Below are 71295 nucleotides of genomic sequence, written 5' to 3'. Positions count from 1 at the left end.
CTTTTCTTGACTTGGAAATTCTTATTACATAAATATTACTTCTCAAAAATTTTATCGTACAAAAAGTCTATACAATAACCATTCTCTCTAGGCGTGCGTCACTGTACTTGTTCTTCTGTATCCTTCAAGACCTAGGCATATCTGCATATGCTCTTCTCTGCCCCCAGACGGCTTTCCCCCAGAAACATTACATAGAGTTGCATCATGTACATGTTTCACTTTTGTAAAGTTAACTATTTGTGCCAGGGTGGGTCATTCCACTAACCAAGAATATGCCCAAGAAGTGTGAGCAGGGAAAGCAGGGTACGGTTTCAGTTCTCATGTGATTTAAGTGTTTAAAGAAAGCACTTTTCCAAGTCCCTAAATTCAAGGAAAGCACTTCATCTGGAGCTCAAATAGGGACATGGGGATTGTGAGCAGGGAAAGCAGGGTACGGTTTCAGTTCTCATGTGATTTAAGTGTTTAAAGAAAGCACTTTTCCAAGTCCCTAAATTCAAGGAAAGCACTTCATCTGGAGCTCAAATAGGGACATGGGGATCGGCTGCCACACTGAGGGACACGGGGTATACTGTTACAGAAGAGCATGTGGGGCTCCAATAGGAGGTAATAAGGTATTTAAGAGCATTCTGGGGGCACCTGGGTGGCTCAGTCGGCTGAGCATCTGACTCCTGATTTTGGCTGAGGTCATGATCTCAGGGTCATGAGATCGAGCCCCACGTCGGGCCCCACACTCAGCTCAGTCTGCTTCAGATTCTCTCACCCTCTCCCTTCTGCCCCTCCCCCCACTCTTTCTCTAAATAAGTAAATAAATAAATAATTTAAAAAAAGTGGACTAGATGCCACTTTGTCTTAAGCTTAACATGGGCCCCAACCCCTAATAAGATGATTCTACTGGTCATGACGCTGTTCAATTTTTTTCCATTTAGTTGATCTTGGGAGTTGTTCTAAATCAGTATCTATAGATCTGTCTTGCTCTTTAAGTGCTTACTTCAAGCTATTCCATAGCATAAGTGTATGGGATGTTCTTTGGAAAGAGCTCCATGTTTACATCACAAAGGAAAGAAAATAAACTAAGAACAAATTTACAAACCAAGAATATAGTTATTTTATTCATTTCCAGATTATGAGTATTACACAGCATATACATACATTTAGATAATATATAAAACAATGAACAAACCGTAGAAGAAATATTGGTCTGAAGTTGCCATATGGGACATCTTTAAATCTGTAAGTTGGTGGTTAAGTGTATCTCCCCACACACTGAGGCAGGCAGCACGATAAATTCCAGCATGTTCCAAAGGACAGCTTACCCCCCCCACCGCAGTTACAATGCAATTATGGCAACATGGCATGGTCACTGGTGTCCACAACAGGGGACACCAAGTAATAGATAAAAGAACCACAGCACATTAAACGAATAGAAATATTTGTTTTTTGCCTTGTCCTCCAGATAGTTTCCTTTTTCAACTAAGAGTCATGTCCAGGGGCTATCCCTTGAGTTGCATTCCGGTTATTGCTGGAGAAAAAGAAACAAACAGAAGAGGTATCAGTTTAAGTTATCAGAAAATAGATGGTCAGTGCCATTAACCGCCCCCCTCCCACCTCTGGTGACACCGGAGGGGATGCTGGGCCGTGTGGAAATGTGTAATGTCAGCAGCAGTCAGGCACGTAAGTGGCCACCATTTTGTCAGAGGAGACCGATAGGCTGCTAGTAATCTGGGGCTGCTAAAGAGGCTGGAAGAGGCTGGAAGACATTCTCCAAGGAAGGCCTGTGAGCAGGAGGCAGGGAGGGGCAGGACCACCTTGTGGAGGTGGAGACAGCAGTAACAGAACATTTCACAGGGCTGATCCTGATTCAGTGCTGATGGTGGAAGAAGACCTTAGGAAGATCTTAGGATGAAAGGGACTCCAGCCCCTAGGTGGACATGGAGACGCTCTGCAGCTGGCCTCAGCAGAGCGCACTTCCCGGCTGCCCCAACTCACCGCCTGGCCTCCCCTGAGGAAGGCCGGCTTACCTTTGCTTTGTTCTGAACCGGGAGATACAGTTTGAACTCTGCTGGCAGTTCATCTTCTGAATAGAGTCTGTCTGAGAAGTAAACCCGTCGGATGCGACAGTTTGCATGGATCTGAGGGTGCAAGACTTCTTTTAAGAAACAAAGCAAGAGTGGCCTTCCCCTTGTCCTGCTTCTCCTGGAGCCCCTCCCATGACACTGTCAAAGCGTCATCTCTTTGGCGTCTCCTGAGCATGGCTTAGGGGTGGGTTCTGGCAATAGGGATATTTTGCTTGCCATGTTCTCCCACTGTATCTGAGCACACACCTGATGTGTCCTGGACCTCTCTGCGCCATCTGGACAGTGACTTGGGCACTCAGCCAGAAAGCCACACTGTCCTGCCACAAGGGCCACAAGCCAGTAACAGGCAGAGAAGACTTCCCTCTCCCGTTTGGGGCTCCATCAGAAAACGAGCCAGCCAGTACCTGCACTCTTAGGGTCTCGATATAATTTGTGCCATATGCCCGCCTCGTGAAGTCTGACAGATTGAACTGAATCTGGTTCCAGCCATCATCCAGCCGCATGGGCATGGTACAGATGAAGGGTTTGACTCGGGTGGTGCTCTGGTAGTTACTTGCCCGAAACCGCCGACGTACATTCTTGTCATCTAGTACCTATGAAACACAGAAAAAGAGCCACATTAACCCTACCTTGGAAGAAGCAAACAACCTTGGTGAGGCAAGGGCCTGAACTCCCACAGCCCGGTTTCCCAAGGCTGAGGCCCAAGGGAGAATAAACAGACCAGATACAGGTCACACTGGATGCAGATGGCCCGGAAGTAGCAAGTTTATCTTGTCCGTTGCTGAGACAACACCAGCTTCTTAGGACACATGACACAGCCGAGGGCCCACAGACCATAGAAAGACTTCATAAACGTTCTCCCATTTGAAAAATCACAAATATTAGGACAGAGATCAACAATAACCTGTATGGAACAGACACTACTCTAACCTTTAAGCTCTGAAATCCGATAGCTATCATTCAGATTTCCTAGGTGCTTGCTGCTGCTTTAAAGACGGCATGAGGGGCGCCTGCGTGGCTCAGATGGTTAAGCGTCTGCCTTCAGCTCAGGTCATGATCCCAGGGTCCTGGGATCAAGCCCCGCATCGGGCTCCCTGCTAGGCAGGGAGCCTCCTTCTCCCTCTACTATTCTCTCTCTCTCTCAGACTCTCATGAATAAATAAATAAAACATTAAAAAAATAATAAAGACTTGGCATGAAAGTCTGATTACTAATACCAAATTTATGTCATCATAATAATGGCCGTATCAAGTGTCTAGCAGAGGGAGAAGACACACAAAAGAATAAGGACACTTTCTTAGAGCTACTTTCCTCCTGCAAGTTGACAGGCTATCCCTCTGGGAGAGCTAAGAGTATACACAGTCGTGTGCATCTACTAACCTGTACTTCAAAGGTAAAATATTTCTTCAGATTTTTGATAATCATGACGAGGAAGGGAAGTTTAATCCCCAACGTCTTCTTTGGGTCTGCAGGACACGTGATATATGTGGTGCTGCAGAGAGAGGAGACACTAGTAAACACACCAGTTGCCTTTTCTTCTGTGGTATACACCGTGAAAACACTCGGTCCAAGAGGTAAATTGGAGAGTAGATCTAAAAGATCCAGACACATCATCCAATAATCCCTCAATTCGGATGCTTTAAAAAACAAACAAACAAACAAACGATGGTGGACTCTGAAACACAAGCTTCACAGAGAACTATATATCAACAAGAAAATAGCTGACAAACAAAGCCAGGCTGGTGAGCTGAGCAATTTCCTCCAGTGAGAGAAGACTCCCCTCTGGTCTAAGAGAGCCAGCAAGTGATAGAAAACCCCAACTAAGACCACTGTGGCCCAGAAAACCACACTGTGGCCCAGGCCACCCACTGGATGATTAGTGCCGCCCCTCCACGCATGGCCACCAACCTTGGTTACGTATAATAACATAACTAACACAGAGCACTTACTATGGGCTGAGCAGGAGCTAAGTGTGTTTATACACAATTCACTTACTTAATCTTCACAATAACCCCGTAAGGAAGGTGTCCTGTTATCCCTATTTTACAGAGGAGGAAACTAAGGCCTGGGGGATTAAGCAACTTGCCCAAGGCAAGGTGTGAGCAGCAGAGCTGGATCCCCAGTGGGTGGTCGGCCCTGCAGTCCCTGCTATTAGCCTCCATGACGTACTGCCTCACTGGCACGGGGGTCTCCAGGAGAACAGACAGGCTGCCTACCTGACATTTGTTCCTTCAATCTCTAGCACCAGGGACTGGATGTCGTTATCAGTGATTCTTTTGATGTGGCCATTCCGCACCTACAATGAAGAAAATGAAACTGATCAGTACTGAAATATTTGGCAATAACTTTGTCAAGATTGTGAAGGCCGAATAGACCATTTAAAGAAGACCACAGCAGCCACTGGGGCATAACACAGATCTCTGTGACATGGGAGACTGAGCTTGTATGGAAGTAAGCCACGATGTTACCTCTCTATGGGGTCCCATCAACCAGTACAGGAATTGCAGGTGACCTGGCAATCTGTATGTCAGGATAACGTTGTAGGCACTGTGCGCCAGGGACATTCTTATATGTTCCCTGACTAATCCTAGCAACAACAAAAATCTTCAAGGTAGGTGGTATTTTACAGATGTAGCTGGTATTTTTCTCCTCGCTGCTGCCCCAGGGTAATGCAAATGAGGATCCTGAGAGTCAGGTTAAGGACCAGGCTTTCCACGGCCCCGCGCTGCCTCATGCACTCCGGCCAGAAAGGCTGAATGCTGGATGCCACCGAGGAGGAGGTGGGCAACCAAAACATGAAAGCATAACACCCCCAGTATGAAGCATCATTTCTATCTTCCACAATGCTTCATACTGTGCTCCTACTTCCTGCTTCCCTACCTTCTGTTACCTAAATTTTAGTTTTTTGAAGTTTTCTTTTTTTTTTTTTTTTAATTAAATTCTCGTTAGTTAACACAGTGTAATACTAGTTTCAGGAGAATTCAGTGAATCACTGAATTGGTGGGATACAACACCCAGCGCTCATCACAAGTGCCCTCCTTAATGCCCATCCCCCATCTAGCTCCTCCTCCACCCACCTCCCCTCTAGGAACCCTCAGTTTGTTCTCCATTGTTAAGAGTCTCTTAAATTTCAACTTTCTTGGGCGCCTGGGTGGCTCAGTTGGTTAAGCGACTGCCTTCGGCTCAGGTCATGATCCTGGAGTCCCGGGATCGAGTCCCGCATCGGGCTCCCTGCTTGGCAGGGAGTCTGCTTCTCCCTCTGACCCTCTTCCCTCTTGTGCTATCTCTCATTCCCTCTCTCAAATAAATAAAATCTTAAAAAAATTTTTTTCAACTTTCTAAAGTAAGAATTCAAGTCTCATCTTTGCCGTACACAGAAGCCCTTTTTTAGCATTTCATCCCATACCGACCTCTCCTCTTTCTGATTTGTTTGTCTGGCTCACGTAGCCTAGAGGACATAATTTAGCACTTCATCCCACACTGTTTTGTACTGTCTGCTGCCTATGTAGGAGGTACAATATGGGGAGGGATCAATACTCAATACGGATTTCGCTTCTCAAAATAATTCAGGAAAGCACAATTACCTTCAAGCTCTAAACTCTGAAGCACCTAATATGGATAGAGCAGAGACAGGCACAGGCATTTTTGACACGGGGCTGGCCTATTAGGGCTGAATGTATTCACACATGAAAAAGATCAAGCAGCTTGAGAACAGTATGCACCAAAAGCATGTAGTCTTTTTCCAGGTATAGTGAAAATGGCTGTATCGGCCTGTCATAGTCAATGACTCAAACCTTTGGCCTTCCACTGGGCTTGCATATAGAGAGCACAGTGCCAAGTCTGACAGATAGCTGTATTTTTCAAAACGGATTAATAATAATATGGCATTTTGTGTTTAGACCTCAGTCTCTGTGACCTCTGTTACTATGAATTTGATCCACTTGTGGTGTGCTTGGTGTTCCCATGTGATAGGTAATATCACTGCCCATCTTTTTCTGCAAGATGCAACTGAGTCCTGTCTCCTCAAAAAAGTACTTTAAGCTCAAAGGTAGGGATCAAGTATTAAGCATCGTTTGTGTCTTCTACAATGCTTAGCACTATGCTAGGCATAAACTAAGCATTCAAATATTTGCTGACTTCTGGAATTTGTCACCCTGAGAGTTGGCAAGGATGAATAGATTCAAGGAGGATTTTTTAAAAATTCCTGGATAACATATCCACTATGGACTATTATAGGAAGCCAGAGAGCCTGGGGTATATCACAAAGCCAAGGAGGCTGCCAGTGTGAAGAATGCTTTCCCACAAATCAGCCTTTGGTACCCATTATCAGAGACAGAATGCATGGTGGATGGGCCCCAGATCACTGCCAATGCAGCATTTCTTAGGTTCTTAAGACACAAATGTCACATTGAAGTGCTTCTCAAACAAAGCTGGTGACACCCAATGCCCTCCTGCTTCGAATTCTGGGCCGCTTTCCCAGGGAGATTAAGAGCACAAAGCCTTGGGTCTGTGTAGCACATGCCAACACTGCCCACCTCATCCCCCACATAAACACTCTGGACCAAAGTGGCAATATTCCTCCTCTGTTTGCTAGCCCACAGCTGCTGGGAAAAATCAGTCAGACTTGTTGGTGAAGGAGGAATCAAACGAGAAATTATTTCCATTTCCAAGTAACATGATGCAGTCACATTGCTAAGAGCCGCCAGTATTCCAACAAGATGCAAACACTAATTTTATGACATACTGCTAATTATGCTAATATAATTATAGTTATACCTAATATAACTTCATTCTTTCTTTAAAAGGTACATAATGCTGGCACCTGGGTTGCTCAGTCGTTAAGCGTCTGCCTTCGGCTCAGGTCATGATCCCAAGGTCCTGGCATTGAGCCCCGCATGGGGCTCCCTGCTCAGCGGGAAGCCTGCTTCTCCCTCTCCCACTCCCCCTGCTTGTGTTCCCTCTCTTGCTGTCTCTCTCTCTGTCAAATAAATAAATAAAATCTTTAAAAAAAATAAAATAAAAATAAAAGGTACATAATGTAACTATCAAACAGATGGTTAACCTGAAAAGATTTAAGAGCTCAAGGACAACTAAAAGGCAACTTGTTGCAATTTACCCAATACTGCTTGAAAGCATGGCCTCAAATCTTAAGTCTCTCCCAGTACAGTGAGAATTCTCTCTCAGCTCCAGAAAGCCCAGCCAGATTTCATAGGGAGGAAATGTTAGGAAACTTGCTTCTGCCCATCTCAAAGTTTATAGCAGATGACTTCACTCCAGCAAATGCGATTATTCAAGTCTTTACAGAAGAAAACAATGCCTTACACTGCACGCAGAAGCCAACAGACTGGAAGCCAAAACAGACTTGGTATATTCTCCTCTGCTTCTGCCCCAGAGGCAAGCTCATTTTTAGCTAGATTTTCAATAACTTCCTAAAGAGAAATTTCTCTCAGCAACACATCAACCACCACACTCACAGACTTAATTCTTACAAAATTAATTAACGTAGTCCATAAAACTAGAGAACTCAGGAAAAAAGGCAGCTTTTTCAAAGGAATGCCCACCAGTCTCTCTGGAGCTTTAAGTATTCTCATATCATCAGCTGCCAGAGCTTTGAAATCAAATTAAGTTGATTTGTTAGTGAAGTATGATTTTTCTCCTTTATTAAGTTCACAGGGCTACAAACTCATTGGAAAAGCGGGGTGGGGTGGGGGTGCAATCAACCAGAGATATGAGCACTTAAAGGAAACCTCCCAAAACCTCTCTAGGCTCTAAAACTAGGATCAAAGGGAAAAGGGGGGTGGACAATTTGGGGCAAGGCCTCCCAACTTCCCTGGCAATCTGGCTGTCACCGCCTTAAATTGTAAAGGTCTTCCAGGAAGCCAGCCCCTCCTCAGTCCAGCTTCTGACAAACACATATAACAAGATACATGGCCTCAGAAAGCAACGACTTCCTTTCCTTAGCTCCTTCTAGTTCAGAGGTCGCTAAGCAGGCCTGGCTTTGAAATGCAGATAAAATGAACTGGTCAGCATTTATTGCTTACGGTAGAAGTGGGTTTTATTTTACTTCCCTCTCTAAATGAGAAAGTGCCAACTGTTTTTGACTTTTCAATTATTTTTTATTTCATGACACATTCCCACTATCAAGGTGTGAGTTACAAGTGCTTAATTCCTACAAAAAATAAACAAAGCCAATCTTTTTTTTTTTTCATGAACTCACTATCCCCACCTACCCACCCCACCCCCCAATTGCCGTCCCCAAGCTATGAGCTGCAGAACCCCAGGCTGCTAGCTATTACAAGTGAGAACGGTTCTCAGCCTCTGCAGACACCAGGAAGGGAACCTTCAAGCCCTTCTTGCAATCACTCTCCCAGGCTTTCCATGGTTGCTGGGGCAACTAATAAAGAACACTGATTTTTTTTTTTTTTTCAATGTAAGCTCCAGGGAGGAGGGTCAAACTGAGGGGAAAAAAGTACTCCTGGGATAGGGAAGCTGGCCAATGCTCCATATTTCTTCAAGTGTTTTAAAAATAACACATGAGTTGTATGCATTCCCTACCCCCACCTTTCATTTCTCTGGCTCCACCCACTTACCCTGGCAGACAGCTGAGCCCTCAGCCATCTGGCATCCTAGTCTTAATGACACATGTTCCAATTTACATTAAGCCATTAGAGCTGTCCATTTCAGCAGGAAAGATTCTGCCCGCAGCTAGGGGCTGGGATCTAAGTCTGAAAACAGGCAGAGGGAGACCTCTGTGGGGAGAGCTGGGCATAGCTCGGTCTCAAGGCTTGGGCTTTGCACGCTCCGAGTCAACTGAGTCCATTGCTAACCAGTCTTCCTAGCAGCAAAGCCTTGCAAGGGCAAGTATAACTAAAACCCATGCCTTCGCCCAATTATAGTAAAAGCTGTTACTCAGAATAATAAACATCATCAGACTGATCCAGGGAAAGTCTGGAAAAAAAAAAAAAAACAACCAAAAGTTGTACTACCTTCCCATCCAAATGCCCTCGACTCTGCTCCTGGAAACCACAGCAGTTTAACAACATACCAATAAGGTTTGCTAATTAAAAACTAGGGTGTGGAAACTACTTTTCTGGAGACAATTCATTTTTAAAATTGGGAACAGGGAAAATAAATAAAATTAGAAATGGGGAATGGGAATCTAATACTATCCAGCAACAACCACAAAAGTCTGGTTCTAATATTTAGCTTTGGAACAGGTGAAGATCAGCAGCAGCTGAAAGACAAGGTGAGAGGTGAGAAAGGCAGAGAAGCTGGTAGGAATTAACATTCTCATCTAGTAGACTTTTAGTATATTAGACTTATATTTATATGTTGAAATACGAAAACTGTATGCTTTATACAGGCATAGATGGGAAGAGAACCATCTGGTATTTTCTTTACAAACCAGAAGTAATGTCTACATTAAATATAAAAGTCCTTTAGTAAAAGTATTATCTGCTGGTCCCAGAAGTTAAGGGAACATCAAGAAACCCCTAATTTCTCCTAAGCTGTTGGTTTGAAAAATTAGCCGCCTTGGGGCTCCTGGGTGGCACAGTTGGTTAAGGTCTGACACTTGGTTTCGGCTCAGGTCATGATCTTAGGGTCGTGGAATGAAGTCCCACTTTGGCCTCTGGCTCAGTGGGGAGTCTGCTTGAGACTTTCTCTGCCTCTCTCTCTGTCCCTCCCACCACCACCCACCCTCCCTCTCTTGTGCTCTCAAATAAATAAATTTTTTTTAAAAATTGCAGAGGTCTTGGGGTGCCTGGGTGGCTCAGTCATTAGGCATCTGCCTTTGGCTCAGGTCATGATCCCAGGGTCCTGGGATTGAGGCCTGCCTCAGGCTCCCTGCTCAGCAGGAGGCCTGCTTCTCCCTCTCCCACTCCCCCTGTTTGTGTTCCTGTTCTTGCTCTCTGTCAAATAAATAAATAAATAAAGTCTTTAAAAAAAATTGCAGAGGTCTTTATCAGGAAGTTTACAGTATAGCCAAGCATAGAGATTTTCAGAAGCTAATTTCAAGTATGAGGAGTATGATGAAAAGGAAGTAGAGATTCTATAAGGGGATATACATGAACTTAACCTGGAGGGGCAAGTGGATATAAACTAACTTAAACTGAGGAAGTGCCTTTGCGCTGTGACCTAGAGACTAACGAAGAGGTGGCAGGGTGAGTCGCAGCAGAGGGACCGACAGGTATAGAAGCCTGAAGGTTCCAGAACATGACCTCTTTCACTTGAGCGGGAGGTCACTGCTGAGGGGGGAGCCTGGGGGAGGTGAGCCTGGAGAACCAGTGAAGCAGGCACCAGACCATGTGCTGTGTGGCCTGAGAGCCACGTTAAGGCTTTTGGACTGGGAAAGCCTGGTAAATGACAAAATTATTCTAATATCTGAAGTCTGACTTTATTGCACTTCCTATTCCTAGGCATCAGTTATAGACTTATTTACTCTTGAGCAAATTCCTCAGTTTCCTACCCTATTTAATACTGTATGCCATAACTGTTTCCAAGCATTTTATATACATCTTCATTTAATCTCCATAACCATGGGAGGAGGTGGCATCATTACAAAATGAGAAAACTGAGTAGGTAAGTACTTGCCCAAGGTTACACGGCAGAGGACAGAGGGCAGAGCCAGGACACAAATCCACACTGTCCCAACTCTAGCCCTGGGGTTTTAAGGTAAAATACTTTTCTTCCTCTTAAGGAACTTGCAGTCTAGTGGGAAATACACAATAAACTGGCAACTGCCATACAGTGTGATGTAGAGGGCCACAGGCGCACACAGGAGACGTAACTTAAGCTCCCAGTGAAATAATGTTTGAGATTTGAAGGATGGGATGGGGGCAGTGTATGAACTTCAAAGAGTGATGGATAAACGCAGGTATTACAAATGTTAGTAACCACACCCGTGCAAATGGAGTTTGTCAATTCACTGGTATCAAGAATATGGCATTCACTCCTCACGTTCATAAGGAGACAGAACCTAAACAGAAGCCAAACCTAATTTTTCCAAGATTATTTTTCACAGAAAACAAACTATAGAAATTCTGTCTTCATAACCTCGAGAAGGAGAATAGTAAAGTTTGTGAAATCAAAACAGCAAAAATAGCCATATATACCTACTGGCAAAGGTCAGGGTCATTTGTCCATCCCTCCCTCCATCAAACTTTGCCTTTACTACAACTTTTCCTGACTCCCTGAGAGCAGGGAACTTGTCTTCTTCTCTTTGTATCTCCCCAAATCTACACAGTGCCTGTGACTTAACCGTTGCTCAATAAATCTTTGATAAGTATATCAATTCCCAGTGTTTCCCCAACTGGGTTGGATTCCCAACACTTCCTGAGGACTTTGTAATATAGTCAAGAAAAGGCACACATACAACAAAGCCTATGAATCTGACTCCAACTTGCCATTTTCCTCCCTTCCCTTTTCTTGCCCCAGGGGAAAACATTCACCCCTAAACACTTTTCAGTCTAAATACGAAAAGAAGAAAATATAATTAACTTTTACTATTACAAGAACTTTGTTTAAAATGAGTGTTATTCTAAATGTTTTCTTTGCCAAAATGTCTGTTTCACTTACTCCCTGTAACCCTGCCAGTTGTTCTAATGTTTTCACATGCGTTTATGTCATTAGGGTACCATCCGACCTCTAGTGGCGTTGTTATGGGACACAGTGCACCATGGTTACTTTGCTTTTATATTCCGTGTGTAAACATGTTGACTAGTCAAAGAGCTGCATTTGAAAAATAAAAAACACTACAAAAGATCAAGCCCTGGAAGGGTTAAAATGGACAGACAACTCTGTTAAGTTTCACCTACTAGAAATGCTGAGGCCTCTCTACTGCTGGAAGTTCTCCCACCTGCTCTGTAAACCTCTCCTAGATCAAGTCCCATTCTCTAGTTCCATTGCCTCATACTGACACTTTTGTTACAATTTCATATTCAATGGCACACAAGGTCACTCTCTTCATGCCTCCGGACAGCCCATAACTAAGTCAAGCCACAGCTGGGAAGCCATCATCCTTACAAAGTTCTCAGGTACATTCACTCCAGGTTCTCTTTGCAGAGATGTGTTTTCAGTTTACAGTGTTTATTCCAATGTGAACAAAACCAAGGAACTGAAAACCTCAGTAACGTAGGGAAAAAAATTAAGGAACTGCTTTCCTGTGTAATACTCTTGGTATTACCCTGAACTTGTGGATAGAAGCACTGTGAAAGTGGAAAGAAAATTGGTCAGATTTTTCACATAAGCATGAGGCCCAAACAACTCCCTATATTCAGATCTTTCAACTATCTTATAAAAATGACATTAAGAACACACCACCCTCAAAGCTGCTTTGGAAATGCAGAATTCCGTAGTGATGACAGGCAGAAGGCTATCCGTGTTCTCTCCCAATCCCTGGGTGGCCCAAAACGCTTATCTGTGGATACAGGAATACTTATTCTGAGATGAAATCCAAGATTCTTAGCTTCATTACCAATAAACTGCTTATTTAGATTATTCCACATCCATCTCTATAAAAACACCATTCAACATACCACTTCTTTCAGCTGTCCCCTAAGGAATCACCTGTCTTCCACAATAGAGTGCCCGTCTTAACTTATCCTTAAAAAAAAAGAAGGGACAGCAGACTGGGAATATGCATGAGACAACTAGACCATGCTAGAGACACACATCCCCTATTCAATATCTCCTAAAAGACAGGAGATGAAAGAGAGGGTCATCATCTCCTGGGATCAGTGAAAATGTTATCCAATGGATACCTCGATAAAAATAATGAGGCTGGTACTTGGCTCTGAGCTTATCACTCCAAACAAAACTTTATCACAATTTTGCCATTTTTCTGATGTAGACACCAAGCACGGAAGGCACAGCACAGACCCCAAGAAGCAATGAATGTGGAGCAGGTGCCAAAGGCCACCGAATTCTGCTTTGTCTGAGATCACTGGAAGGAAAGGAGCAAATGAATGAAATCCACACATAACTGCCTTCTGGCTGTGCCCCTATAAGGGAGCCTGGAACAAAGGCTCTGTGTCTTGTGCCCAGCACAGTGCCTGGCACAAAACAGGATATCAGTAAATATTTGTGAAATCAGTGAACAGCAGCTTCTTTCATCTGCGTGTTCCCAAAGCAACCTCAAGTAAGTTTATGCATTTCACAGTAGGAGATGGGCACTATCGATCCCACTATATAAATGGGGAAACCGAAGCTCTGAGGAACTGACTGACCAAGTCAAGACGGCGGCGAGGGACCACTGTCCCAACCACACCATGGCCGCAGAACACTTAAACCCCAGCTACGCCCACCCCACACGCACCCCCCGCTGCTGACACGACGTCCCCACCTCGCGCCTCTGTCACGCCAGCCTGGGGACAGGTCACAGCAGCGCCCGCCTGGCCTCCCCGGAGCTCCAACTCGGACACAACTACCCGCCACCCCGTCCCCAGCTCCCAGACGAGGAGGGGGCGCGGCCCCAGCACCCCGCCCAGCCACCGCCCCCCAGCTCCTAACCTTTTTGTCCCAGATCTGCAGGGGTTTGCTGCCAATGCTGTAGAGGATGGAGAGGAAGCCGCTCTGGAATGTGTTTTTGAACATCTCGCCCGCGGCCTGGCCAGCCGCGCCGGAGCCGACCTAGATACGGGCACCAAGTGGAGAAGGGAAAGCAGGGGCCGGCCCTGGTCCGAAGATGAGAAGCTGCGCTCCTGACCGCCTGATCTGTATTCACTCGCGGCTAAACTTGGACGTTAGACGCTAAGTCCTCGAGTTTCAGCTCCCACAAGAAACACGCAACCTCAATTCGGAAACCACAGCAACTGCCGCCCGCGCCGCTCTCCCCGCCTTAAGTGGAGGCGGTGGGTCGTCCGCCGCGTAACATGGATCCCTCCGCCTGCTTGACCCGCCCCTTGAGCGCGCGGAGCCCAATCCTGCCACAAGGATCACAGACTTCCGGTCCCTTCCGCTCTTAAGCCCCGCCCCAGTTCCGCCTCCTTGTGGAAAGAACTGTGCAGTCGAGGGACTATTTTTTCCGTCGTAGTCCCCCAGGGTTGCTTTTAGAAGGCGGAAGGAGACAGAGGATTATAGAATGTGTGAGACATGCACACGGTGTCAAGGCAACGTGGCGGGGGTGGGGTCAGGAGCGTGAAGACCTGGCCCCGCCCCTTAAGGGACTGGGAGGAGTTACAAGGGCAAAAGAAAAGTGGAGAAAGGCGCGTAAGGTGGCTTGGCTAAGCAACTGCTTACCTGGTGTCCTGAGAACGTCAAATATACGTTGGCCAAGAGCAGGATAAGGTTAAAGCAGCCGACCATTATTGTGCACTCACTATGCTAAGCGCCTTATATGCATCATTGTTTTAATTATCAACAGAGTCACTGTGAATATATCGCGTTATCTTGTGGGATGCAAACCAGTGCGGTCAGGAAAATGTATTACCTGGAATGCACTAGCAAACAAGGCTGAACATTAAGATAAAAGCAGAAATTAATAAAATTAAACAAAGTTGAGTTGGTTGAGTTGAATCAACAGCTGTTTTAAATCAATTAATACTTAGAACATCTTTAAAAAGACATAAAATAAGCTCTGCTATTTCGAGTGTGGAAGAAATCCCAAATGTTGGAGACGAACTACTCCTGAGCATCTACCTCAATATTATACTGTGTGCCCAGGCCTGTGCTGGGTATTGTGGCTGACAGAAAAGGAGTTTGCTGTTAACATCATCATCAAAACAGCTACAAATGGCTAAGATCATTTGAGCATTTATTAGGTATCAGGAACTATACTAAGAGCTTTAGCCTTTACTAAATCATTTAATTCTCACAGCAACCCTGTGAACAATCTAACCAGAATTTCCAGACATGGTGGTGGTGGTTGCGGGGGGAATATATGGATCTTATGAGAGCAGAAAATCAAATTTTTTTATATGAAACTCTTGTTTTTGGATGACTTCTGGGGACTCTATATACTTTAGCCCAGTGAACAATTTAGCCCTTGATTGTTATTAAAATTTTCAGGGATCCTGCTTTGCCTCTTTCAGCTTCTGATGGCCCTAGGTGTTCCTTGGCTTGTGGCAAGCGTCACTCCCTAATCTCTCTGCCATTTTGACATAGCTTTTCTCTGTGTCCTCTCCTCTTATAAGCACACCAGTCATTGGATTTAGTGCCCACATTGAATCCAGTAGGACATCATCTTGAGACCTTCAACTTATTGCATCCACAAAGACCCTCTTTCCAAATAAATGCCCATTTCTGATGTTCTCGGTGGACATGAATTTTGAGGAGAAACTATTCAACTCACTATACTAACTCATCAGAGTGGACTTCTTTGACAACCAACCTGAAATGGCATCCCCCCAACTCCAACTATTTGTCCCCCTACCCCACTTTATTATTTTGTTTATAGAGCTTACCATCACTTCATTGTCTATATAGTTACTTATTGCTATCTCCCTTCCCCTGATTTTGTTCTTCTGGAAGAAAGAATTTGATCTGTCTTGCTTATAGATGTATTCCCAGTACCCAATCCAAGTGCTTGCATAAAGTGGGAATGCAGTAAGTACGTGCTGAATCAGTGAATCAGACCAGTGATCCTGGTCACTGCAGGCCCAGCATGGGTTCTGTCTCTTCTGGTCTCGGTAGCTCCACACCCATCCAGCCAATAGAAGTCTGCTTCTGCTCGGAATTGGGGCTCACCTATCCCATTTGCCTACTCACATTTCTCTCATTAACCATGCATTCTCCTCAGCTAAATTGGAACACCTTGAGCGAGTGTGGGCCCAAGGGCCTTGAACAGATAGCCGATCAATGAGCAAGCTGATGGAGAAAATGAGTGTTTGCTTCTCCTAACTACCCATTCTCAGTATGTCTGCCTGAACTGTGGTCAGTTCTTTCTTATGTTAGATTTCAAAGTCAATTGTGATTATGGCCTTGGCTACAGTAAAGGTGATTTGATCCAAGGTTTGGAGAACATAAATTAGTGAGTTGGCTCCATTGTAGACTTAATTTTGGTATGCTTTTTTCAGGTGCAGACTGTGTCTTCTGTGTATGTATCTCAGCACCTACACAGTATCACCATCATGGCAGACACAGGATGGTTGGATGCGTAGACTAGAGCCAAATGGTCATCTCTGACATTTACTTTTGTTTCAAAGGTAATGCAGACCAAATTAACCTAAAACCACAGATGTCTCTCACAGAAAAACGCATTAAACACTATAATTCTTTAAGATTGTTTTCCCTTCATCAACATGAAGTCATGTAATGACAAAACACAAGAAAAATCTTGCTAATGAATTGTTTCCTTCAATGATTTCTATAATTAGAATGGGGTGGATGAGTCAGTTAAAAAAGTAATACATAGAAAGGAAGCAGAATTTACTGAGGCAGTAAAGGGATTCCGATCTGGGTAGTGGGTGAGGAAGCTCAATTAATGCAAATCAGGCCCATTAAGAACTTCAGAAGTGGTAACAATCCTAACCATCATCAAGTGAGGTATAAGATCGGGGGTGGTCTTGAAAACCCCATTACTACTGCAAGGGGCTTAGTTTGTTTACCTGAAATTTGGGTAAAATCATTGCAGAAGTATCAAACAGTACTTGACCAGCCCAGAATCTCGAACCATGAATGTATCACAGTCCTCAGTTTAGATAGGTTACCTTGGTAGGATATCAAAACATACTCAGAGATTATGGCAAGTAAATCAAACCCATGGTATCAGTAACCTATGTCAAAGTGAGGAATAAGTTTCTGATTATTGTGGTATTTTGTTATTTAAGATAAATGTATTAGAGAATCTGATACTTTGAATTTAATTTGAAATACTTAAAGGAATGTGAAATTAGATCTACGATTTTAATTTTTAAAAATGTTGAAAACATTTTAAGTTTATAAACACTGTTTAAAGATTTTGATTTATTAAATCTATGAGTTTAAGTTTGTTCATATTTGAATGCTTAGGAAGACTTCACCCAACTTTAGGTCTTTCCTATTAGGTATCGCAAATGTTTGTGGAAATCAGATTAAATATGTGGTTGACTCTGAAATGTCTAGGGAAACTAGATTAGGTGTACAGGCAATGTTTACAGTTTAACCCATTAAGTTTTGAGTTGATTGAGCATCAATCCAGGAATAAGCAAAAGTGTTTATATACAAAACTAACAAGTTTGTAGTTACAAGATTTGGAAATTAATGTTAAGAACACAAAGTAGATTTTAAATGTACAGGTTTAATAACTAAGGTATTAGAAACACCAGTAATTGTGTTTTTAATATCTTTTCAGTGTGCAAAGTCTTTGGTCAGACACCAGAACCCAGTGGACAGTGTTCGTTCCTGTCAGAGCCGAGAAACTGAACACTGGCCTCTGAGAGACACAGGGACTTGCCACACACCGCAAGGCAGAGTTTATGCCCTACCCCTCCTTGCTGATCGGGATGGGAAGGTATAGCAATGAGGGGAGTAGTTGTGCCTGGAGAATCACCCTTTAGCTGGGAGCAAAGATGGAAGTTCCAAGCAGCCTTGGAACTGGGTATTCAGCTGGTGGATAGAGGACCACTGCATGCCAGCACCAGTGGTTATATCCAAAGACCATCAGTCCGACGACTTCAGTAAAAGATGCAGTGGTGGGCAGATGAGGCTCCTGCTCATCCGAGAGTGAAGTTCAAATGGGACTCTGTTGGGCCCCTGCACGTTATTTTTAAAAAATTTTTTGTTATGTTAATCACCATACATTACATCATTAGTTTTGGATGTAGTGTTCCATGATTCATTGTTTGTGCATAACACCCAGTGCTCCACGCAGAACGTGCCCTCTTTAATACCCATCACCAGGCTAACCCATCCCCCCACCCCCCTCCCCTCTAGAACCCTGTTTGTTTTTCAGAGTCCATCGTCTCTCATGGTTGGTCTCCCCCTCCGATTTCCCCCACTCATTCTTCCCTTCCTTTTTTTTTTTTTTTTAACATATATTGCATTATTTGTTTCAGAGGTACAGATCTGTGATTCAACAGTCTTGCACAATTCACAGCACTCGCCATAGCACATACCCTCCCCAATGTCTATCACCCAGCCACCCCATCCCTCCCACCTCCCCCACCACTCCAGCAACCCTCAGTTTGTTTCCTGAGATTAAAAATTCCTCGTATCAGTGAGGTCATATGATACATGTCTTTCTCTGATTGACTTATTTCACTCAGCATGACACCCTCCAGTTCCATCCACGTCGTTGCAAATGGCAAGATCTCATTCCTTTTGATGGCTGCATAATATTCCATTGTGTATATATACCACATCTTCTTTATCCATTCATCTGTCGATGGACATCTTGGCTCTTTCCACAGTTTGGCTATTGTGGACATTGCTGCTATAAACATTGGGGTGCATGTACCCCTTCGAATCCCTACATTTGTATCTTTGTGGTAAATACCCAGTAGCCCCTGCATGTTATTTTTAAAATTTATTTTTTAATTCACATACAGTAAAATGTACTTTTTTGGGGGGGTGTACAGTTTTGACAAAGGCACCGAGTCATACAACCATCGCCATATTTAGGATACAGACAGTTCCATCAACCCCCAAATTTCCTCCTGTTATCACCTCCCAACCGCCATGATGAATCCCTGGCAACCACAGTTCTGTTCTCCATTTCCTACATTTTGCCTTTCCCAGAACGTCACATAAATGGAATTAGTAAGTAGCCTTTTGAGTCTGACTTCTTCACTTAGTACCATGCGTCTGAAATGCACATTTTAAAAGCTTGCTGCATATTCCTCAAAGTGTTGCTCCACCATTCTACACCCACCCCTCTGCCCAGGGATATTTTATAACACTTGCCAGCCCCCTGCATGCTTACTTTTGAAGGCTTCCCAACAGCATTTCAAATATATTAAAAGGTAGCCATTTTTCATATTTAAGGTTACTTTTCCCCTGTGTTTTCTTGAAAAGATCTTTAAAAATTGCTTTTGAAATTACTTGATTTGGTGATTGCGACACTTCACTATTATGAAAAAATATTTTTTTTAAGCAGATAACAATGAAGCTCATAGGATTGGAAAGACATGTAATTACATTTATTAATTTTTATTTTGTAACTTTCTTATGGGAGCCCCAACACCTTTTTCTTTTTACAGGTCTCAAACATTCCTGCTTCCCTGGAAAGCTCAAAGACTGGGCACCGTGTCCCAAGTGCCTAACAGAGTCCTACAAGAATTCCATGGCTAAAGGCATCATGGTTCCAACCTACACCAGTGAGGGAAGGAAAGAGAAGGCTGCTTTCTCTGAATCATGGCAATGCCCTAAGACAAAGCAAAACATATGGCACAGTAATTCCTTTTTAGGATTTTATCTCACAAACACGATGTACTGTGTAAAAATGTATGTGCAAATGTGTTCACTGCAGCAGTACTGGTAATAGCTCTGCTGAGAGTCTATCATCAGTCAGAGATTGCTTTGCCTGTGGTTTGTCACACACAGGGACACCACCCAGCCACGAGAGCAGGTGAGGTAGATCTGTATGTGCTAACAGTGAAATTGTCACAACTCAGGGAAAACACAAGTTACAAAAAAAGAATGTATAGCCTGGTGACATATCTGTAAAAATAAAAATTGTCATGATTTTTTAACTGTTAGTAAACATGAAGGAAAAAAATTGCAAGATATACGCCAAATGTAACCACAGCTACCTCCAAAGGAAGAAAGAGTTTTCGTATGCGTGTGTGTGTGACGGGATGGTGGGGGGGTGCGGTGGGGGAAGGCTTTCATGATTGACTTTTAGGTAACATTCGAATTTTTTGCCATGAGCATATTATTACTTTGGTGGTCAGAAAAGTTAAACAAACATTACTTTAAACAGCCCAAGCTCAAGCAGGAGCATTGACAAGATGTGAATCGATGTTCTGGATTTCCAAGCACGTTGTGGATGAGCTTTATAGACTGTTTTTGGGTAAGCAGGTCCCTTGTCCCCTTCTCTCAAGGTCAAAAAAGCCTAAGCAAAAACTCCTCCTTTCCCTTCATTCCACTAACTCTCTCCCACCCAGTAGTAATCATCCACAAAAAAGACACTTATCTGATATGCTTGAGAGGTTTCTGGAAAACAAGACTTTCCCACGGGGAAGTTAAAGAGCACCTTGGTTGAGAAGATAAATGGGGAGCTAGCATTCAAGTTCTGCATGGCATCTAAGAATTCCCAAGTCAATCAACACCTACTCTGAAGTGACCCTTCTCATCTGGGAAGGCTCTCAAATGCCGGCAGGTCAACACGGAGGTGATGTGCCATGTAGATAAACGTGCACACACAAAGCACCATGTCTGTAGGAGCTTCGGGGGTGTGCTCATTATATCAAGGTATGGAGAGACCGTCCCCCAGAGTCCTGGGAGGCCACGAGAAATTTGCAGAGCCTTGAGTCAAAAGGGCCGCGTGAGAGAGCCTGCTTGAGAAAACCAGGCCTGCGATGCTGTTGGAAAGTCCCAAGTCCATCCACTCGGTGTCCTGTTGGCCTTACAAAGTCGGCTGGCAGTGGGCTTGCAGGCCCTCCTTGCTGGTGTCCGGGGGCCAGGCACAGTCTAGGGCTCCCACACCTGTGGAACTGCTTGGATACGACAGAGGCTGCTCCAAGGGACACTGACGCCGTGGCGACCCTGAGGGGCCTCTTTGCTTTCCCCCCACAACTGCTTCAGAAACTGTGAGTGTCCACACCTGGGTTCCCACAGTCACCTGTTCGGGACAAGCAGCAAAGACAGAAGAAGGAATATTGTGGGACCAAGTGGCTTTTGTGGGGAACTAGTGGGCGCCCCCGCGCCGCGTGGGCATCGGGGTCTGCCCGGCACTCCTGCTCGTGACAGGCTGTGGGAGGGCGCAGGCCACAGCCAGAGGCAAAGCTGGGCGGCCACCAGGTTGAGGCTGCTTTGACCTCCCCGCTGCACGGCTGTCCTGGGACGGCAGGCCTGAGGGAGCTGGGGAAGGCTGGTTTGTAAAGTGGGTCTCGTTTTCACTTAACAAATCTAACCAGTGCTTCAATCGCACCCTCTCTCACAGCCGACCAGGCCGCTTTTCCTTCCAGCTCATGGGAGCTTCTGAAGGCCACGAGAAGCAGCCCTTGGATCTGGACCTGAGACCCCTAACCCATTCCCTGCTGCACGACCGCAGGCTCAACCAGCCTCCAAGGTAAGACGCTTTTCCAGAAGGGGCCAGGGGGAAGGGGGGCAGGATGGCAAGGTAGAATGAACCATGGAGACCCCAGCGATAGGAAAGCAAATAAGGGGCTAAGGCATCTCCCGGAGATCACTAGAGGTGACATTTGTTTACCGCCTAGTCACTGGGTTAGAAGGAAGGGTCAAGGCAAAACATGGCTCTCCTGGCTCGCCCCGTCTACTGGAGTCACCTGCAGTTTGCCCCATTCCCAGGAGTAGTCAACGATACCTGTTCAACTTCTCATCTCTGGTCAAGAGCTTCCTTCAAACTGGCCCTCCTCACCTCCGGGACTCCCCCTGCTTTCCTCTGGCTAGAACCTGGCACGAATGCTCTTCTATTTCACTCAGTCCTCTGTGGCCACGGGTCTCGGTTCATGGCCCCTTCCACACTGAAAACTCTCCATACATTTCTTTTAAAACCTTTTATTCAATAATATATACTTTTAAAATTATAATATGTAACTGCCCATCATGCCATAGGTTGCCCCCGTGCCCCCACTGTGGAGTCTGTGGTCGGCTAGTTACCGTGGTCTGCTGGAAAAACAGGTGGCCACAGGCTGAGTCAAGGGGGCGCAGGGGGGCAACAGTAACCAACAACCATTTTGCATACCCTTCACATTTCCCATGCTTTCTGGGTCAGGAGGAAGTCAACAGGAAGCCAAAGGCGTGTGAACCTTTTACATTCGGAAGTGAGGTTTGATATACGGTGGTGGGCTGCCCTTCGGTTGGTCTGGTTCGTGCTGGCCAAACCTGCCACCATTTTGTGTCTGCTCACGGAACGTGATCTCTCTACACACGTTAAGACGTTTGATTTGGTTCTTGTTCTGCTTATGGAAAAGTGGGAGGAACCGCAACAGACCTGGGGAGAGAGACGGGAGGAGGGGAAAGATGGCATTAATCAATCTGACCCGGAGTGAGGACAGGCCTTCACTTGCCTGTGGCTTCCTTCTCTGGAAGAGTGCTGGGAGCAGTGTGCAAGCTGGACTTTCCCATGCCACTTTGTGGAAAACCTAGTAAGAGCTAACTTTATGGTCTCAGGTTTCAAGCAATACCCTCTTCCTTCCTCCTGTGATCACCACTCACAGAGACGGTCTCAGGCACGGTCTTCTGGGAAGAGCAAGGGGAAAGCTCCGGACATGGCGTGCGTTCCCCAAGCCTCCCCACCTCTTGGGTCCAGAACACGGATTTAGAAGCATGGAGGCCTCTTGACCATTCTGCGCCAGCCGAGCCACAAGCTCAGCAGTCCAACTCCAGATCCCCATCAGCCCTGACCCAATTTACTCAGGACATCTCGGGACTAATAATCAGATGACTGTATTTACGCCGGCAAAGTGCCAAGTCCACTAATAAACAAAGAGCAAAAAGGGAGCTCAAGTATTTTTTAACTCTCCCCTGGGAGCAGCAGTGTGGCATGGCCTGAAAACCCCGTTTCTCCTTCCATGTCCAGCCCAGTGAAGTGGGCGGTTGAGAGGCCAGCAGCAGAATTCTAGAAGCAATGTCTCAGAGATGGGCACTACAGCAAAAGGACTGTGCCTCCGGGAAGCAGTCACAGAAACATCGTTTCATGAAAACTTTCCCTGGGTCAAGGAAGGGTTCTATGTTCTTGATAAAGGCCACATGGCGCAGATTAAGAAAAGAAGGACTATCTGCCTTTAAGCACTTCTGCAACTGATTTCCAAGCGTCCAGCACCACAGAGGGATCCGTCAGGGAAAAGCACACTAATTAAAGACACCACCATCTGCCAAATGCAGACACACAATAGCGTGTGCCTGCTTGTGATGCACGGAATGGGGGCGGGGAGAGAGGTTCATCAACGCAGAGCACTCTGCCACAGAGGTGAAAGTTGGGCACTGAAATGGGCCAATCCCAGAAGCAGGTGCCCAAGGGAGAAGCAAGTACCAAGGAACCGCAGTGCCCCACTGGGACACCACTCTGGCCCCGCCTCTCTCGATAAAGCAAAGTTCCACACGAAGGTGGGGATTCACTGCATCCCCCATACATGCATCTTTGCAGTTCAAGGTGTACCCCGCCTCTCCCCCAAGACACAGGAAACGCAAGCCTAAGGTCCCCAGAGCAGTGGCTGGTCTCCCGCTTGGGAAGGTGGTGGTTATCAACATTTTTATTTATGAAAACAAGCTTGAACACGGCATTTGTCTTTTGTCTAAGGGCAGCAGGGCATCAGTCATACATCAATCATCCAGGGATACAAAGAGGTGGCCAAGTGTGTCGGAAGTGGTCACTTGGAAAGGATCACAACCCAGGCAGTAGTGCTTTTCTGCAAACAGAAGGAAAGAGTTGGCTCCACGGGTCTTGAAGATTTATCCAAGCTTTCCATGGGGTGTCAAGATTTCTGTCCCAACCTCTTAGTTACCATTTACAGCAAGAAAAGCCAGCAAGTGCAAAACTGTTAATTTATTGATTCAATGAAAGTTTTTTTTTGAACAATCCCCAATACATGCAGTTCAGGATTAAGTATCACATTTGTAGCACATTGTTGAGTCTCTACACAGAAGTACTCATCTCATCAGCTGTATAACCCATCACATCACTTTCCCCAGCCTCTACGGCACCTGCTCGTAGTTGTTTCCATGAACACATCCATAGAGCTCAAAAGTATATGTTATTACTGGTTTTCTTGGCCAGATGTTGCACCACCAGCTCCCCTCCCCCACTCCCACCCTGGGGTTAGTTTTTTAAAAGCAGGACATTATGCCATCTTAGATTGATTAAGCTCGCTGACAAACTCTGGCCTCTTGTGTGCTCCTGTGGACCCTGCTTTTGCTTTTGGAAGGGCTTAGATTTCAGTGACCTTAACTCCGCTCCATTATTATCCACCCTTATTTATTGTAGGCGGGAAGTTTGCTTTTTCCTGTGGGTGCTCATGCAGTAACACAGGTTTCTAAACAAATCGTGTGGTCTGAACTGGCATTAAGGGAAACGGCTAAGTGGGCTCTCTTAGAACCATTTCAATGCATATATAAAAATTCTTCCAATTGCTGCTTGTGTTCCCCAAATAGTTTTGCTTCCATCCTTACTACAGCACCTGGGAGAATCTAAGTCATTTCCCTGAGTAGGTGTGGGCTGAGACCCACGGCCGCCAGCTCTCTGGGACTGGGCATCTGCCTCAAGGGCACCACCTTCCAGTCCCGATGGAACCACTCCAGGCATCGTGCCGATCTCAGGACCCAATTCCAGCTCACGAAGGTGGTGCCCCCTCTCTCAAGAAGTCACGCTCCCTCAAGATCTACCCTTTTCTTATTGGTTCCCTTTCTTTTAACCACCTCCTGCCTGAGCCCCCAAGGATTACAAGCTCTTCTGCCTTCTCCAGCCAAGCAGTCTGAGTCCCCTCATTCTCTGCAAGGGAACACTGTAGCTTTGAGCCTTGTGAGCAGTCATGTGCTAGAGAATGTCTGTTAGAACTGGCGCGGCGGCCGGTATGTAGGCGCCTGCCTCAGACAGCCGCCATCGGCTCTGCTGTCATTGGTGAGAAGACCCAGGAATGCTTGGTCTGCACTGTCTGCTTGGCTTCTCCCACCCAGTCCCCTCCCACAGGGACGGGACAGGAGCGGGCAGCTGATACGATCCAGGGGAGAGCGAACTGCAAGCAAGCTGCAGATGAAAAGATCGCTTGGCATGTCATCAGTTCTGCTCTCGCCATGGGGCTTGTCAGCTGAAGCCAAGCCTTGCACTTATGCTCACTTGTGGCCCATCAGCCCTGACAGACCGTCTGTATTTGGCATAAGAACTTTTTGTTCTCACCATACCAGGCCTATGTTGTTGAACACAGGCAGGACCTGAGATGATAGTGTAACACTACCCTGTTCCCCACATTTTTTGCTTTTCTTTAGGAAATAACTAAGTCCTTATCATAGGCACTTTTAACCAGTTATAAGGTAACAAAGCAAACAAAATGGCTAATCAAAAATACTGAGATGAACTTAAATAATCTGCTGACCGAAAAGGGTATTGGGTGGGTAAATATACCATAGCTGAGTCTGAGAGCAGACTCCCACTCATTCATTCACACACACTCACTCACTCACACACACTCTCTCTCTCCTTCTTCTTTCCCTGCCCCCTCCCCCCACCCACTTTTGGAACTCTCCATGACCATCTCCTAGCCCAGGTTAAGTACTCTGAAATCTTGGGGGAGCTAGGTCCATCTGGCCACAAGATGGCTCTGGAGATGGTTAAGAGAAAAGGTCTGGACTGGACTCACTTCGGTTTGGGAAAGAACAACCTACAGCTAGCTAGCCAGCCAGCCAGCCAGCCAGCCAGCCAGGTGTCAAGACCAGACTCAGAAAGGGGCGAGCATTTTAAACTCAGTCATGCTGTCTAAGGCAGAAAGAGAAATGGAAAGTATAGGTGGTGGAGAAGCAAACCATGCATAAAAAGAATTATTCCTGTGTCAGAGCTGCAGTCACGGAGCCCCAGGAAAGGCAGGTTAGTTGTGTCTGCACCGACTAAACCATGATTAATGGACAGAGGCAGTACACCCATCACCTGACTATACTCCTCTAGATGCTTTCACTGCCTCTGGGGAACCCAAGGGGAAGAAACGGGGTTACTACTTCACCAAGACCCTCCAGTATGCTCCCCCTGCCTGGTCCAGACAGGCAACTTAAAAAAAAAAAAAAAAAAAAAAGTTGGGAGGGGGGAGAGTGACAGAGGAGGAGATGAGAGGTAGGGGGCAAAAAAGACACAAAGTGGCACATCTCCCTGATAATTACCAACAGTGTTGCCTAGAAGGGCACATCAGAAGGCTTCCTTGGCCTGACATACCAATATAGGTCCAGCTGAGAGCTCATGCCGTGGCTTTGACTTTCAAGTAGAACAAATGTATACCTCAATATACAGAATGTGCAATACAGGCAGGTAGTATTGGTATGAGAATCTTACCTAATTGCATTTTCTGGCTTTGGGGACTTATTTTTAATTTTCAATCTGTAAGCTCAACTCTAGTTAAGAGTTTTATTTGCATTTTAAATTCCCACCGACCAAACGACAAAAATACAATCTACATTTAGAGATAGGACCTGCTACCAATACCAGTACAATTTTATTGGAATATGGAATGTAAACAGATGTTTTCAAACAATCTAACCTTATAAAAATGTATGGCATTATTAAATAGCTAATAAAGAAATCCTATGGTCTGATGTGGGTAGACACCTCGAGCTCTAGCCTAGCTGTAAAGTCCCCACAGCTGTGGCATGGCTCTGCCGCTGGGGGAGGGGACTGCTTGCAAACCAGACTGGTGACAAGTCCCCAAAATGAAATCAGCTTGACTGTTTTCTTTTTAAAGCAGAATCTAGCTTCCTTTGCTGACATGAAGGCTGGCACAACGGATCCCGAGCTTTGACACTGGCTCCAGGAACTCCAACTAACCCGCCAGGCCCCTCGTATGATGCTCTGCTCAGTCGTCGGGGAACAGGCTGGCCCTGCACACGACCCCAGTCCCTGCACATGAGAAGGACAGCTCTGCCATCACGTTCACACATGACCTCTCGGGAGTGTCAAAATGCAGCTTACCCTGATTACAGAGGGAAATTGCTTCCCGTGGAGATAAAAAGAGGCAAAAAAGGGTGGGGGGGGTGGGAGTACATTTTTCTCACCCAATAGCTCATTCCTAAATACATTCTAATAAGATGTTTCTTTCATTCCCCAACCTGCCTGAAGACCGACTTTCCAGCTTTCATTATGGTTGTGATCAAAAAGCCTCTGTTTCAGAGAGGTGCACGAAAACAGGCACACACACTGGGATGTATGTGCTGGGATATGGTGAGGTTTTCCTTACAAGGCTGCAAAAGGAAAAAAAAGGCTACACGGAAAAAATAGCAACAAGATTTTATGGTTAGGCAAATCAACAAAGGTTACAGTGAGCTCCAAGTTATGCACTTCGCATCAAACTTCTGAGGAGACAGATGGACCTGTTCACGGCGTCACAAGGTTTCAAGTGATGCCTGCTGACGGCAAAAGGGGCCTCTTGTGAGTGACTGCAGTTTGCTCCCAAATGAATACACTCGAAAGAAAACTGCAGGGATGAGGTACATTTCCTAGAGAGCTCATGTCATAAAAAAATACATAAAACATGAATTTGTAAAAGAGCTTAAAAAAAAAATACTGTCACTGTTTTAATATCTCCTTTACGTAAATGAGGCTGGTGTGTCAGTATAGACTGCTGACGTTTTGCTAAAACTTGAGCCTGAATCTCACCAAAGGAAACCCAGACCACAGTGGAATAGATAGGAAGTCAGATATTCAGAGCTTGTTGACTGAACGGGTTAATTCAACAGTGGTCTCCTGTTAAATAAAGGTAAATGTACAACAACTCCGAGTCTCTCATCTCCCATGCATTCCAAAGGGAGCGTTCCCTCAGGTCCTGAACTATGTGCATTGTCACGCTGCCGCAGCGGCAACTCCCTGCAGACTAGTACTGGGGGATTTCTTGCTTTTTGACAGTTAGGTCTTTACTCTTCTTTGCATTTAGAAGGAATGACTAGAATTTCTTTTTATCACATTGTAGTTTTCCTTCCAGATTTGTGTTTGGTTGGTTGGATTTATTGGCAAGCATCAATGCCGCATTACCCGTCGCCTTCCAAGTGTTCACCGGGCCGCCGTGAGGCCACTGGAAAGCACAGCATTGTCTGCAGAGGGCTGGGACTGCTCCTTCACCACGGGGTCTGCAAGAGAACAGGATGGAAATCAGGTGAATCTGGGCTGGAAGGTGTGGGAGACACCATCATGAAAAACCCCCCTCCGCAGTGGGGTACAGTGAGATGGACAGACTGACGAGAAAGCCAGGGTCAGAAGGACAAGAGAAATTACAGGACTAAGGTGAGAGAAAAATCAGACACTGAAAAATAATCAGGGGAATCTGCTCTTCTAGTCAGCTCCTGCACTTCCCTCAGAGGGCAAGTTCAACTACGGAGACTCCTGGAGAAGAGAGGCCCACAAACACTGACTTCCCACTGTTCAAAATCACTACTAATCTTTTATGTGTTATTTTCCTTGAATGCTAATGTCAGATCCAACCCCCAATTTCTTCAAACCACGTGCAGTAATGAGCACTTTGGAGCAAAGGAATGAAAAGAGCCATTAGAAGACCTATCAATTTTAAGCGACAGTCATTTGAAACACTTTTTTTTTTTTTATACAGAAGATGTGTATTCAGAAAAGTGGACGGATCATGAATTACATTTTACAAACACCAGATTTCTTAATTGGATCTAACTCAAAAGGGTGAAAATAGCTTCTGGTGCCAGAAATTGGAAAGAGGACCCCTGAGGTGCACTTGTCCGAGGTCTAGAAGTCCAAAGGGTAAAACCTTTCCAATTTGTTGTCTGCTAATGTTTATGGACCAGCAGGTTCAAGATTTATATTATTCAGGTAAGATCTGCTTAATCTTCAGAGGGAAAGAAAAGAAAGGAAGACCGCATACTGGCCAAGCCAACAGACAGGCTGAAGGTTTTCTTCTCCATTCAGAGTGAGCTGAGACGGGTCCCGTAACCTTTATCCCCAGTCTCCTCTGTGCCTGGACTGAGTCATCTTACGTTGCCAGGATTAAGGGGAAAGTTTATTTGAGACATACTTTATTGGGGGGAAGGGCTGTACACATGCAGACAATACACAACCACAGGCATTGAATACACACACGCACTTGGAAGTGAGACCTAAAAATTCTTCAACTGAGGTAGGATTTTAGTGGGGTCTTTTATTTATTTATTTATTTATTTGAGAGAGAGAATGAGAGAGAACGTGGCGGGGGGGGGGGGGCAGAGGGAGAAGCAGACTCCCTGCTCAGCAGGGAGCCCGATGCAGGACTCGATCCCAGGACTCCAGGATCATGACCTGAGCCAAAGGCAGACACTTAACCAACTGAACCACCCAGGCACCCTAGTGGGGTCTTTCCACACCTGCTTTCCTTTCATCAAGTTCCTTTTATTTATTTAACTCATTTCCTTCTTTAAAAATATACTACGGTCACCTCATTACTTTTAACTAGTTTTCTGAGGGGAAAATATCTTCGATTAGGTTTCCACACAGACGTATATATTTGAAAACAATGTTTAGGTACTTGTGGTCTATCAACTCAGGGCCACAGGGAATAGGTCCACAGACCAGACTCAAGCGGAGCTAAGGCAGTGGACAAACACCTCTGCAGATCAAGAAACGGAACTGCAAAGCTGTCTCAACAGTCTAGAACTAATGAGGCCAAATTCCAAGGAAGAGTCAATCCAAATACCTAGAATTCTCTTGACTGGCCTCAAAGATAAAGAACAGAAGAATTTTTTCTTTAATAAATTACACCCCTGGAGACTCACAGAAGTACGGGTGCTCCATGGCCTCTTTGGCAGTCAGTCTCTGTTGATGGTCGTATCGCAGAAGTTTGTCCAGAAGATCTAGAGCCTCGGGGCTGACGAGGTGTCTGTTCTCACTATGGATAAAGTTTTCCCAGCGTTTCCGTGAATGTCTGAGAAGGAAAGGGAAGCATTAGTACCGAGAGTCTATTCAACAAGAATCCTGATGTTACTAGGGCTAAAAGCAACAAAATCTTAGAATACTGACTGCGCTGATTTCAAGCTTGTTAAACCTCCTTCTCACTGGTATCTGCCCCACCCCCAGAGGGCCACTCGCAGCATCCTGAAACAAAAACCGTGCTCTCTGACTGATAAATAAGAGGAGCGAAAACTTCGACATCATGATTTAGTATTGGTGGCACCTTCTTAGATCATTTCTTATGCCTCAGGCTTTTAGTCCATTCTGGCGAGGCACAGAGGAGACAGAGTTATTTTTGTTGTTCAGCAGAAATATTTAGAGATCTAGCCTCAGAAACACAGCGGCTCCATAAAACACTGTTTGAAAATTGTCAGCGCATTTACTTTTCAACACTATTGCACTGTACCTGCAAATATGCTTTAAAATTTGCTACCTTGTAGAAAATACATTACACAGAAGAAAAAACTATAAATCTCTTAATCAAAAAAGAATCACAGCTTTCTAACATTTTCCAGTAAAATAAGCATATGCTGTATCAGAAAGCTTTTTTCTGTAACAGGATTTTGTCTTCCATTTTCCACTGACTGACAGGTTATCTCTTAGAGAAGTACAATGATCAGAAGACACATGTAAACAATTCCCAAATATCTCAAAGCAAGTTAAAAAAAAAAATACGGGAAGAAAGGAGGAGACTTCAATTTTGCTATGATTAGCAAGCGATTTTGGTGAACAGTCCCACTTCTGAAATGGGGTACGTTAAAACCCTTGTTCTCTCTCCCTCTCTCTTACTTACTGTCCCAGGATATCGTTGAAGTGTGGATCTAGGTCTATGTGATACTTCTTCAGATACCCATACAGCTCATCTGTACCCAGAACCTTGGCAATGCGAACAAGCTGAAACACAAAACAAACTGACCAAATCACTGAGCACAGAGCTCACTGCAAGCCTGTGAGGATGTTATCCCAAGGCACTGGGGACTTCCACATCACTGAGTCCTCAGGGACCAGATGTAGGCTGGAGCCTGGGGCCGACAGGCGGCAGACCCCAGGACATGGCAGACCCCAGGACACGATGTTCACAGAAATCCAATTTCCAAACTGCCTTTAAAATGGTAACAACTTACAGCAATAATCTCCTAGAAGTTGACCAATTGTGGGGGTGTCACAAGCTAATGACTACAGTCTGGTTTTGTTAGTCAAGGACTGCCTGACTTCTTCACAGACTCACTCTGAAGTTGGGCATAAGAGAGCTTTATCTTTCTCTACGTTTGGGGGGCTGGTAACCACAGACAAAATGTCATGAAACTCTTTATCCTGAAGGAGAACTTAGTGCAGACGCTGAGTGATATTTAGTGGCTCGAGGATAGCACCCCTGTCATAGGACTCCACTTTCTTGGCATGTGCCCCACACGGGGGAAGAGCCAGTGCTTGCTCACCTGGTCGTAGTTGTCCTGTCCATGAAAGAAGGGCTCCTTTCGAAAGATCATGCTTGCTAACATACAGCCCAAACTCCACATGTCCAAGCTGTAATCATACATCTGGGGACATAAGGTCAGCCTGTCAGTTCAGTGAAGGGTATTACAAATGCGTTTCTCTGATCTGGATTTCTAGTCTTCAGCTGACCTTTGCACATATTTTAGAATTCAAAGGAATAAAAAAAAAGTCACGGAGAAAAGTCTGAAATTATCACTTTAGGCTGGGGTTTTGAATATATCCAAACTGACTGACTAAATAGCAAACAAGGAGAAGCCCCAAGGAAACACACAAAGAAGGCGGAGGTGCTTGGCTAAGAGTTTTACCTGATAGTCCACAAGGAGCTCTGGGCCCTTGAAGTACCTCGAGGCTACACGGACATTGTACTCCTGAGCAGGATGGTAGAACTCCGCCAGACCCCAGTCTATCAGTCGCAGCTACAAACATGACAGAAATTGAACACGTAAAGGAGTGATTCTAGACGCCCATGCCTTAGAACAAGGCCACATCACATTAGCTAACAATTACGTGGGCCACATGAAAAATGTTAGCAAGTGCACTGGCAAAAATTACACTTTCAGCAATTGTGGAAGAGGTCACTTCTAGAGCAGAGCACTCAGAATCTTATGTGCTTTTTCTTTTTTTAAAATTTAAATGATCCTGGCTTATCATCCTGTTCAGATCAATCAAGCTTAAGCTTTTCACTCTGCGTCCGTATCACTAGCGTGTGTAGCACACTCCCCCGTCATTAACAGCCTCCATTATAAGCTCTAGCCACAACTGAAAGGTTTGGGGACGCAGGCCCCAGTCCAGCATTGAAGCACTGCTCCAGCTTTTCGTTCACCTCCTAGTAGCTGATTTGTTTACTCACCAACCAGGGACAACCAGAATTGGATATCAAAAACAGGAGGGACCCAAGTGTACTTTTAAGGCCAGGCAGATTGATTGGTCTGAGGGTCATTAAAAGAAGGAGAAACCATCAGCTGGAGTTTCTTTGCGAGGCCCTCTGGAAAACCATGACCAAAATAAACAAGGGACTACAGTGAGGCTAGGCTGTCTACTTTCCTTGTGTACCATGCTTATGCAAAGTAGAAAGCAACACTGAAGGCTGAAGAAGTAACAGTAACGTAAGTCTGCAGTACCACCTAGGTACTGGCCAGTGTTGTGGTCTGCTCTAGGCCTCCCCGGAAAGCCTTGTTGCTTCCTGGCTGCAATGGTACCTTCTTCTGCTGGTGATCTATCATGACATTGTGAGGTTTCACATCCCTGTGCATGATTCCCTTGCTGTGGCAGTAATCCAGAGCCTATGAGATAAGAAAACACAGAGAAAAGTAAGCAAACCATCTACCAACCCCCAATGCAAGCATATTCCTATTATTTGTGACAGCTTGACTTGGATACAGTCTCCCAAGGGTCAGCTTACTGTCTGTAACAGAGGAGAACAGACATGCTTCAGAAGGCCCCCCCCGCCCCCGCTCTCTGTGCACACTAGGCTGGCAGCTGGTGGAAAGGGGGCTATGTTAGGGAGGGGACACGGAGATTCTTCCTACTTAGGTGTTAGTAGGTAACACTTCACCAGCCACCTGGATTTAGAAATCCTACATTAATCTGTTGGTCTAACTCAATGGGTTTAAAACCAGATCTGGGACACTCACTAGAGTCCCTCTCACCATGGTTCAAATGGCACACAAGAGTCCCTGTGGGGATGAACAATGACATCACAACGTGTCATTCAACGTGGCTTGTCTTTTAGCCCAGTCCCCCATGTGTCCGGTCCTTCGAGATTACCAAGTATTCTAGTATTAGTATTTTCTTTTAAAAACAACCCTTGAGCCAGGGGCCTTTAAGAATTCTATTTTTACTCTAAGGGAAGATATTGCTTCCTACAAGATAGATGATATGCAGATAAGATTTTAAGCGTACAAATCAGTGATTTCTTTTAGGACATTCACAGCGTTGTGTAACCAGCACCACAATCCAGTCTTGGAACTCTGCCACCATCCCAAGAATTCCCCTTCAGCTTGCCTGTGATCAATCCCCATCCCCCCTTGCCCCCTACCTCAGCCATAACCACAAACCTGCTGTTACTACCGATCTGCCTTTTCTGGGCATTCATAAAATGAAATAATACAATATACAGTATTCTTCTTTCCCTCAGCATAATGTTGCCGAGATTCATCTGTGTTCCCTTTTTCTTGCTGAATAGTATTCCACTGTAAGGCTGTACTAGTTGATGGACATCTGGGTTGTTTCCAGTTTGGGGCTATCATGAATAAAGCTGCTTAGGAATATTCACATACAGGTCTCTGAGAGGACCCAGGCTTTCATTTCTCTTATGCAGATTCTTAAGGGTGGAAGTGCTGAGCTGTCTGTTTACGTCAAACTTTTTAAGAGTCTGCCTAATTGTTTTCCAAACTGCCTGCTCCATTTTACATCCCCAGCAGTCACGTAGGAAGGTTCCAGTTTCGCCACATTCTCGCCAACAACTCGTAACTGGTTCACCCTTGGGATTATCGCTGTTCTGGTGGGTCTGAAGTGGGACCTCACTGTGGATTTGAATTGTATTTCCTAATTGGGTCATCAAGTTGACATCTTTTTGGGTGTTAGTGATCATCCTGTATCCTCTTTGGATAAATACTGAGTCAAATCTTTTTTACCATTTTTATCTTTTTTTTTTTTACCATTTTTTCTTTGGGTGGTTTGTTTTAGATAATACAAAAACTTGCTTCTAATTCTCCCTTTCTGAACATAGTAACTATTCCCATACATTTCAAATTAGGACCTCTGGCTTGTCTTAAAAAGCACTGCAGCCTATCTGAGTCCCATGATTTACTCCTCCGGTAATAATAATCACAGCAACCCATCACCTTGTGCTTCCTACTATGTGCTTGGCACGGAGTGCTTTTAGGGGAGTTTTCCACAGGACAAGATAAGGTTTTTCCACCTTGGCACTGCTGACATTTTGGACTCTGGATAATCCTCTGTTGTGGGGAGCTGTCCTGTACGCTGCAGGGTGTTTAACGGAATCCCTGGCTTCTTCCCACCAGATGCCAGTAGCACTCTTCCCCAATTGTGACAACCACAAATGGTTCCAGATTTTGCCAAATTGACCTGGTTGAGAACCACTGGACTAGGTCAGAGAACGATCCCCAGGATAAGCATTCCAAGAATAAACAAATTTTGCTTTCCCCAGACACAAAAAAGTAGACATCGTATGATGCTTTATATATGAAGGTTAAAAAACAGCCAAAACTAAACTATGGTGGTAGGAGTGAGAAGAGTATCTTCAGAAAAGGGGATCCTGAAGAGAAGAGAGCCTTCTGGGGTATTCATAATATTCTCTACCAGCCCTGTCCAACAGAACTTTCTGCAATGCCAGGAATATTCTGTATCTGCACTGTCTAATGTGGTAGCCACTAGCCACATGAGGCCACTGAACACTTGAAATGTCGCTGCTGTGATTAAGGAACAGAATTTTAAATTAAAATTTAAATAGCTACCTGTGGGCAACAGCTACTGTACTGGGCAGCAGCACAGTAATATATAAATCTTGGTGAAGGTTTCACTTACGTAAAAACCCAAAAACCTGTACACTTAAGATTTATTCATTTATGGGGGCACCTGGGTGGCTCAGTCGTTAAGCGCCTGCCTTCCGCTCAGGTCATGATTCCAGGGTCCTGGGATCGAGCCCCGCATCAGGCTCCCTGCTCAGCGGGAAGCCTGCTTCTCCCTCTCCCACTCCCCCCGCTTGTGTTCCCTCTCTCTCTGTCAAATAAATAAATAAAATCTTAAAAAAAAAAAAGTTTATTCATCTATGGAAGTTCTACTTCAATTTGATTTTTTTCTTTGTTTTGTTTTCATAACAATAGGTGTAGCAAGATTCCACAATGGCTTTGTGGCAGTGCCTTATGAAACCAGGGCTCCTGAGGACAGACCTCCCCGGATCTGAATCAGGAGACCGCATTGTGTACCCAGGAACCACTCAAGAGCCCTCACCTCAATTTCTTCTACATTTTCCATGCAGCAGATTTCCTCTTCCTCATCCCCATTTTGTTCCCCGCCAAAGAGAAAATTTAACAAATGTTGATTCTGTTATTTTGCCTAGTCTTTGCCCAAAGGAATGAACTAATTAGGACCATAATACCTGGGATGTGAGAAACACTTGAGGAGAGCAGAGGCTGAACAAGTACAGTAAGTGAACAGATTCTTTTGCCAAGTTCACTAGTCGAGGACTCCCTGTGGCGTCGCGGACATGGTTTTAAATTCCTTAGGGGAGTTATTTCAGTTTCAAAATCTGGTATTATCTGACCGTTAAGCATGAAAGACATTTTTCAAGCTTCGTTCTGGGGTTCTGTGCCTCATTAGCAGAAAGAAGGCCCTTACTGCCTAGCCGCTACCTCCAAAAAGCAGAAGGGTTATGAGACACACAGTACTGAATGACCAGCCTGTGAAGACCTGCATTATCGGAATGTCTTCACCTGACCTAAGCACAACTGTACCAGGTTATCAATCTTCATCTTTGGTGTGCTAAGTGAAAACCACAAAATCTTAACACCTTACTTAAAAACAACAACAACAACAACAAAAAAACCAATTGTGAGATTTGGATTGCAGCTCTCATTGGGTGGATGCAGGGGGTTCTCCACAAAGCACCCGCAGGGAAGGAGCTAGCTGGACAGCTCGTAAGACCACAACACTGCAAACCCCTTCCCCACTGACGCCTTCCATTCTGGTCTGGAGAGGACATGCAGAAAGGTGTGATGAACCAAGCTCTACCTTCACGTTTCTGATCTTATTGACAAAGGAAAGACCCATTAGTTTTAAGAGTGGACTCTTAAATCCGCCACCTTGGTACTAATGACAAGTGGTTTGTATAAGCATTTCTAAGAAAACACATTTACCTCACAGAGCTAGTTCTTCAAACCCCCATTCCCTAAAGCTTAGCCTTAATTAAACTTGGGATTTTGTTCAAGTACCTGTTCACAATCCCATCAAAACTCCATCTTGGCAATTTTCTTCAATAATGCCAATAACTTAGTCATCTCTGTCTTTCAGAGGTTCTTGAGAGCCACACCCCCCATAAAACTTTATGTAATACCGTATATTTATACATGCATGGGGGGGGGGAGTTTATATGTTCTCATTAGATTCTTAGTGATCCATGACTCAAAACAAATTAGGAGCTACTCCATTTTATAAGCCATTTTAGAATTCTTTAACTAAGTGCTTACCTAGACAAACTAAAAAAGATCATTCCTCCATCAACCAATAATGCTTCCAAATTTCTGTCTTAGGAGATTACTAAGTCTGCTAGAAGGACCACCCATCACCTCTCCCTTCGTGTCCAGGTCAGTCAGGGCTGGAGGGTAGGCTGGGAAGGGGATTATGAGTGATGGTGAGAGAAAGACGGCCACAAATTCCTGCCCTCCCAGTAGGCATGTCCCTCCACACTGTCATTTTAACGCTCTGCCCATCAAAAGGTGAAGTCTACTTCCCCCCTCCTTGAATCTAGGCTTGGCCAGGATTTGCTTTGGCCAACGGGGCATTAGGAAACAATGATACAAGCAGAGGACTGAAAAGTGCTTACATATCAAACTTTGCCCTCTTGTGCTACTAGGAACCCTGAGACCACCATGGGAAGGAGCAACTTAGACTAACCCCCTGCAGAACGAGCCTTCAGCTATTCCAGCTGCCATCCCAGATATGTGAATGAGGCCATCCTGGAACAATGTGCCCCAGGCAAGCTGACCCAGAAAAAAGACTCACCCACAAAATTAGGAGAAATAATAATTTTTTAAAAAACTGTTAAGTTCTGGGTGATGTGTTATACAGTGAAAACTAATAGTATTAATTAAGGAACAAAAAGAAAACCCAAGGGCCAACAAGAGCTATGAAGGAGGAGCTTCTGATTTCTGACATAATGTTCCTGGTATCTCTTGACTTGGCCATCTTTCTCAGTTCCACTGGAAAGTTTCTATGTAAAGATCCCACAACAGAGATCTCAATGTAAATTAAAACAAAACAAAAAAAACCCCTTGGGGTGCCTGGCTGGCTCAGTCAGTAGATGATGTGACTCTAGATCTCAGGGTCATGATTTCAAGCCCCATGCTGGGCGTGGAGCCTACTTTAAAAAAAATTAAAACAAGAACAAAAACAAAACAAATCTCACTAAATTCTCTAAGTATCAAGAAAGAGTGCCTGAGTTCCCTTCATCCTCTCAAAAACTTCTGTAACGAATACACCTGAAAAAATTCACTGCTTATGAATGCCACTTACCTTAAGTAGCTCATACATATAAAACCGGATATCGAAGTCTGTCAGGATCTGGTAAAGTTGCTGGAACAGATTTCAGAAAAGAGAAAGTTAATATAGTCTCATCACATCTTGTCATCCCAAATACGGGTAATCATTCTCTGTAAACTTACAGCTTAAGTCACTAAAGAACCCCAGGACTTTTTTTTTACCCTGATCTGCAACAAATGGGGACAAAGACCAAGGACGAGGGTGTAATACTTTTGTCTTTGTTGGGGGCGGGGGGGGGGGGGGCGGAATTCCCAGGGAGAGAAATGTGGATTCAACGTGGCTCTTTTAAAAACGTGTTCAGTGCTCCATGATTTCAACACCCCAAATTACATTATTATGGAGATGAAGTCCAAGTTGTCCAATTGTCCTCACATTCTCACTATACTTAAACAAACTAACCCCACTGAAGCAGCACAATGTCCGTTAGAGAACTGAGTTCTGAGTGGAGAGCAAAACTTGAAGAACTTCAAAGGCCCATGTGGTAAAAAGTGTCAACACAGTCTGTCTGCTCATAAAAGAAACAGGAAGAAAGTGACTGCTCCAGCTCTAGGAGATGGTAAGAGACTTAAGAAAGGAATAGGGGAGTGAGAGAGAGAAAAAAAGGGAGCCAGGGACTGAAAATGATTCCAGGCCAAAAGGACATACAAAGAGTTCTCATACTGGGACAAAGACACACCCACCGGGAGGTTTTTTTTTAATTTCCATTTCTAAGAGGCAGAGTAGCCTTAATACATCCAGGTTCATTAAAATCATCACAAACCTTCATCAGAAACTATACTAATACTATTATTTTTGGTATTCAATTCCAAGTAGATCTGTTTCCCCATTAGTCCAAAGCAGCACTTTCTATAAAATTAGTCAACACAACTTTATTAAACATGCTTTGTTTCTTTATTGGAAGACTGGCAACAGAGGAGAGCTCTCTAAGGAGCACTGACCAGGCTATACAATGTATCTGTGCGAGGGGGGTGCAAAACTACACAGCCCTGTTCGTTTGTAGTTGTAAGAATGATACAAAAACATGAAACCTGGCTTCATATATATGCGTGTGGGGGATGGACAGCTAGAGCACAGGGAAATAAAGGAGATTTTTCATTGCATATCATTTTATATTTTAGATCCATGTAAATACATTACCTGTTCAAAAAGATAAAACAATTTACCAAGAATCAAATTTGACATCTTCTAAGAACACCAGGATTGAGCTTCTTTCTCAAATTTCCTCTGCTGAATCAAAGTAGTTCTCCCTCTAGCTTAGTAAAAATACTTGCCTTCATCAGCCTCAGGCACAAGCCAGCTCAGGGCAGCAGAGGGAACGAGACCATACAGACCAGTCTGCTGGTGGTGCCTGGGCTGGGAAGGAGCTACACCCAGGAACAACAGCACAAACACACCACCGCTTCTGCTCAGGAGGGACTCGACTGCGTAACAGCCAAACACCCAAGTGTTCTGTTCTCCTCCAGCTCTGAACAGCAAGGAAGACTTCTCAGCCAGCATCCCAACAACCCGTATGTACAGACAGCGGCTGAAGATACCATCTCTTTGGGTGTCAAATCAGCTCCTCCTCTGAGAATGAAGATCGCTCCCAGAGACTGTGCCAAGTTGAACCTCAAGTCAATAAACAGGCCATGAAAGCGAAGCCAGCATTTTCTAACCCTCAGGGGGTTGGATTATTTTATTTCCAGAGAATAAGTATGGGCTATTTTACCATTTGGACTTTTATCTCCTGTCATGTGGTATCTATATCAAGCATCTCTGTAAATGGTTGGTGTTAAGGCATAACAATAAATGTCCTTGGCCTGCCAATATAATATTTCTAGCTATTCCAGCCAATATCAATTTTTATGTAATATAAAACACTAAATGAATACAGTGGTTAGGCCTAATAATTTATGAAGTACCAAATGACAGGCTGACATTCACTCTCATTTCTCAGGACCTCTGGGTAGGAGGAGACCAAACTACATGTGTAACATTTTACCACCTGGGCCTAAAGTTCAGGACTCACCAGGGTCCACAGTCTGGTTTCTTACGACTTTTGCACTCTGTCTCCACTGCCGCCCTGGGGGGTCCCTAATGCCAACACACCTGCTGGCCCGGCCTCCCCATTCTTCCTTCTCTAGTGTCCCCACCTCCCCCCAAGTCTAGAAGACCCTGCCCCTCTCCCTTAGGCTGTAAGTCAAGAGAGCTGACAGTGGCCCCTTCCTTCTCTGAACCCCCTGGCTATTTATTGTCCTCTGGGGTGTTGAGAGGACATGGACGGCAACCACATCCCCAGAGTTAATGTTCCCCACTCAGGTACTGGCAGTGACCTGAAGTTCTCAAGATAACCTCACTCGGCTGTGAGCAACAAGAGGATGCTCCACTCTGCCCGCACCCCAAGTCCCACGTCAGCATCCCCACGGATCAGGCACACACACAATGGGGAAAAATGGGTGCTGTGGCTGGTAGTAGTCACCAACTTGTTGACTCAAGATCTTTGCTTTCCTACCCCCAAGTATGCAAGGGGCCACCATACATAATCTGGTCCATATTCTAAGTGCTTGGATAACACAACAGAGGAGTAGCATACGCGGTATATACCCCACCCCGTCAATGGTGGTTCTCAGCTTGTACCCAGAAGGCAATCACAAAATATTTGTTTTTGATAATGTTCACCAGTCAATGGAACAAAATTAAAACTGTCTTCCAGGAAACACAAGTGTGAAGAGTCCGTGACAAGTTATAAAGGGAAATTTCACAAGAACCACACTTTTCCTCCATTCTTCTTGGCCAGCTATGTGTAGAACATTGTTAACCAACCAACTGCAAAGTGTTGGCAGGAAGTTACCTTTGTTTATATTTTCATGAAGTGACTTATCAAAAGCAAAACAAGCCTATGCTTCCCAGAAGATTACAAAGGTGCTGAGGAAGAAACTATTCACCCATCCTAGTCTGGTTCCAAAGCCTCAAACACACTGGCATTTTCTTAGAAATCAGGCCTACTCCAGGATGGCTCAAAAGACCCAAGGTGGAAACATCCTGGGACTTTTTATTAACCTCAGAAACTTTGAGGAGCACAGTGGAAAAAAGGCAATTTGGTCAACAGCCTCAGAACCTCCTTGGTCTAAAACCACCACCCAAATCGGAATGGCCTCACTCTCACTGCATGCCCACGTGGGCCTCATTCTTGCTGTATGCGCATCGGTTCTCGGAGACTGTGGGTGTACTTCAGCTGCATCACAATCAGCTATAGGTTCCAAAGCCCCATCCCCGAGGACTGTCATTCAGGAGGACTACAGAGCTCAAGAAGGTTCCCAGCCACATGTGGGAATCACCGACACAGCAAACTCTCACCCTGCACACAGAGCTTGCACATTCCCTCACCCACACAGCTTAGTCTGTGTCCAGAAATCCCAGTGGTCCCCACGTAGGGAGAAGAAAAAAGCCAGGGGGAGTGGGATATAAAGTGAAAGGTGCTTAAGGCAGTCTCACCAGTATTGGCATTAACATGTAACCCCAAGATCCAGAATAAAACCAAGGTCAAAATTTTTAGAAATTTAAGGAAGCAGAACAAATCACTAATCAAGCAAATCAAAGTTATTACTAATCACTTGAACATGTCTTATAAAGAAGATCCTCTCCACATCAAAATACTAACAGCATTAACAAGGCCTCAAGACATCAGCTAGTCAAGGCCCACCTCCATGGAAGTGATTTAGAAATTCACCACAGAGCAATATGGGCCTACTATCTTCTCAAACGGAGTCTATTCAGGACGCCTTACCAATCTTTAAAATGTCCAGATGATATATTTTGCTTAAAATGTATATTTATTTTTATTTATATTCTTCCAAAAGCATAGAAAACTGCCACAAACTGTACTTTAGCTTCCTTGAGAAAATGTCAAGTTTGAGAGTTTTCTGTAACTGTTCATTTCAACTATTAGAGACTGGCTTTTCCTACTCCTTTGGAAGTTTTGTCTTTTTTTCTGAGTGTCACGATGTATCTTTTATGATCTCTTTCACACATATGAAGCGTAACTGATGATTTCAAGGAGAAATCGACCAAACCAGTACCTCCACCATAAAATGAAGTTATCAAGGGGAAAAATGAGTAAGGCCATAGAAGATCTGAACTACATTAACAAGCTTGATATAAAATATGGCCATGCACTAGAGTCACAAAGCAACTGTCAACCAAAGAACCAACATTATATGGGTCATGTTCCTCTGGACACAGTGCAGACACATTAGGAATCAACAATAAAAGAATATTTTTGTTGAAAAACCACATGCCTCCTCCACATTATTCACGAACATACAGCTATGAAGGACATTCCTAGGACAATAATTACCAGGAAACTCTTGAATATGGACTCTGTACTGTGTATCAGATGGCATTATCGTAGAAGTATTCAGTGTCTTCAGTGTGCTATAACAGTACTGGCAGGTAGGAAAAGGTCCTATCTAGCTCCAGCACGCGTATATTTAGGAGTGAAGTATCATTGATGCATACAACTTACTTTGAGATGATTTCAACAAAAAGACAGAGATAAAGAGGGGTGGGTGGGGATGGGACAAGAACGAATAGCCGATGTGGTAATTATTAGCAACTGGTAAATCTAGGGGAAAAACATGAGGGTATTAACTGTGCTACTCCTTACGATTTTCAGTAGATTTAAAATATTTCAAAGTACAGGGGCGCCTGGGTGGCTCAGCCATTACACGTCTGCCTTCGGCTCAGGTCATGGTCCCAGGGTCCTGGGATCCAGCCCCGCATCGGGCTCCCTGCTCCGCGGGAAGCCTGCTTCTCCCTCTCCCGCTCCTCCTGCTTGTGTTCCCTCTCTCGCTGAGTCTCTCTGTCAAATAAATAAAATCTTTAAAAAAAAATAAATAAAATATTGCAAAGTACAAAGTCAGGGGAGAAAACCCAAATCCACGAGTTTGGAATCTGTACAAAATAATAGATTTTATTTATTTTTTGAGAGAGAGAGTGCACGCAGGGGAGGAGCAGGAGAGGAGGCAGAGAGGGAGGGTAAAGATGAGCAGACTCTGAGCTGAGTGCTGAGCATGACACAGGGCTCCATCCCATGACCCTGAGATCACGACCTAAGCTAAAACCAAGAGACTAGCGCTCAACCGACTGAGCGACCCAGGGGCCCCTGGAATTTGTACTTCTAATTTGAAAACGATACAGAAGTGAGTTCCATAACCAAGGAACGTAGCTAAGGCGCTGCTTGATGTTGCACAGACTTAAAGCCCACTTACCACCAATCAAGAAAGATAGGAACACATGAAATGAGCAGACTTCCACTCAAGAAGTTGGGGGAAAACAATGAAAACCCAAGAATGAAAACAGTTAAGGAAGAAAGAAGGGAGGAAGAAAGAAAATAATTAAGATAGGAGCAGAAACAAGGAAACATTTGAGCAATAAAACCAAAAACTGGTTCTTTGAAAGTATTAGTAAAAGAGATCTCTAGCAATACTGGCAATTTTTGAAAAGAGAAAAGTCCCAAATAATGTTGAAAATGTAAATGATAACATAATATAACATTAGTCTTTAAGCCCTAAGAAAATTCTATTAACTTTGTGTAAATAAAATTGAAAGTGGACCTTAGAAATTGTTATCATTCAAACTCACGAAGAGACAAAAAAAACCAGGATAAGCCCTTCACTTAGATGTACATTCTGAAAAGGCAAGTATAGTCCAAAGTCTCCCTTCTCTCCCAAAAGACAAGTAGATAATCCCTATTTCATATAAACTTTCAGAGAATAGAAAGGAAGAGCTCAACTTATTTTATGAAGTTAGGATAATCAGGAATCTACAATAAAAGGAAATTATGGATAAAAATTTATGATCAATTACAACCATAAAAAATTCTGAAAAGAACAGGCTGTGGGTTGTATCACTGCTGATTCACCTCTGATACTAAACCTGGGACAAACCTCCTCTGAGCGATACCTTAAATCCAGTTCCTGATACACTTAACAGTAAAATGAAAAAATAAAAACAAGCTTTTCTAATTAGACACAGGACAAAATAAAAAGCCTTCATGAGGACATTAAACTAGCTGACTTCCCTATTTGCGGCCTGTCATACTACCTGGAGCAGAAAATGACGGTCCTGTCATGATCTGCTCTTCCAAAACACGTATTGGCTACCTGATATTTAACAATCTTGTAAGCTGACTAAAATGGCAGGGCTTGCTTGACCACTCACGGGGGCCCTCCAGTGTGATATCGCAGACCAAACACATCCTACCTGTTTCTTCTTGAAGCTCCTCTAAAGTAACAGTAAAAGGAGTGGGGCTTGGGGGATTCACTCCCAATAACTAAGAGAATGGAAGAGATGACAACATCTTGAAGCAAGAAAAAAATGTCCAACTGACATAGCAGACCAAATTCTGCAAGAGCAGGGCTCCAGAAGCAGACAGCTGCACATGGAAGAACTCCCGAAAGAACTGGTGACCCCAGGTATCAATGAAAGAGAGTCAACAGATTCAGCTGAAAACAAGAAAACAGTTTAAAACATCACACTGGAAATGGGGTGTTTCGTGAAAGCGCACATTAACACTCCCCACCGGGCTCCTCTGCTGGAGGCGGGAGGCTCGCAGCCAGCTCACATCCTCCAGAAAGGAGCTGACAAGCAGTCATCAGTAATTTCATAACTCTTAAGAGTAGACAGTCAAAAACCATGACATTTCAGACAATTGCAACAGAGACAAAAAGAAGACACACACAAAAAAGAATTTGAAAGAAAACTGAGAAAAGACCACAAGAAGAAAACATGGGGTGGGGGAGAAAACCACACATTCTCAGTGAGAGAATAGAAGATATTACATAAAAGAACAGGACACTACTTTTAAAAGTTCTGAGAACAGAACAGAGCTAAGAGATGAAGTCTAACATTTGAATGAGTTCTAGAAAGTGAGAACAAAGAAGGGAAGAAAATCAAAGAATGTCAAAAATACTGTTCTAAAACGGAAGGACATGAGTTTCTAGATTGAAAAAGCCCAGCAAGTGTCCAGAACAAAAGAAAAGTGACCATTCGAAGGAACATCATTGTGAAATTTCACAGACTGCGATGGAAGAGAAAATCCTAAAAGCTTTCCAAAAAAAAAACCCCAAAACAGATCACATAAGGTGAAACCAGAATGGCTTCAGTGGTAATAATGGAAAAAGCTCTTCAAAATTCTGAGAAAATTATTAGTTACAACCCAGAATTCTATGCCATGGCAGGTCCATTAATTAGGAAGATAAAATAATGTTTTCAGATACACAAGCCTCAGAAAACATAAATTTTCCAAGATGTCTTTAAAGAAAGCTCCTAGAGAATGTGTGCCATTAAACAGCCTTTTGAGAGTTAAGATGCAAAAGAAGTAAGATTTCTCCAGGGAGTTAAAAATTCCTGCTAACCCATCTTCTGCATGCTGTTAAATCCACAGGGCAGCTGTCAATTTAAGAAACACAAAATGCTGAAGTGAAAATTTTATATGTGTGGCCAGACAACTGGTAAAAACTCATTAAGGAAGCAGTAGCATTTAAAATTTAGGCATTTCATATGAAGTTTCATTAAGACCAGCTTTTAAACTTTGGTATTCAGGAAAATGTTCGGTTTCACTAAGAAATGCGCACACCTTGATAAACTTGGGTCATTCACAGCAAAAGTGGGATCAACCATGTGTATCACAAAAAACTCTACTGGCTAAGCACCATCAGGGTGATGAAAACATTTACATCCTACTGTTAAGAGTTCACTGTTGACTTCACCTGTAAGGAGTCACACTAACAAGGAAACTTGTTACATGTGGAAAAGCTACACTGTATATAAAACTTGCTTATTGCTTCATAAATTATAGTCCCGTTTATTTTCCACTAATTAACCCTATTTTAGAGTTGTTTTAGAGTGATTACTAAGAAAAATTAAATGTGAGATAAGCTCTTTTATTTTCACCCAAAAGCTTCACTCCTGATACCAGCATTTTTCAACTGCTGATGTGATTTTGGTCCTAACTTCCATCACAACAAAATCACAAGTCTTTGATTCATTGACAGAGTATTATAATAACCTAAAAGCTCTCCAAACCCTTCAAAATCAACACCACTATTTTGTTCTTATATTGGTTTTCATGTTACGTTCTACCATGTCCAGAATAACTGGCCCCAAAAACTTACAGAAGTTAAGGTTGTAGTGTCTGAACTATTAATAATAAAAAAAAACTCTTGAAAAAACCAGCTTAAAATCATGCTTTTAGAAGAACACATTAAGTCTAAATTAACATGCATTACAAGAAATGTAAATAACCCAGGATAGGGCTTTTCTAAAGCACAGCGACACTTAACTACCTTTTCTGTGTCATTTGCTTTGTATACAGTGTTCGTGAACACACACACACTCTTGACAGCTTGAATCCCATGTCCTGCTTCTTTTCACATGAGCCCTGTATCCGTTTACCACTTCCTATCAACAAGGAAGATTCCTATGCAAATCAAATATTTACTTAAAACAATGTTGTGTAAAACAGGAGTGTTATAGATGAGGCATTAGCTTAGACCCAGCCCAGCAGCTATTCCCAGAGTAAGCAAGGCAAAGGGTGATGAGTAATTTCACCAAATACAAGAACCCTACCCACTTTCTGCATCCTACTACTATGCGGTAAGGAATCCGATTTGTTACTTCCCACTCTCACCAAGGCCTTTTCCTGGCCCCTTTTGTTCTGGAGTAACCACAGTACTTATCGCCACCTGCCCATCCCCCATTAACCCCATGCCAGAAAGAAAAAGCATATACGCACCTTAAAATCTGTATTATTGATATATTCAAATACCAAAGCTGGGGTCTTTGATGAAAGAGAGGAGTAATGCCTTATAAGTATTCAAACACTAAACGTGCTTTGTTTCTGTTGTACCGATCCATCCCCAAATCCCACTTAAATGAAAACGGGATTCACTCATCAGGGAGAGCCTATTAAGAAAGTATTCTCTTGAGACTGTGTGTCTGGAATTTGCTTCGAAATAAGTGGGGATGGTGGGCGGTGGGAAAGTGGGTGGCAGGGGGGTGAAACAAAATTGGCCACGAGGTTGTGGCACTGCTAAAGTTGAGTGATGTGTGCAGGGAGGTTCATTATCTTATTCACTTTACTTTCGTAAATGGTTGACATTTTTCATAAGGTTCTTCTTCTTCTTCTTTTTTTTTTAAAGGAGATGTATTCTCTGACCAACCTGTCTGTGGGCCTGGCACATTATGTGAAGAATTATACTCTGCAGTGTTCCAGTCTGCCAACCACAAAAGGAGTGACATGTTTTCATCTTGGTTTAGCGAGCCAGATGCATTTTACAGAATTATCATTTGTCGTGGGAATCTATCGTAGGCCTTTTCAGGATCCAAAAGGAAAATATCTATGATTATCAGTAGGCTATAATGTGAAATTACTGCCTTGGCTAGAGACCACTAGAGAATGTCTCAATTTACAAGGTAGATGTGTTTCCCTGCACCCCCCAAAATCATACTCATTTAATGCAATGAGTACCAAATGTCTAATATTTCCTTGTATAAATTTTTCAAACGTCAGATTTACTTAAGTAAGGTAAAATAATGCTCATTAGCAGTAATAAGCTTTCGAATTTAAGAGAAAAGCAGGGGCTTAAAGGGTTATAGAAAGAAAATCACCTTGGAAAACTTTATGGCTGGGAAGTTTTGCTCAAGGAAGCAGGTAAAAGTTACCCAGGAAACAGGGTACAGTACATGCACACGGGGCTTTGTCCGAACGAGCAGCAGTCCCAGCAGCGCTGGTCAAAGGGTTCCTCACTAGCCCGAAGGGTACAGGGGTACAGGGCTTCGTCAAGACCACCAGATCTCTCTACTGCCTGGGAGTGAGCCCAAGTCCCTACAAGTTAGGGGAGGAGGGCTCTCCCCTTGGTTTTCATCCAATTTTAATTTACTTGTGTTCCACATTATATAAAACACACACATGCCTTAAGCAACACATTACAGTATCAGTATTGAGTCTCAAATTAAAAGCCAAAATGCAGAGGCCACTGGTACAACAGTAATATGTACTGGCTCACACTGCAGGCCGTTTTCAAAGATGATGGAGTCCAGAGTTAGTCATTCTAAAATCAATCTGAGTTCCTCGGGCCGGGATATATTTTTAATGCCAATTAGCTAGAATCTAGCTTACAACCATTCTTCTCAGTCTTTTTAGGGTCCCAAAGGCAAAATTTTCCTTATTCTTCAGTTTAATGATCCTGTGTGATCTTGAGCGAATTACTGAACCTCCCTAGCCTTCAGCTGTCCTATCTGTACAATGTAACAATGTGGCCCAGTAATAGCACCTACTCCAGTGGATTGTTGAGGACTGTGTGAGGTCCCGAACAGTGCGGCGCACAGTAAGCGGCATGTTCGCTAGCACACTGTTTCTTTACCACGTCTTCAGCAGACAGAAGCGAAGACCCACCTCTTACACGACACGCTAGCATGGGAGGATAGGAAAACAGGTGAGGTAGAACAGAAATGGGATGGGAGGTGGTACATACAAACTTTAGCTAATCATAAAGTTTACTCCCCGAGAAAACAAAATTAAAGAGCACATCTAAAATGGCTACAAAGTAAGCATTTTTAACAAAAACAGTTTAGTTGTATCAGCATATGCAATGTGAGCCGCAGGGACAGACAGTGATTTAAGGCCTAGGATGAGAAACAGCAAGATGCCTTCCTCAAAGGGTCTGTGGGCTGTGATCTCTATGCCAGGCGTCCACGTGGAGATAGGAGATATTTGGTATTTCCTTCTATAAGCCCAGACTTTCAGATGTCAGGCTTACTTAAGTGAAGCAAAATAAGGCTAATTGGTGGTAATAAGCTTTCAAAACTGGAAGAAAAGTTGGGGCTTAAAGAAGACAATCAGCGAACATTTGTGGGCTAAATCAGAGTGAGCTAATAAACTTGGGATAGGAATTTTTCTATACACACTTTTAGGTTCCATAAAAGTGGTGGTGGCTACTTCATCTTTGGGCCACCATGATTTTTTGTGGTTTTCAAAACTACTCAGTAGTAAAGATGAACACAGTCATTCCCACTATGTAATGTTTCTCATTATTTTGACATTCTGTATCACACCACACACACAGGCACGCACGCACTTTCTCCTTCTCCCCCGTCAGGCACCTACCACAGGGTCCTTCACAGTGTCAATCAGCTTAATGATATTTGTTCCACCACGAAGGTTCTCCAGAATCTTAACCTCTCGTTTTATCTTCTTTTTCTTCACTGGCTTAAATACACAAAAGTAATCAGAAGTGAGATTCCTTTTGAAGTTAATAAATAAAACCTTAAAACGTCAGCTAATCGAGGGGCTATTGTGCTATCTTGCACACAATGTTAGAGAGTGTGTCTAAATTAGAAAAAAGAAATCAAGATAAAAGTGGGACTTGCCCTTGAGAATGTTTAAGATTAAGTTAAACACAGACTCATATAGCATATGTGTCAGATCTTTAGGTAGTTACATTTAGGGCACTTACAAATTTTGAACACCCATGTCATACTTTAAAAATAAAATGCTTTTCTAGATAACTGCCAAATGCAACGCGTGCTACAGCTCTGAACAGCTGTATATCATGCACTTGCAAACAGAAAAAAATGAAACAAAATGGTGAGACACCTGCTCTTCCAATGAGTTACATGTAATTTTGTCTTCCAGGAGCGAAGACCAGTTCATGGACATCAAGTTACAAACTTGTTTCCCAGCTGCTGGCTCCCATTTCCTGTTGCCACTCCCATTTCCTCAACATCTAGAATCTGAAATCAGCACAGAGCCACTAAAACTACCCAACACATACCACTCCTAAAGAAAGAAATGATGGATCAGCAAAGGAGAAAACGGATCTCTGATCCAGTACTGATTGGAAACCTCTACTTGCTAACCTGTCCATCTGCTGGATAGAAAAATTAAAGATTGCAATCAGAAATACTAGCATTACAGGTGTTATTTGTCTTAAAGAATTTGAGGAATGTAAGTAGTTCTGGAACAACAGACACATCACAATCAGTTACGTTTTATAAAGTACTTAGAACACTTGACTGGCATGTAGTAAGCAAGCACTCGATAAATGGAAGCTTTATTATTTTGTTTTTAGTTAGTGACAAACACAAAATTCCTATGTAGTGGACTCAGCCTAGTTGAACCCTTTGCCCAAGGTCCCATAGCTGACAATGAAGGGTGGGGGAAGGATTACGACAGTGACTCTGTAGGCCTCCTCTTGGCCACGGTGCTCTCATTCCCAAGTGCAGCTATGAGCGAAGGTGAACTACGGAAAAGGAGTTCTCCATCATCGAGACACTAGACACAGTTCTGATACCACAGGCAAAGAGAGTCCAATGGATTTTCAATGAAATAAGATTTTAAAAGCCTGTGTGTGTATGGTGGTGGGAGGGGAGATATATACATGCCAGAGACACCATCATCTTTTTTTGGTCACTAAGCTACAGCTTTGAACACATAACAAAACAGAGGGAGATTATGAAACAACACAGAGCACCTGCATCACCTTTAACAGGGTGCTTGACTGACAGGCTGGAATCTAGCTGCATTCTTCCAAGCCAGCTGCCACACTCATGTCCACTCCGCTTTGTCAGGGTTCCCGGGAGAGTAGATCTGGCTACTGTGTCGCTCTCCCACTTCCACTTAGGTATCGTACTCATTCCCTTTTTCATAATTAGGGAGCTCAAGACTTTGGGGGAAATAAAGCACTCAAACATGAAGTACAACTTGATCAAAAAAAAAACAGCCAGAGAAGGACACACTACAGAATAGGCTTCAAAAATGTATCAGGAAACAGAATCAACAACTGTTCCAGATTAAAAAGATATGACAACTGAATGTAACACATGACCTGGGATTTTCTTTTACTATAAAAACATTATATAAGACAATTGGCAAATGAGAACAGGGGCCGTAGATTAGCTAACAGCATTGTATCAATGTTAGTTTCTGATTTTTGATCATGGCACTGTGGGGGTACATAAGAATTGTCCTTGTTTCTAGGAAATGCACACTATAGTAAGGATCACTGTGATTTACTCTCAAGCACATAATTACATACGTTTATACACATATATATGTGTGTTTATATATGAGAGAGAGAAGGCATAAAGCAAATGTTAACATTTGAGAAATCTGGGGGAAGATATATGGGGATTCTTGTAACTTTAAGTCTGATGTCAAAAAGTTAAAAGAAAAATAAAAGCTGGCTATTGTATCTATAAATTCAGCCAATGGCTACCAGTATATATATATATATATTTTTTTTTTTTTTTTAAGGTTTTATTTATTTGACAGAGAGAAACACAGGGAAAGAGGGAACACAAGCCGGGGAGGGGGGGGTAGAGGGTTCAGAAGCAGGCTTCCCACGGAGCAGGAAGCTGGATATGGGGCTCGATTCCAGGACCTGGAATCATGACCTTAGCTGAAGGCAGACGCTTCTAACGACTGAGCCACCCAGGCGCCCCGCTACCAGTATATTCAATGTAAGAAAATTCTAGAGTTGGAAAGCAGTTACAGATCTGTGAGAGTGGTTACAGAGGAGAAAATACACCAGAGCCAGAGATCTGTATATACCAGAAACCTTGCTCTCCCCCTAATGGTGAATTAGTACAGGGTTAATCCACTAAGTCAGTTGCCTTTATGACAATGCCCCATATAAAGTCTTGCTTTGCCCTCTTGTTAGTCAGCAACAGGTCAGGCAGGCACACGGTTCCTGGACGATGACACTGAGATTAAGGTATCTCTTATTATGTCCTCAGGTAATTTAGGGAGCAAGGGAGCATATTTTGCTACCCAACTGTCACCTGTCCAACAATTTCCTCACCTAGAGACTGGGGACAGCATGGCAATTCTCAAGTGGCACAATGGACTCACACAGCACCTGGAGTCCTCACATCCTGACAAAAGACCAAGAGATTATAAAAGAAGAAAGTGACCTACAGCCCAGGATACTCCTCCAAAGCATGGACATCTATTCTCTACAGGAACCAGGCCATAGGGAACTCCCTTTAGCCTCAAGCTTATTCTTCTGAACCTGGGAGATGCTCTAGAAGCTAAAAAACCAATGAGCTCCCTGGGAATGAAAGTGATCATTTTAATGCTGTAAACAGAATTAAAGAGAAAAGGTTAGAATTTATAAAGGAAGACCCTTCACATCCTATGGAAAACAGACCAAGGATTTCATGAAAATAAGAATGCTTTGAGCTGTAGCCCAGCGTTTGCATTCATCCACCTGTAGCTACACAGAGAAAATACACACTTCCATCATAGTCTCATCATTTCATCCTGCTAGACAAAGTCTCTCCCAGTTAAGGTTCATTTATTTCAATTCAGAGAATATCTGTTTAAAAGATTCAAAATGAATCAGTTCAGCTGTTTCCCAATATTCTTTTTTACTCAAAGTCTAGTAGAGCAAAATGGCAAAAAGCTTAAAAAAGAAAAAAGAAATTAAAGTATTAAATCAAGTTTCAGTAATAAATGAATTCTGGCACACACCTACAGAGAATGTTTAAAAGGAAAAAACTCAATTTGAAATTTTCTGTGCATGAGCTTAGGAAAGGAAGGAAAGGGAGGGAGGGAAGGAAAAAACAAGAAAGAGAAAGAGAAAGAAAGAGCGACAAAGAGAGGGGGTGGAAGGAAGTTTCCCAAAGGTTTCAGCCCACCTGGTGCAGAGTCCCAGCTATTCAGGACAACCTTGTTCAACATAATCCAAGAGTTAAGATACTACTCTTCTCTCCCTATTGACCAACACTGAAAAACTTAAAAGACAAACTTAGTGATGGGCTGCTTTGTTAATGAAGCCAGTAATCAGTCCTATTTACTTAAGGCTGATTTTCAAAAAGCCAGATCTGAGAATGATTTCAACTACTAGCATTTGATTGATTGAATTTGTGAACTAACATATACAAAGGGCATAAGAACAGGCAAAGTCCCATTTTCATTTCTTTCTAAGCACAACTGAATTAATAAATTCAAGACAGGTGGGAAGGTGGTGTAGAACTTCCAAATCTGGAATTACTTTTATTCCAGTGCCACAGTGACAACAGAGTTTTGTCACCTGCAGTAAACAATCACAATGAAAACTGGTTGCCAGGGATGCAGGACAGAGTAAGGAAGAAAAGTTCAGCCTCGATGACAGCATTTATTTTACTACCTTGGGAGCATCTCTCAAATCCACTGCAACTGACCCAAATATAAACATTATCTGAGCAATATTAATTGTTCACAGCAACTCTTCCCTTAATCTTTCAAGTCCCATCTTTCCAGTTACGTTATCGACTCCTTGAGACTGTTTATTGTCAGGGGGGTGTGTTTTAATTTAAAAAAGCAAGGCATACAGCAGGCCTTTTGAATCTCATCAGAGAGTGGTACAATCCTTTCTACTACTGGTTTTGCCCTCTGAAATCATTCACGTGGCCCAACTGAAATATTGTTTTTAGAACCATACTTTATTGCTTTCTAAGTGCCAGGCACTGTTTTAAGCACATTTAATCCACTTTTAATAGTATTTTGAGAGGAGTTACTATTGGAGCACTTTTACATGAGGACGCTGAGGCAGAGTTTAAATAACTGCTCAAGGTCACAGAGCTGCAGAGTGTTGGGAATGCCCATCTGATCGCAGGCAGTCTACTTCCAGGGCCACTTTTGGGAAAGGAGCCCTGTGTAGATGACTAAAACACTGTCATCTACCTACCCATCTCTCCAGATCTCATTTAATTCTCCCAACAATCTATGAGTTCCACAAGAAACATATATCCATTTTATTGATAGGAAAAAAGAGTCAACTGGGTATAAATGAAGATGCTGGTTCTAGAACCCAAGTCTCCTGCCCTCCATTTATAGCACTTAACACTATACTGCCCTCATCATGAGGGGACAGATCCTAAAATCAGGCTCTAGAAAGTATCTACAGCCACACCATACACATGAAAATGGGTCCTCTATGTCAAGATATTCTTTTTACAAATGGCTCACTCTCCAACCCTAATATATTAGAGGGACAAAGTTGTTAGCACCCATATCTGGCAAGTCATCATGATGAGGGAACTGTATGGGTTAAAAAAGTATAAAAACACTGGTTATTGTGGCTTCAAACCAAGAGAGCAAAATAACATTTCACTTATGCATTCACCATGCTGCTGCAGACCCAAACCAGAGAGCCCCTGGCTGGGTCCCTATAGTTCTCTGGGTATTCATCTGTTCCGCACTCCATCTAGTACCTGTCCAAGTCAAGCATTTCCTTCCAGAAGAATCCCAATCCCCAAAACCATTAGGAACAAATTCATTTGATTTCTAGTGAGTGTTTATCCATCTTTCCAGTACAGTTCAACACCTCAAGAAGTCAAATACCCAGCAAATGTCCTAACTGCTTCTCACATCTACAAGATCCATGAGAGGGGCAGAAGACCAGGACCCTAGTGCTTACATCCCCTAACCATGTGACTCTGAGCAAACGGCATGCTCTGAGTCTCAGTTTATCTGTAAAAAGGGTTTGGGTTCTAAGGTTTCTCTGCTCCCTTATTTCATGATTCTGTTTCACTGCACTCTCAAGCTCAGACCCTACAACCGCAATATTGGAAACAGCAATGACTAGGGCGACTGGGTGGCTCAGGTGGTTGGGTATCCAACTCTTGGTTTCAGTTCAGGTCATGATCTCGGGGTCGTGAGATGGAGCTCCATATCAGGTTCCGCACTCAGTGAGGAGTCTGCTTGATATACTCTCTCCCTCTGCCCCCCCCACTCTGCTTGTACTTGTGTGCGCACACACCATCTCTATCAAATAAAATAAATAAGATTTTTTAAAAAATATTTTACTTATTTATTTGACAGAGAGCAAGCACAAGTAGTGGAGCAGCAGGGAGAGGGAGAGGGAGAAGCAGTCTCCTCGCTAAGTGGGGAGCCTGATGTGGGGCCCGATCCCAGGACCCTGGGATCATGACCCGAGCCAAAGGCAGACGCCTAACGACTGAGCCACCCAGGTGCCCCAAATAAATAAAATCTTAAAAGAAAAAAGAAACAGCACTGACTAGTTCACACATAATTTTAGAAATTCATATTATTTTTGATGTTAGTAACACTTTCATAATACCATTTTAACTACTTTTATACCGTAAGACATTTGTGGGAACTAAAAAAAAAAAAAAAAAAATCACAAAAACTTTAGATAAATTAATACTAATGTCTTGCTTCAGGAAGATGATGTCTTGGTATATTTGCCTAACAAAGTACCTGGAGGGAAAAAAACTACCATCGGAGAAAGCAGAAATAAAGGAGAAAGCCCTGCACCAGCATGAGCAAACATCACTTTGATACAACCAAGGAGTCGCCTGCTCACTCTGAAGTAACCCCACAAGATGGGTCATTGGCAGGCCTCCCATCCTTCTTTTACCACCACCTCCTCACCTCACATTTTAGAAACTTCTACAAATATGTTAAGCCCACTTAACAAGTAAACTTGTATTACCACCATTCCTTGTTTTTCCTCCGGGGGAAAAATGGATTTGCCCAACTCTTTATGAAATAAGACTACCAACAGACTACCAACTCATTCTCTTATATGAGAATTTCCAAGTCAGGGCAGCATGGGTTCAAAACACTGTACACGTTTATTTAAAAATGGTATTGCTCTTCACTTCTATTTAGGAAACAGTAGTTTTCACTTGAAGGATCCCAAGAAGAGCTGAAATCCATACATAGGTGGTGCCCAAAAAATGCTACAAGTTGTCCGAAATGGCCAAATGCTTTTATTTCTGTGTATACCTTCCTAAGAGGTACTACAAAGGAACTGAGCAATGGATTGTTCAGAATCAAAAGGAACTTTCAGCACTAAAGTGGATTTCTGCCCTCCTGTTAACCCTTCCCACCCACCCTCTCTTTTTTTTTTCCTCCTCAAAACAATTTTGGCCAAAAAAGATATAACCTTCCTATTGACTGGAACATTTAAAAAATTTCAACTTCAGAATTTCACTTCAAAATAGACAGTAAAATTTTGCTCACCAACTTCTAAATTCCTAAAACCTCTTAAAGAGCTCCAATATGTTTTGACCAAAAAAAATCTATGGATACAAATTAAATGATAGAATTCCTCTGCGGTCATTCTCCATCTGACTATCCTCATATACTGGAAAGAACTGAAGGAAAATGTTACTGACCAAAGGGGAAGACAGCCCTGTCTTCAAGGAATATACCTTATATCTCCGTCACTGTGTGTACATGAATACATAAGTTCCTTCCTGCCGTTGAAATACAGTAGGCCTTTTATGAAGAGGAAGTTTTTTCTAAATTCCTCTAAATTATGAGCAGCTGGTACTCTGCTAAGGACCTAATTTCCTATGACCAAACACCGTAACAGCAGATATTAGTCATAACTTATCTGAATAAGAGTGCACAACTTGGGATCAAGACCCTGTCCTTTTTTAAAAACAAACAAACAATACTTTTAATCCACTTTAATTCAGCCTGTGAAAACGAGAAAACCACAATACCATTAGTAGATTCTTACCCCATCCTTCAGATAGAACAAAATCAGGATAGAAATGCCACAGGGCTTTGGGAAAAAAAAAAAAGAAGTGAGGGTGGTTTTCACCAGTGGCAACGAAGTTGGTTCAGGCTGTACCCTGAAAAGAACTTGTATGGAAAAGATACAAGGAACACTTCATTACCTAGAGCATCCAAGGAGCCTCCCAAGTCTTATTCCAGAACACGGGAACTTATTCTGAAGATCTTACAAGCCCATGCTAAAATGAGGAAAGAGAGGAAGACGTAGGAAACAGGAGTTCTGGCTAAGGATCATTTCTACATAGTGGTATCAAGTAAGTTTTACTGTGCCTAGGTTTCTCGTCTGTAAAAATAACCTTCAGCTTCCTTGTTGGGTTCCCTAAACATATCCTGTGAATCTTTAGGGGGAAAACTATCCAGGAACGGATGCTATGAAGATCTCTAGAAGGAAGACTAAAGAGCAACTCGATGTTCTCTTGCATGAATGTGCTGTCACTTATATATATATACCTAAAGGTCATTCCTCCAAAAAAGACACCACAGGAAGTTACACACGTATTCTAAAAATGCTGCTATTGCATAAAAGTTTAGTTATTTTTCTGAAATTGTTCTGGAGTCAGCAGTTCATTCTTCCAAATGCACAGCAGTGGAATATGGATATTCCTAAGTTCAACTTATGCCTTGCTCACTTCCTAGAAAGATTTTAAGCAGCTTATATTAAAAACATTTATGCTTATGTATAAAGGAAAAAATCATATGGCTTACCCAGGTGACTTCCCTGAAGGGAACATTTCTTTAAATATTTACGCTTGTAAAGAAAAAAAAAAAAAAAAGACCATGTGACTTTTCAGGTCCAGTTCACATTTGGGGAAGAGGGGAGTCAAACTCCACATCTTCAGTATCAATTCCTCACTTCTCACCCCCAGTGCCTCTGAGGGCACAGATAACTTTGCCTACTTCTGTCTACTGCAACTCTGCTTCTGCATCACTAGGCTCGGGTGGTACTAACAGGGCTGATCACTTTTCTGAAAACTGATTTTCAGACAGTGTAAGCCTGACCCCTCATGCTAACCAGGGACACAGCTACCCTAACTCTATCCTTAAGACACAAAAACAGCTTTCCAATCCCATATCCTTATTCACGGAGCCTGTCCAAAATGGCCACATTGGAAATCTTGTATATGCAAAAGTGCTAATATTAATCATTCTTTAGTCTTTTCGATATTTCACTGAATGACATGCACACACATTAAATGATCTGGCAACGATGAAGACCCTTCACGGAGCCTAGAATTACCCTTTTTTTTTTTAGTACACCCTATAAAATATTATTAAAGCCATCCAACCAGTTACCTGAAGGAGAATTTAGCCAACTCTTCATGCTCATTAAGATCATGTCTTCACCAAAGAGACAACAAAAGGTGTATCTTTATCAAACTTGGCGCAACTGACCAGACACAAAGACTGTTTCAACTATTAATTTTAGCGATTGTAAGCATACTCTTCTACTGCTCCCAATTTCACTTTTACTATTTGATAAGCAACAGTGAACCTTCTGGGCACTATTGGTTCACCGTATCCAACCCCACCTGACACACTTTTACTGCCAAAGGAGACGAATCAATTGATCATCCGCTGAGGTGTTTCTACCCAAGCTTCAAACTCATCTTTGGAGCTGCTCTAATTTCTTCCAACTTTCTTTCTGGAATCACTTTAAGCACCAAGGGTAACAAACTCCGTGCTCAAGGAGCCCTTGAATTGATAGGATCTTCACTGGAAAAACTTTTCTTTCATACGAATCCCTATTTCTTTTTGTAACAAATGGACCCCTTTGGAATTTTCACTTTGGGAGACCACAGTGACATTTCAGGACAAGTATGTTCCTGAACGATCATGCTTTGATTTCAAACAGGTCTACGTACTTTCTTCAAAGGAAGAAGGAAAACAGGTGGGAGGAGTAGCAGCAAAGGAACATCAGACAGAAGATGTGTGAGACGAGAGCGTGCACTGCTCATTCTACAATGTGGCTGGAGTTTACCTCGGGACCCGTGAACAAAATTTTTAATGCCACTCATAAGGCACTCACCTTGAGAATTTTTACAACCACTCTCTCATTGTTGGTGATGTTAATGGCCTCAAATACTTCACTATACTTTCCCCGACCAAGTTTTCGAACCAGCTGGTAATCATCTTGATTACTGTGAAAGGCAAGAGTGACACATAAATGCCAGGACTTGGGATTAACCAAGCCTATGCCCACTATATACCCCCATCCAGTCACTTCCATTAATCAAGCATTGGAAACGTCTATACATCAGGACACAACTCATTCCCTAAATGAAAGCCACAACATAAACTTGGCTCCTTTCACTCTGCGCACAGCTCCTAACCTAATTGGTCAATCACAACTTGGGGAGCAGAGGTAGGAAGGCACGGCTCTGAGCCAATCTAGAAGGGTGAGCAAAGCATCCATCCTGGGGGCTCAGAGGGTGCCCCACTGCCTGGGGCTCCACAGCAAATGCCTTATACCTCACACCCCAAAGGTAGACAGCGCCTGCTTTGAGAATGTGGATGTCTTTAAAAGATTTCCTCCCACCCAGCCTCATTTCAAAAACTAAAAAGGCAGAGAATTTTAATAGCTCCAGAGGACAGCTGCTGACTGCCCACCCCAAATAGAAACCCAGAAGTGTAAGGAGGAAGGGCTGCTCTCTCATTTTCATAAGGCTTCAGTCCCTGGACCCTACACTTCTCAGTAAGAAAGCATTCTTTGGGGTAAGGGGGAGAGGGGTGCGCAAGGCGGGGAAAAAGGGGGACAGGGAGACGAGGACATGTGCAGCGGGGGGGGGGGGGGTGGGGTGGGGTGGGGGGGAGGGGGCTCTGCCTCCCACCCCAGACCCGAGAAAGCGCCGGCCAGCGGCGGGGCGGCTGGGGAGGCAGACCGCGCAGGGTGGGGGGCCAATGCGGTTTGCGCCGGGGGGGGGGGCGGCCGGGCGGGGGTGGGGGCAGCGGCTTTACCCCCAGCTCGGGACGTGAGCCTCATAGTCCCAGTACTCGCGGCTCCTCAGGCTGTTCACCTCGGCGTAGACCCGGGCCCTGCTGCCCGCGGCCGGGCCGGGCATGGCGGGCGGGACCGGGGGGCGCCGCGGGGCGCAGAGCGGCGGCGCGGCGGGGGGCGCGGGGCGGCGGGCTGAGGAGGCGGCGGGCCGCGGGGCGCCGGAGGAGGAGGAGGAGCGCGGCGGCGGGCGGCCACGCCAGGCCTGGCCCGCGGGGGCGGGCGGGCTGGGGGCGCGGGGGCGCCGGCCGAGCCGGCCGGGCCCTGGAGCGGCCGGCGGGGCGGCGAGGCGGGCCGCGCTCGCGCTCCGCGTCGGCCTCCGCTCGGCTCGCGGCCCCGAGGCGGCGGCTGCGGCGGCGGCACCAGCAGCGGCGGCCGCCGGCCGGGAAAGGGGCAGCGGCGGCGGCGGCGGCGAAGAAGGAGGAGGAGGAGGAGGAGGAGAAGGAGGAGGAGGAGGAGGAAACCCGGAAAAGGGGCCGCGCTCACTAGGAGCGGCCGCCGCCCGGCCCGGGGCCGCCCAGCCTCACAGCGCCCCCTGCAGCGCGGGGGGACCGGCCGGGCGGCGCCGACCCCGCCCCCGGCCCCGCCCCCGGCCGCCCGCCACCCCGAGCCCCCTCCCAGAGCTGCCCCGCCGACCTGCGGCGTGGTGCGCCCGCCACAGGGTCTTCCCCCCCCCGCGGACCGCTGCCTTTGAGACTTGCGGGTCGTGGGCCCTTTCAGGACTGTCCTGGCGACCCCTACCTCAAGCCCTCCACCCTCTCGTCATCCAGAGTTTGCCCGCCCCGTACCGACCCCGTTCTGACCCTCCTGTCGACCAACCCGTCCCCATCAAGCCCCTCCCAAATTAGTCACTCTTACCACTGAGAACATCCCCCACCTCAAGATTTCTCCCTCCCTCCCGGAGACACCCCCGCTTTCTCCGATGGACCCTGCGCTATCACCCATGGATTCCTCAACCTCAAGACTTCCCCTTCGCCCTTCAGCCAGAGCCTTCCTCACAAAACCCTTCTCTTTCACTTGCCCCCAAATCCCTTCCAGAGCCTTCCCTGAGAACCCGCTGAATGCTTACTTCTGTCACTTGGTCAAGCTGGAGTGGGCCAGGTAGCTGGTTGTAAAGTTCCTATTTTTCCCTTTGAAATTCATAAGCAGTCTGTGGGGAGACACTTTGAGACTCTGAAAATGTCCTGTTTTGGGGGGGAGGACAGAACGGAAGAAGAATGGTGAGTCCCGCCTGAAGGGACCGGCGAGCGGTTGGGCATGGATTGAGGGTGAGGTGGCCAGCCAAACTTTGTCCTATTTTATTATGTTGCTTTTTAGCTCCTAACACTCTCCTCTCTTTGATCTTCTGGGCCTTTCTTTTATCTTGCTTTCCCATTCCGTATCCTCTATCAACAGCACTTCCCACTCAGCCCGGGTGGCTCTGACTCCAGTCTTTTTTTATATTGTTTTCTAGGTGAGACCCTGCTTCTCCTTCTTGATATAGTTGAGAGCATAGGCTGTAGAGTCAACTCCATCCTAGCTGGTGCTGCTTATAAACTGTGTGACCTTGGGCTGATAACTTAGCTTCTCTGTGCTGCAGATTTTACAGCATAAAAACAGTAATGGCCTTCTTTACAGGGCTATAGGGAGACTTAGACAAGGCAAACCATGTAAAACACTTAAAAGGAAGTGCTCAGTACCATTATTAGCAGACCTGGAGGCTTTCTCCTATCACTTTTCCCTCCCTGAGACCACCACGTGGTCAGCTTTTGGTTCCTTCCACCCTCCAAGCTTGGCCATGGCTGCCTCCTCTCACTCCATGCCCACGTTTCCCATGCCTGCCTTCTTTCTCCTCCTCAAGTCTCACCTTTTAGGCTCATTTTGTTTACTTGGGTGTGGATTATATCTAGTTGTAAACAGGGAACGGCGTGAGCTCAAGGTCCTCCTACTCCGCCATCTTCCCAAACTCTCTTTAAGTTCATTTTATAATTTTTTTAAGAAGTTTTATTATTTTTTAATGGATTTTTTTTTTTATTTAGGTGCACCTGGCTGGCTCAGTTGGAAGAGCATGCCACTCAATCTCAGGATTGTGAGTTCGAGCCCCACATTGGGTGTAGAGATTATTAAAAAAAAATTTTAAAAAAACTTTAAAAATATATTTATTTATTTGAGGGGGTGGGGCAGAGGGAGAGGGAGTGGGAGAATGTTAAGCAGACTCCTGGCTGAGCATGGAGCCTGACACGGGGCTCAATCTCACAACCCTGAGACCATGACCTGAGCTGAAATCAGGAGTCAGACGCTCAAGTGACTGGGCCACCCAGGCGCCCCATATTAAAAAAAATTTTTTTAATGGATTTTTTATTTAAATCTGTACTTTTTTTTAAAGTAAGCTCTACACCCAACGTGGGGTTCAACTCAAAACCCCCAAATCAAGAGTCACATCTCTATGGACTGAGCCAGCCAGCCAGGCACCCCTTTAAGTTCACTTTAAATGGTAGAGTTGATACTTCTCTATCTTAGCACTCTATCCTTCTTCAGAAAACTGCTTATTTTGTAATTGTAATTCTTTCTCCTCCAGTGTAAAACAGCATGAGAGCAAGAACTGAATCTGGATGCTCACCACTGGCTCACCAGCATTCGCCACATTTAAGACTTTCCACGAATACAGTGTAACCCCATAGATCACTAACTAATTAGAAAGTGGAGGTCACTGCTTTAACCAAATTTAAGACAAGTCAAATTTAACATCATCAGTAAGGGATCAACAGACCCCGTGATGTGATGCACCAAGAAGGGACATGGCATCTGCCCAAAATGCTTACCTTGAATCTCATTATGAGGACACAATCAGACAAATCCAAACTGGGAAACATTCTGCAAAATAGCGAAGTCTGGTACTCTTCAAAACTGTCAATGTCACAAGAGAAAACAACACAAAAGAAAACGAAATTTGGAGCAGTGCTCTTGACTAAAGGAGCCTGAAAGAGAGAACTGTGTAATTCTGGATTCAATCCTGAATGAGAAAGGTAAGAAGGAAAGGAGGAAGGGAGGGAGGGAAGGAAGGAGAAATACAGCAAAAAGGACCCGAGCGAATGGGACTACTGGGGCAATTTGAATATAGGATGTACATTACATAATAGCATTGCATCAATGTTAAATTTTGTGAGTGTGAGGATTATCTTGTGGTTATGCAGGAGAGTCTCATGATCTTAGGAGTTACATGCCAAGTGTTTAGGATGAAGTATCATAATATCTGCAATTTATTCTCAAATGGTTCTCCAGAAGAATGTGGGTTCCCTAGAGCACAAGCATATATGGGAGGAGGAGTGCAATTAGGCAAAGATGTTGACAATTGTAGAATATAGTTGAAGACTATATGAGCTCACAACTTTTCAGTAGGTTTGAAAATTTTCAAAACAAAAGCTGGAAGAAGATAAATAAAGCATTTATGGAGTAAGTAGACTTTGGAATTTAAGTCCAGAACCGGCAAACCTCTAAATGTTTTCCACGCAAGAAGGCACATTCTCCAGCTCTTAAAGCAGCGTTTGGATTTTTTTCTGACAAGTCCCTGTAAACTAGTCTAGGCCAGAGGTTCTTAATCCTGGGCCTCTGGATGAGCTTCCTGGTTTCCAGGAGTCCCTGACACAGTAGGCAAAATGTGTGGGTAACTGCGCGCGCGTGTGTGTGTGTGTGTGTGTGTGTGTGTGTGTGTGCGCGCGCGCGCATTCTTTCCTTAGCATCCATCAGATTCTCAAAGGAAGCTGTGACCCAAAAATGGTTCCAAACCCCTGGTCTGACTACTAGGTCCAACCCCAGTGGGGGCTCCATTCCTTGCCTCCACCGCCCCCCCACCTCTGACCCCACACACCCTCTCTGCACCTTCCTCTCTTCCCTCACCACCTAACTCACACCCATCTCACGTAACCTGCTCTCACACCTGCTGGGATGCCGAGGATTCACCCACACATCACTCTGGTGCAACGCGCTCCTGGATTTGGCTGACACTTCGCTAACTCAGCCCTGAAACCTGCAGCCGGTCCTCCCACGGCAGCACTGAGTACGTTTTTATGATGTGTTGGTAGGTAGGTTGGGCTCCCCATGGCCTTGGTGGGGACCAACCGACTCTCCTTCCTGCCAGCCCACCATACGGTGTGCTTGATGTGAATTAAGATTGGCAATTGGGGATGGTACCAATGCAGTTCTCACTGGAGTAAGTCTCACTAGGATATGAAGAGGAACAGGCCGGTGGCTCTGCAGGGTTGGGTGACAGTGAACTATAATCGACTTTTCCTAATTACCATGTGTGTGTGGGTTTAGGGGTGAGTACAATCCAGGATTACACAAGGGAGAATGAAAGACAGCATCTTGGGTCAAATAGGCCAACAATTTCATACCAACTCTTATGCTCCCAAATTCTATTCTGAACGCACACACACACACCACAAAAATGTAAAACCCTCAGAAGAACATCTTCTGTCTTCACAAGGTCTATTTCTAGAAAATTTGAGAGAGTTACAGGCTTTTATCTCATACGGCTGGTTCTAAGAACTTAGTCCAAGAAAATAATATAAATTACGATCAAAGAAATATTAAGAGTGGTGACAATTCATGTGTTCAATATCACTGAATCCTGCAAAAACCCTGAGGTTAAGACCCACTGAATTTGTACTTTAAATGGGTGAATTATATGGTATGTGAATTATAGCTTAAGAAAGCTGTTAAAAAAAATGCTGAGGTTGGAGTTGTAAGGATCCTGTTTTTGCAGTTGAGGAAACCAAGACTCTAATGACATGGAGAATTGAGGCAGAGCCTGGATTTGAACCAAGGCTTTTCTTTTTTTTTAAAGATTTTATTTATTTATTCATGAGAGACAGAGAGAGAGGCAGAGGGAGAAGCAGGCTCCCCGCCGAGCAGGGAGTCCGATGTGGGACTCGATCCCAGGACCCTGGGATCACGACCCGAGCCGAAGGCAGACGCCCAACGATCTGAGCCGCCCAGGCGCCCTGAACCAAGGCTTTTCTGACCACCAACTCCATTTCTGTAACCCTTTTCTAATTCTACATATCCACCTCCCGAAAGAACCAAAGACATTCATCATGAAAATCATGAAAGACAAAACAACCCAAATATCCCAAATTGCAGGACCACTTAAATAAATTGTTATATCCCTTGCAGTACAGTATTAGGCACCCTGAAAAATTATGATTATCCTGAACTTTTAGTGATGAGAAAAATTTTATTATATAAGGCTTTTTAATAAGGGTTATTTATTTTTTAAAAAGTATTTATTAGAGAGAGAGCGCGCGTGCACGCGCGAGCACGAGCACAAGTAGGGGGGAAGGAGTCGAGGGGGAAGGACAAGAAGGCTCCACGCCAAGGTCGGAGCCGGACTCGGGGCTTGATCCCACAACCCTGATATCATGATACGAGCCGAAATCCAGAGTCAGGTGCTTAACCGACTGAGCCATCCAGGCAACCTGAAAAAGGTTTTATAAAAGTTACATAAGTAATGGTGGTAAGCAGAACAATGCCACCCTCCCTGCCTTGTTCCCCAAAGATAATCTGCTTCCAAATCTCTGTAGCCTGTGAATATGTGACTATGTTACCTTACTTGGAAAAAGAGACTTTGCAGATGTGATTAAATGCAGGATTTTGAGGGGCACCTGGGTGGCTCAGTCATTAAGCGTCTGCCTTCAGCTCAGGTCATGATCCCGGGGTCCTGGGATAGAGCCCCACGTGGGGTTCTCTGCCCGGCAGGGAGCCTCCTTCTCCCTCTCCCTCTGTCTGCTGCTCCCCCTGCTTGTGCTCTCTCTCTCTCTCTCTCTCTGTCGAATAAAAAAAAAAATCTTAAAGAAAATAAATGCAGGATTTTGAGATGGAGAAATTATCCTGCATTATAGCCAGGTGGGTTTAATGTTGTAGGGATCCTTAAAGGGAAGAGGGAGGCAGGAGCATCAGAGGTAGATGTGGTGGTGGAAACGGAGGTCGGGAGGGTGGGACTGCTGGCTTTAAAGAAGGAAGGGGGCCGTGGGCCAAGGATTGTGGGCAGCCTTTGGAAGCTGGGAAAAGGCAAAGACACGAAAATCTCACCTAGAGCCTCCAGCAGGAATCCAGCCCTGCCAACGCTTTGATTTTAGTCGAATGAGACCCATTTTGGACTTCTGAGCTCGTGAACTCTAAGATTATAAATTTGTGTTGTTTTATGCCACTAAGTGCGGTGATTTGTCATGGCAGCAATGGGAAACTCACTCAGTAGTATGTGGTTACTAAACATTTACCGGGAAATGCACAAGTCCGTGAGGCGAAAGTTGCTCTTCTTTGCCTTTCACATGCCCACAAGCTGGCCTGTATTTTTCAAGGCCCTTTGCTATGCGGTAAGGACAGAGACTACACGCATGTTCTTTTGTATTGCTTCACTTAGTTTCAAGGCAGGATTACTGGAGTGTATGTATAGATTTAGCAGGTAAGTTCTCGGGCATGTAACAAATGCATAGGAAAAGAACTGGAAGGAAATACACTAAAGTGCCTTTGAGTCTTTTAGAATCGGAAAAAGTAACCAATGTTTACAGGTTGTTGACTATCCTGGCCTTTCCCCCAACAACTTGTGATTTATGGGGGCTTTTTGCCAGTTGGGAAGGGAATAGAGGGTAGGGCAGTAGGGTCTTAAATTCTCTCTGTAACCAAGGAGTCTACAGGGAATGCTGGATCCTCATGTCAGGGTGTCTTTGAGGCTCCAGACAGGTGAATGAAATAGGTTAATTAGGCCCCCACTGGCTGCACTTCACCTGGGTACGTTTATATGCAACTTGCTTAGAACTATCACTTTTTTATTCTTTTTTCCCCCTGATTATCCTTAAAGGGTGACCCACTCAGCTCTCACCCAGAAAGTGCCTCTGAGGGGACTGGGGTGGAGGGCGGAGAGGATGGGGCAGAGCCTGCCCAGGCTAGAAGTGATAGAAACAGAAATTTTTGGCTGGTGCTCCAGTGAGGTCTCCTTTTATTCAATGTTGCCCAACTGAAAAAGGGGGCACACTTTTAGCTCCTATCCCTCAATACCCACCTATTCTCAGAAGCTCAGTGAACTCAAATTCTCCTAATACTCTCAGGGAAGGATGGATAAACTCATTTGGGCTAAACTGTGAATAACAGCTTCCTAAAAGGGATTTGTATTTCAAGGGGGTCAGGACTAAGAGGTCTTGCAGAACGGGTCCTTAATCCTGGATGGGGGAGGGGTATTTTGGAGGGTAGATGGTACTTTCTCTGGGGGGCCACACCTGGTCTGGGAGGTTGTGGGAAACATTTGGAGGGAAGTGGGCTAACCTCTAAAGTAGCAGGCCCCGGGCCCACGGTAAGGCCATTGTACTTTGCAGACATTCATCTGCTTCCTGCCCAACTGCTCTTCCAAATTGTCCAGAATCAGCCATCACCTTTCATGCCCCTTCTGTCACCAAGCCAGCTGGCTTTCTGTCCAGATGACAGCTCCCTTCTAGCCTCCCGTCTGGGCGCCCATAGCCTTTGCCCTGATTTAACCCCATTTTCTGAAGTGATTTCTGGGCTGTCAGACTCACCACGTGATAACTCAGGATCCTTAACCTGGGTCAGTGGCTAGGACTCAGTATGTTCATAAAGTTAGATGAAAATAATTACATCCTTATTCACAAACCTTTAAATGAAATTTCGCATTTCTTTCCATGATGGATATAGTAAACACTCAAAAACAAAAATAAAAACCAAAACACGAGCTGTACCTGAGTTTGTCACCACTAGAAATCACAGATATTTGCTTATCACTTTGCAGTTGGTGTTATTTTAAAGTAGAAAAATTTGCTCTCCAAAAGGACCAGCTGCTCTAATTGTTGGAGGCAAAAGAATATGAAGGAACCTCCTAACATTGGGCTTTACCCCCTAGGTTCTAACCTCCACTCTTCCTCGTCTTAGGGTATCAGTTTAGAAGATTCTGAGCCCGAGATTTCATAGCTTTTTATTTCCCCCAATAGATACTAGTGACTGTATCAAGGAATTAAAAAACACACACACACAAAAAAAACAACAGCAACAAAACTAAAAGATGTTGCACCTGCAGGCTCTAATTTTTGTCTTAGGAAATGCATCATTTCTGGGTACTTGCAGAAGTCTTCCTGTTTGATTGGAAGATGACCTGGGAAGCCCAGATGCTAGCGATGGGGCCCTGGAATGTGCAAGCCTGGCAGCTCGTGTGCCACATGGGCACAGAGGACAACAGAAGTCTGCATAGAGGAACTGCCAGCCCCATGAAAGCACAATCCAAGCCCAGGAGAATCCAGACTCCACACCCCCTAAGGTGGGGATCAATCCCTTCACCAAGAAAGTAGAGGAGGGGGACACAGGTGACAGTGGCAAAGATGGTTGGGATAAGGAGTCCTGGCCATAAGCACACTAGACGTCGGTGGCATTGTGGAACCATTGTGGGAGTCAAGCAGGGACTCCCCCTAATTCGAACAAGAATCGTGTTATTCTGCAACACCCTAATCTTAGACCGTGTTCTAATTTTGCCAATTTGCCCCAATAATGTCCTTTTAGAGCCCAAAACATTCCCCTCCAGAACCACAGAACCACGGTTAGTTGGCATGTTTGTTTTTTTTTTAAATCGAGATATTTTGACATATTATTAGTATTAGTTTCAGGCATACGACATAATGATTCAATACATGTATGTACCATGAAACAATGATTGTATGAAGTCTAATTAACATCCAGTGCCACACATAGCTATGGAGTCCTTGCTCATTCATCTCAGTTTAGAGCAGTTCCTCCATTTCTTGTCGAAGATGATTATCAGTTATTTTGTAATCTGTTCCTCAATTTGGGGCTATCCAATGTTTTTTCATGATTTGATTTAGGTTATATATCTTTGGCAGAAATCATAGAAATAATACATATCACAGGAAAAATATGTATATAATCATCAAAATAACATATATGTCACAGAAAAATACAGGTATATATATGTTATATATATTATATATATAATCATGGAAATAATGCTGTGTACTTCTCATTGCCTCCTATCAGATGGTGGACAATTTCTATTTGTTCCATTACTTGGGGTATTAACTTCAATCACTTGACTAGCATCTGCTGGATTTCTCCATTGTAAAGTTACTCTTTTTTTACCTTTTTAAGAACTATTTTATGGGGAACTATTTTATGGGGAGCTATTTTGAAAACTGTGTAATTATCCTGGTCCTCATCAAACTATTCATGTTGGCAGGGACTTGCGGATTTCTAGTTTATTCAGTGAGTTAGAATCGATTCTTGTCATTAGTTATGTTGATGTTCAAGCTGTCCTTTATTTGGCTAGTGGGGGACCCTTTAAGCTAGATCCTGTATCCTTTTGATGTGCCACACCATCCTTTGAGCACTTTCTTAGTGGGTTTTTTTTGTTTGTTTGTTTGTTTGAGATTTTTATTTGTTTGAGAGAGACAGAGCATGAGCGGAGAGAGGAGAAGCAGGATCCCTGCTGAGCAGGGAGCCTGATGCGGGACTCGATCCCAGGACCCTGGGATCATGACCCGAGCTGAAGGCAGACGTGCAACCAACTGAGCCCCCCAGGCACCCCAGCACTTTCTTAGTTTTTGGCACAAAGAATGTTCCAGGCTTTTTCTTGAACTTTCCCTGCCCCAGGCCTGGAATCAACCATTTCTCCAAGGGGGTCCTGATTCCTTTTAGTGGAGAATAATATTTGAAGTCCAAGATCTGGACATGAGGTATGTTCATTGTTATTGGACTATTGCTCCCAGGCCTTCTCCAGTGGCCTGAGCTAGAGAATATATGTATGTGTGCGTGCGCGCGTGCGCACACACACACACACACACACACACACACACACACACACACACCCATTTCCATCTGTATTTATTTCTATATATATCCGTGTCTATTGAAAACCATGAGTTCACTCCATATCTCTGATTCCAATCTATCACCATAAAATTCATTCTCGTCTTCTCCCTTTCTATATTCCTAACCCTCTTTTCTGACCGTGAGCAATCTGGCACATGCGGGGCTCTTTTAGGTGGAGGAGGGTGTGCTAAGAAAGGCCTCTCTGAGGAGGTGACATTTAAGCTGAGACTTGAAGGAAATGAGGGCAGAAGCCATGCAGATTCCGGGAGAACGGTGTTCTAGGCAGAGCACTGCAGGCAGCCGGACTCCTGCGGCTGAGCCAGTGGGCAGATGAGGTCATCCAGGTAAGAGAAGGTAGTTCAGGTAGCACTTTGTAGACCATTGTAAGGACTTTGGTTTTGATAGTGACAAAGATAGGAAGCCAACAGAGCATTTCAAATACATAGGCACGTCCTTTGGTAAAGGATTGCTCTGACTGCCAAATGGGGAGGCAGGGAGACCAGCAGGAGATCTGCAGTAAGACTGAGAGGAGGTGTTGGCTGGGAAGGTGGTGAGAAATGGTCAGATCAGGGAATTATTTTATAGGGGAAGCCAACAGAATCTGTGTGAGATTATAGATGTGGGACATGGAGTGTGAGAGATGGGTGGCCATACGTGGGGCTCTGTAAGTGCTTGTTATGTAAATAAAACAGAAAAATTGTATGCAAAGCATTTAGTACACCACGCAGCATGCAATAAACTAATTACGATCCCTGTTTATCTTTCATGAATGAAGGTGAAGGTGAAGGGCCCGCAGATCCAATGCTGGCCCCGTCCTGTCATCCTGGAATGTTACCTCTTGAGCAGAGCTACCCCTTTTCCACCAGAGCTCCTTCCCATCCCTCCCCACCCTGTCTAGTGAGTCAAAACGCCCACTTGCTCTGAGCCCTGTCTTGGCAGGGTGTGGGTCGGCATCCGATAAGCTCATTCACAACCAGCTGTTGACTTCTTGCAAGATGCCTACCCCTCCCAGAGGTATTCACGTTTTCAAAAGGCGGCAACTTATTTACTGAGTTTGGGGATGCAGTAGAATCTCTGACTGTGATTCTGAGTGGTGAAGGAGGAGGTGAAGGAGGTCATTTGATTGTGGGCAGCACACAAATGACCCCTTGCAGAACTTGGGGACATTTTTGAAAGGGCCCAGCCCAGGGCCAGCCTGCATGTCTCCTCTCCCTTGCCTCACACAAAAATCCTGGGCATTTACCACCTCCTTTTACCCTGAGGATGCTGCAGTCCATGTTTGGCCAGAAGATCATACATTCTAGATGCTTCCTCCTAGGTGGGTAAGGTTTGGTCTAGGCCTCCTGCCCCTTTGGGGGCTCTTATCTGTGGGATGGCTCAGCAGGGCAGTCTTCACTCATCCATCAGACTCAACTCATAGTAGAGGCTTAGATCCACGAGGCCACTGTGCTCCATTCCTCGATTGTGTGCAAAACTGTTTTCTGTGCAAGACTGGTTTAAGAAGCAAGACCATGAAAGCACCATAATACCACTCCCACCCACTAGGACAGCTATAATCAAGAAGGCAAATGATAACAAGGGTTTACAAGGATTTGGAGAAACTGGAACCCCAGTTTCCCACCCTACACTATAGGTGGGAAAATAAAAGCCACTTTGGAGAACAACTTGACAGCTCCTAAAGAGGTTAGGTATTTGTTACGATTATGGCTAAGAAATTCCACTCCTAGGTAGATATGCAATGAAAACATGGGTCTTCACAAAAACTTGTAACTCAGCTTTATAGCAGCATTTGTCCTCATAGACAAAAATGGAAACAACTCATATGTTCACCAACTGATTAAAATGGGATATATATATCCAGTGGCATATTATTTAGCAATAAAAGGGAATGAAGTAGTGATGCATGCCAAAGCATGGATGGACCTTGAAAATATTGTGTGCTGCCCACAATATAAATGAAAGAAACGAAACACAAAAGACTCACCTATTGTGTGATTCCATTTGTAGAAAAGGTTGTTCAGAAAAGACTAATACATAGAGATGGGATGTAGATTACCAGTTGCCGGGGCCTGGGAGGAAATGGGGGAAAGTGACTACTAACAGGTACAGGATTTCTTTCTGGGGTGAAGAAAATGTTCTAAAACTGATTGCACAACTGTGAATATACCAGAAACCAAGGGATCGTACACTTTAAATAAGTGTGCGGTATGTGAATTGTATCTGGCCAGATACAGTGACTAATTGGAAATACCCAGGTCTCTGAGGACCGATCTCACCTCCCTAGAATGTAGGTACAGGGGAGGAAGCTGAGGGATGCCAAGGGCACCACAGAAACCATGGC

At 44.2% G+C, this 71295-nt stretch overlaps 3 protein-coding genes across 8 annotated transcripts; 1 reads left to right on the top strand and 2 right to left on the bottom strand.

The window, feature by feature from the left end:
• Positions 1-1434: 1434 nt before the first annotated feature.
• Positions 1435-13941, bottom strand: CFAP20 (cilia and flagella associated protein 20). Its single transcript, XM_027620325.2, has 6 exons — positions 13584-13941; positions 4292-4371; positions 3456-3567; positions 2480-2668; positions 2019-2129; positions 1435-1519 (listed from the first exon to the last, which is right to left on the bottom strand). The coding sequence occupies exons 1-6, from the start codon at positions 13665-13667 to the stop codon at positions 1514-1516; spliced, it is 582 nt and encodes a 193-aa protein (XP_027476126.1). The 5' UTR covers positions 13668-13941; the 3' UTR covers positions 1435-1513.
• Positions 13942-18540: 4599 nt separating this feature from the next.
• On the bottom strand, positions 18541-59210 carry CSNK2A2 (casein kinase 2 alpha 2). Of its 6 annotated transcripts, XR_003524166.2 has the most exons (13): positions 59057-59210; positions 58128-58239; positions 48674-48775; positions 46301-46351; positions 37498-37557; positions 32442-32525; positions 31548-31658; positions 31185-31286; positions 30542-30642; positions 29574-29722; positions 27838-27932; positions 21859-22107; positions 18541-20772 (listed from the first exon to the last, which is right to left on the bottom strand). XR_003524166.2 is itself a non-coding variant. In XM_027618620.2 (12 exons), the coding sequence occupies exons 1-11, from the start codon at positions 59158-59160 to the stop codon at positions 27856-27858; spliced, it is 1053 nt and encodes a 350-aa protein (XP_027474421.1). In that variant the 5' UTR covers positions 59161-59210; the 3' UTR covers positions 20810-22107; positions 27838-27855. The 6 variants fall into 6 exon arrangements, 5 of the variants coding, with proteins under 5 accessions (XP_027474421.1, XP_027474426.1, XP_027474425.2 ...); XM_027618620.2 differs by lacking the exon at positions 18541-20772 and having other exon boundaries at positions 20810-22107; XM_027618623.2 differs by lacking the exons at positions 18541-20772; positions 21859-22107 and adding an exon at positions 27082-27212.
• On the top strand, positions 59159-59941 carry LOC118356420 (translation initiation factor IF-2-like). The gene is made up of 2 exons (XM_035724892.1): positions 59159-59504; positions 59583-59941. Exons 1-2 carry the CDS (start codon positions 59159-59161, stop codon positions 59939-59941), a joined length of 705 nt encoding a protein of 234 aa, XP_035580785.1.
• Positions 59942-71295: the final 11354 nt, after the last annotated feature.

The sequence above is a fragment of the Zalophus californianus genome, chromosome 17 (genome assembly GCF_009762305.2).
Source record: "Zalophus californianus isolate mZalCal1 chromosome 17, mZalCal1.pri.v2, whole genome shotgun sequence".
Taxonomy (NCBI): domain Eukaryota; kingdom Metazoa; phylum Chordata; class Mammalia; order Carnivora; family Otariidae; genus Zalophus; species Zalophus californianus.
This window is presented reverse-complemented; position numbering and strand designations above follow the sequence as displayed.

Bases quoted from the DNA above. Each gene is read 5' to 3' on its own strand.
- CFAP20 (XM_027620325.2), bottom strand. From the start codon at position 13,667: ATGTTCAAAAACACATTCCAGAGCGGCTTCCTCTCCATCCTCTACAGC. The intron at 4,372-13,583 runs GTTAGGAGCTGG...TCTTCATTGTAG, and splicing joins TGCAGATCTGGGACAAAAAG to GTGCGGAATGGCCACATCAA. The intron at 2,130-2,479 runs GTACTGGCTGGC...TTGCACCCTCAG, and splicing joins TCGAGACCCTAAGAGTGCAG to ATCCATGCAAACTGTCGCAT.
- LOC118356420 (XM_035724892.1), top strand. From the start codon at position 59,159: ATGGCGGGCGGGACCGGGGGGCGCCGCGGGGCGCAGAGCGGCGGCGCG. The intron at 59,505-59,582 runs GCGAAGAAGGAG...CGCGCTCACTAG, and splicing joins GGGCAGCGGCGGCGGCGGCG to GAGCGGCCGCCGCCCGGCCC.
- CSNK2A2 (XM_027618620.2), bottom strand. From the start codon at position 59,160: ATGCCCGGCCCGGCCGCGGGCAGCAGGGCCCGGGTCTACGCCGAGGTG. The intron at 48,776-58,127 runs GTGAGTGCCTTA...TGTGTATTTAAG, and splicing joins TGGTTGTAAAAATTCTCAAG to CCAGTGAAGAAAAAGAAGAT. The intron at 27,933-29,573 runs GTGAGTCTCCAG...GTTCTCTTGCAG, and splicing joins CATGGAGCACCCGTACTTCT to ACCCCGTGGTGAAGGAGCAG.